The sequence below is a fragment of the Castor canadensis genome, chromosome 9, assembly GCF_047511655.1.
Source record: "Castor canadensis chromosome 9, mCasCan1.hap1v2, whole genome shotgun sequence".
NCBI lineage: Eukaryota > Metazoa > Chordata > Mammalia > Rodentia > Castoridae > Castor > Castor canadensis.
In genome coordinates this window covers 53,803,674-53,862,566 of record NC_133394.1, presented here as the reverse complement: position 1 = coordinate 53,862,566, position 58,893 = coordinate 53,803,674, and the positions used below count along the sequence as shown (strand labels likewise).

General features: G+C 38.9%; 1 protein-coding gene across 2 annotated transcripts; it reads right to left on the bottom strand.

The window, feature by feature from the left end:
* Window positions 1-42,662: 42,662 nt before the first annotated feature.
* Window positions 42,663-58,445, bottom strand: Smim43 (small integral membrane protein 43). 2 transcript variants are annotated; one of them, XM_074041649.1, is made up of 3 exons: window positions 57,918-58,445; window positions 56,670-56,786; window positions 42,663-43,049 (listed from the first exon to the last, which is right to left on the bottom strand). In XM_074041649.1, exon 1 carries the CDS (start codon window positions 58,220-58,222, stop codon window positions 58,031-58,033), a length of 192 nt encoding a protein of 63 aa, XP_073897750.1. In that variant the 5' UTR covers window positions 58,223-58,445; the 3' UTR covers window positions 42,663-43,049; window positions 56,670-56,786; window positions 57,918-58,030. The 2 variants fall into 2 exon arrangements, with proteins under 2 accessions (XP_073897750.1, XP_073897749.1); XM_074041648.1 differs by lacking the exon at window positions 42,663-43,049 and adding an exon at window positions 50,206-51,709.
* Between the last annotated feature and the right edge of the window lie 448 nt (window positions 58,446-58,893).

Sequence of the window (58,893 nt, the reverse complement as noted above, 5' to 3'; positions counted from 1 at the left end):
GTTTTCAAAGTCGGCCTGTAACTTTAATAAGAACCATGCCCTATATTGGGTCAGCATAAAATATATGATACAATTTATGGAAGTAGGGGAGGGAGGGAGACTCTTCAGGGTATTGTGCTAGGATGATACTGGAAAAGCAAAAGTAGAGAGACACATAGTCCTTCTCAGACTTACTGATGTGGGGGGCGGGGAGTCATGGCTACAACGCAAGAGAAAAGCTTGTAACACTAGACACGATGTCCTAGAGGCAGATATTCTAGGATGAAAAGTGCAACCTGCAGCGGGGAGATTCAGGACAACAGATTAGAATTTCGTCTTTGAGAATGAGTAAGAATAAATGCAGAGCAAATGTGGTTCTTGTAAGGAACTGCAGAATAGAGACCACGCCAGGTGTGGAAAAGAAAGATTTATTCCAGACTGCTGGGCTGACCCTCAGGTTCAGGGTGGAGCGGCTTGCCTGGAACGGTAGTGGGCTTTATAGGAGGGGCCAAGCCATGGGGGAGGAAGAGAGTCTTTGGTCTCCGATTATCTGTGGTCACCAGGTGGAATGGGTGGACATGCCTGGCTAGTTGAGAAACTGGAAGTTCCTGAGATTTTGCAAGCAGGGGAACAAGCAGGGAAGTTTGGCAAGCAGTCATAAATCAGGGGGTCTTGGTTTCAGTATAACCCTTGGGACCTTCCGCCAGCCCCAGGAATGCCAGGGACCTAACAGTTCTTTGTGCAGAATTTCTCATTTGCTTTCACGTGTGAGCCACAAAATCCCATCCTAACAAAGTCACAGCAGAGTGGTTGTTATCTGCAAAAGGGAGCGAAATGCAAAGAAAGTGATTCTTACCACTCTTCCTTTGCTGCCCAGACTCCTGTCGCGTTGCCTCCCTTCTTCCCTGGAGCCTCCTCTCCACCAACCCTGGGGCTCTACCTGGCCTCATGTCCCCCACTTCACCTCTCTCAAGGAGATTGTTTTTTCATGGGGTGTGGGAGAGGGGTCTTGCTATGTTGCCCATGCTGACCTCAAACATTCCAGCTCAACCTCCTGCCTCAACTTTCCTGGTGCCAGGACTGAAGGAATGTGTCATAGCCCAGCTTCCAGGGTATTCTTTAAAGACCCATACATCTGAAGACATCTTTCTGTCACAATAGTTTTCCACCTTCCATCTGCCCAGTAGTTACCTTAATTTGACCTACAGCATTCTTTTTCCCACCCACACCAACTTGAACTGCATTTTCCTACTTTCACTTTCTACTCTGCCAATATGGAACTAGACAAACCTCAGAGTGTCTATATTTAAGAATGTTGATTGGTATGATTTGAATATTTAATGATCCCCCAGACTCTGTGTATTAAACACCTGGTCCCTAGCTGGTGGCACTATTTGGGGAGGTTCTGGAAACTTTAGGAGATGGGACTTAGCTAGAGAAAATAGGTCACTAGGAGCAGGTCCTTGGGGGTGGGTAACTTGTCCCAGGCTCCCTTCCTCTTTTCTACTTCCTGTCCACCAAGAAGTGAAGACCAGCTTCTGTCACATTCTCCCACGACCTTGCTGTTCTGCCCAAGTGTCTAGGCCCAAGCAGCCATGACTGAACCCTCTGAAAATATGAACCAAAATAGATCCTTCCTTAAGTTGTTTTGTAAGGTATTTATCACTGGGATGAGAAAAAAAAACTAATACAAAAAAATTGTTACCAGAGAAGTGGGGGTCATTGCTGTTGACTAAACCTGACAATGTGTTTTTTAGGCCTTGAAACTGGTTTGTGGGAGGAATTTGGAAAAGTTTGAAGAAGCTGGCTAGAGAAAGCCTAGAATGCTGTACACCGTGCTGAATGGGAAATTCTGGTGGGAGCTCATGAGAGCAGAATGCAAACAGGAATATGGACAGTGAAGGCAAGGCTTATATGGTTTCAGTTGAAAACAAGGACTATATCAGGAATTGCTCATACCTGTTACATTCTGGGAAGACAATTATCTATATTCTGTCCATGTCCTGACAGTTTGAGGGAGGCTGGATTTAGAAGCAATAGACCAATTAACCTGGCAGAGATCTCAAGACAGCATTGCATTTAGGTTGTGGCATGGTTATTGCTGGCTGCTTCTCATTAAGTTTACAGTGACAATCATGAACAAAAAGCAGAGCAGATAGATTTGAAAAGCATGTAGTCTGACTAGAAAAGAAGCTAGTTGAAAATTGTGGACAAGAAGGGTGTGGTGGTAAAACAGATTAGTCCCATTAAAAGGAAGCCAAGCACATTTCACTAGGACAATGGGAAAGATGCCTTGAGCACATCTCAGGAATTAGCCAGGCTCCCTTATCATGGGCTCCAGGTATAAAATTGTAAGCTCATCCAGAAGACTTTCCCTTGAGAGAAGAGTCTGCTTTCACAAGGCCACCTGAAGTGTTTTCCCAGATTCAGTCACTCCATGAGAATCCAGCTGCTTCTCAAGCTATCAGCAGACCTTGGTGTCATCTACATAACGCTGGCATGCAGAATGCAAGAGTTATGGGGTGAAGTCATAGACACTTCCACCCAGATTGCAAAGGAAGCCTGGTACGCCAGGCGATGTGTCGCTGGGTCAGCATCCCCGCCTCAGCCGCTGAGTAGATCATACATGAAGCTGTGAGGATGAACCCTAGCTGCAATGGAGATACTAGAATGTCAGAGATGCCAGAAATGTGGAAAGTATCCTGAGGAAGGCTTTAGGCAATGAGAGAAGCCAGCTCAAGAGAGAGGTCATGTGAGCCAGAAATAGCAAGCTGCCTAAGCCCATTGAAGCTGACATCCAGCCACACATGGAAGGACTTAATGTTTTCCCTGCCTGGCTTTCAGTCTATCTGATCCTTCCTTGATGTTCTGCTCCTCCCTTTTGGAATGGAAATGCTTACTCTGTACCACTGAACAATGTTGGAATTGTTGAGGCTTAGAACTCTTGGAGCAGAACTAAATGCATTTTAAATTATGACATGGCCATAAGCCTTTGCGAGCCAGAGGCAGACTGTTCTTGTTTGAATGCAAAATATCCCTTACAGGCTCGTGTGTTAAATGCATGGTCCCCAGCTGGAAATGCTATTTGGGGAGGTTCTGGAAAGTTTAGAAGGTAGAGCCTAGCTGAAGGAAGCAGGTGACTAGAAGTGTGGGTCCTTGGGGATATCTTGTCTCTGGCCCTTTCCTCTCTGTTTCTCACTCTCTCTTTCTCTCTGCTTCCTGGCCACTATGATGTAAACTGCCTTGCTCTACCAGGCCTTCCCCACCACGATGGACAAACCCTCTGAGTCCATGAGCCAAAATAAGTCCTTTCTCCCTTAAGTGGTTTCTTTTGGCCACAGCTGTAAAAAGTACTTGACACATGGATGTTACAAGAAGATGATGCCTATCCTGGGTTAGCTAAGTTGTGACAGAGAGATGAATTATTAGAACTACAGTCTTGATATGCCCTAGTAAATACTTCTTTTACTTCAAATTGCATTGATTTATTCAACTGGACCAGGCTCAGTTCTAGATGCTAGAGGTAGCAGAGTCAACAAAGCGAAGTCTTTGCCTTTATAGTCACAGTCTGATGGAGCAAACAGAAAATAAATATCAAGTATGTCCAAGTGTGATATGCTGTATGAGGAAAATAAAGCCAGGTGCATTTAAAACTAAAGGTCTTCTTTTACAGCGTGTTGTCTTTGTGTTATGTTAATTATAAGTTTTGCAAAATAATTTTGGTTTCTTTGTTATACTGTTCTTGGTCATAAATAATAGATTTCAGCTATTTATATGAGACGATCAGATCTTATCAGTTTTATTTAGTTTTGTTTTAACTCAGGGGCCTTCAGTACTCTATCGCTTGAGCCATGCCTCAAGCCTTTTGTGCTTCAGTTATTTTTCAGACAGGGCCTCATTCTTTTGCCCAGAGCTAGCCTCAGACTGGAATCCTCCTACTTCTGCCTCTCCTGTAGTGAGGGTTACAGACATGAACACCATGCCTGGCTTGTTTTTCATTCTTTTTGTTTCGTTTGGTTTTGGTTTGGTTTGGTTAGGAGTTTTGTGGAAGAACTAGGGTTTGAGCTTCAGGGTTCACCCTTTCTAGGCAGGCACTCCACTGCTCAAGCTGTGCTTCCAACCCTTTTTGCTCTGATTATTTTTGAGATAAGGTTTCACTTTTTGGACCACAATCATCCTATTTGTGCTTCCTTCAGTAGCTGGGATGACAAGTGTGTGCCACCATGTCCAGCTCTCTTTTGTTGTGACTGTTATTGCTGCTTTCTGTTTAGCTGGGGGCCTCATGAAATTTTTCTTTCTTTCTTTCTTTATTTATTTATTTTGCCTAGGCTGGTCTGGAACTGTGACTCTCCCAGTATCAGCCACCCAAGTAGCTAGGATTATAGGCATGAGCCATCAGCACCTGGCTTCCTGGCTTGTTTTTTGAAATAGGGTCTTGCTAATTTTTTGTCCTGGCTGACCTCACACCATGATCTTTCTATCCTGATCTCTCAAGTAGCTGGGATTATAGACATGCTCCACAATGCCATGCACTCATTTTTTTAATTGAGGAAATATATCTAATATCAAACAACTGATTTGCAAACACACTTTTGAAACTCAATTTATTTACAAACTCAGGAATTTCCCTATTCTTATCCTCAAGTATTTATTCTAAACAAGTCACTGAGCCACTTTGGGCTGTTTTACTTACATATCTCAATTCTAATATGTAGATTATTGCCCTACGGTTTCCCTCAAATATACTCATCCATAAAGAGAAAAAAATGAATTTTAGACTTTGTATAAGTATAAAACAAATTTTCTCTAATTTTAGAGGACATGGAGTCTTGACTTTAGAAAAGTATAAAATTTTCAAAAAGTAATGAAATGACATGATTGTATCATTCCAGTCTTAGTATATGTGCTGCTGAAGTGAGCATAACATGATTATAAAAGCGATACTATTTGGGGAGAAACCAGTGGGTGGAAGGAGGGGGAAAGAAGATGGTAATGGGGGTTGAATATTATAGAATTACTATACGTGTTTTATATATATATATATATATATATATATATATATATATATACTAAAAACTTTAAAAAGAAGGGGAAGGAAAGGGAAAGGATGGAGAATTAAAAAAGAATAATCTAATAGGGTGAATTTGATCAAAGTAAATTATATGCATGTTATAAATATCACAGTGAAACCTCTTTGTACATTAAGTTATGTTAATAATTTTAACTAGTCTTTTAAAATTGATTTTACCTAATAAATATATTTGTTGCAAATGGTTGGTTAAAGAAGAAGGAAAGACAGGAAAGTGGATTTTGAGAGGCAGAGGAAAGGAAAGAATTGCTGAGGAGTAAGGGAGGGGATACAGATGAAGGGAAAGGTGAAATGTCCTGCCTTCCAGACAAAGCTGGAAAGAGCACACCTTCTAAAGTCAGAGAATTAGATTCAGAGATTAGAATGCATTCTGCTTGCATACCAAGTCACCTGACTTGGACAAATTGTGAGATTTCTCTGATCCTGTTTCCTTATCTAGTCTTGTGCTTAGGACTAAATGAGCTAATATGTGAAAATGCCTAACAAATTGTAGAAAGATTGGTTTCTTTCCCTCATGGCTTTTCCCCGTTTCAAAACTCTTATTAGTACTTGTAGCTTCTATTCTGATGGTTCAGCCCCACTTTCACATGAAAAGGAAAATTAACTTCCACAGAAGCAGTGCTCCACACAGCAGTAGCTATCTTAGGACATCCAGACTCAGGGTTGGCAGGCCCAACTTCAGGAGAACACCTGTTGCTTCCTGATGCCATTCCTCTTCTTCTTCAATCAGTCTTCTGTCATTGGCCCCCATCAACAAATAAGTCACTGGCGTAGACCCCACACACTCCTCTCCATATTCAGGTCCTATGGTCCCCATCCACTGGTGCCAAAATAAGACTCCCAAAGCATCACCTTCAATTAAATTCAAGCTGCCCCCTTTGTGGTTGAGTTAAATTTCATCCATGCCTGAAAGCTTCAGTATGAGAAGTGGCAGTGAGGCTGCACTCCTCAGCTGACTCTACCAAGTCCCTCTTCATTATCACCTTTACATCCCAGAATTGATCATAGAATGTATCCTTACTCCAGTGACTCACATCCTTGCCTTTTAAAGTGGTTGTAGAATCCTTGAGGGGGAAAAAACAAAAACAGTTGTCTTAGTCCCTTGAAGCTACTATAACAAAATTCCATAAAGTGGGTAGCTTATAAACAACAGAAATTTATTTCTCACATGTCTGGAATTTCAAGATCAAGACTGCAGATTCAGAGTCTGGTGAAGGTCTGCTTCCTCACAGACAATCATCTTCTCATTGTAATTTCAATGGCTAAAGGGGCTAACTAGCGTTTTGGGGTCTCCTATATAAGGTCACTCATCTCAATCAGGAAATGAAGTCTTCATGACTTGATTATCTTCCCAAAGCCCTACCCCCTAATACTATTACCTTGGAAGTTAGGATCTCAGCACGTCAGTTTGGGAGGGACAAATCAGACCATAACAACAGATTCAGACATATTTTCAGAACTTTGTCTGAGCTCTAGTGCTAACTGCCTCTTATTAGGAGCCATGTGTTCACCAAGAAATTAAAAGTAGAGACTAGAGATTTGCAACATTCTTTGTCCTTCTACTGTTTTTATTCAAAACACTTGTATTTATCCAGTGAAATGTAAATCAATTTCCCCAACAGGAGAATGGGATGTAGATCTTGGATAAATAATTATGACATCTCATAGGAATTTTTCAAATAGAATGTTTAGGCTTGATTAAGATTCTCAAAGCCAAATGTAAAAGCAGCAAGAAAATACTAAGTGTACTTATAAAAGGACATGAATCTGCCTGTCTTGCTTATTGCTGAGTCCAGAGCACCTAGTACAGAGCCTTGACACTTAGTAACTGCTCATTAAATGTTTTGAATGGATAAGTGATCGAATGAATGAATTTCTTGTAGGTTAGTTTGTGTATTGTGTTCTTTAACTAACAAAAGTTGCTAGTTAGCACAAACAGAATGATTAGGAGATGTGAAAATGAGCTCAAAGGAAGTCTTGTAAGAGAACTTTGCCAGAAGAATAGGTGTATCCTCAGACAGTGATTCTGAATTCTGGAGATAACTCTCCCTGATTGGATTAAATTTTTATGGCATGATCTCACTAGTATGTGACCTTGGACAGTGATTTGATTTTTCCCTATTTGGGGTGGTGGCTAGGACTAAGAGGACTGACTAATTTCATGCCTTAAAATAACAGAAAGATTAGTGTCAATTTCTCATCCCTCTTTCTCCTTCCCAAAGGTCTCACCACCGAACCTCACTTAATTTTCCATGCTCATGATTCAGTCTCCACCCATCCTACTCAAAAACAAAAATTAATGAATTTGAATCCACTCACTGTTCTATTACTAAAAGCTCCTGCTATCATCAGCTAATTTCTCAGCACCCTACACACCCAACTCACTTCAACTGCTGGGGCCAATTTGATGTTCCTTTCAATGTTAGTGTGTTTAGCTGGAATTTTTGTTGATTCATTCAACAAATTTATTTTGTACTGTGTCATTGATCCTGAGAACCCAGTAGATTAAAAAAAAAGTACTGACCAGTCCAATCAGAGCACTCAGATGGCAGCAGAAGTCTGTTAACTAAGCCTTTAGAGAGAGTAGAAAGTAGCTTTAGGAGGTCCCTGGCTATGATGGTTAATTTTATGTTTGATTTAACTAGCCACAGGATTCCCTGATACTATTTCTGAGTGTGTCTAGGAGGGTGTTTCTGGAAAGATTAACATTTGAATTTGTTAACTGAGTAAAGCAGATTGCCCTCCTCAATATGCCTTCCCAATCTGATGAGGGTCTGAAAGAATAAAAAGCCAGGAAGATGGAATTCTCTCCCTGCTAGACTACTGACATAGAACTACAGTCTCCTCCTGCCCACTGGTTCTTAGGCCTTCAGACTTGGACAGGAATTCACATGTCATCCGCTTTCATATTATGAGGCTTGGAATGACACCACCAACTTTCCTTGTCTCAGTTCACATACAGCAGATAGTGGGACTCCTTAGATTCAGTGATCACATGAACAATTTCTTATAATAAATCCTATTATAAATGTTTGCAGAAATAGAATATATGTATATCTCCATATCCTATTGGTTCTGTTTCTTCAGAACCACTACTAAAGGGGAAAAAATGTTCATCTACATACATGACTTGTGATACCCAAATTTGTGGAATTTTCCCTCACATTAAAGTAATCTCCACCTCTCCAAACACCACTGGATATCCTACAATTTAACTTTGCCTCTAACTACCCAAAGTTAATGCCTACCCTACATGTTACCTATTCAGTCCCATAAAATAGCCCCCACTTCAGACATCCATTGCAAGTATCAAGTTGTTACCTGTTCTTTTGAACAACAAGCTACAGATCATGATTACCCACAATCCCCTCTTCAGGTATGATAATTTGCTGTAATGGCTCATAAGACTCAGGAAAACTTTTTTTTTTTTTTTTGGTAGTAGTACTGGGGCTTGAACTTAGGGCCTCACCCTTGCTAGGCAGGCATGCTACCGCTTGAGTCACTGCACTAGTCCAAGACTCAGGAAAACATTTACTTCTGTTTTCCAGTCCCTTATAAAGGATGTTACACAAGACACAGCTGAACACCCATATGAATAGGGACATAGGTGGGACATGGGGAAGGTACAGAGCTTCCAGGACTTCTCAGGGCCTTCTACCTTCCCGGTAAACCCATGTGCTCACTAACCTTGTTGCTCTCCAAATTCTGAGGTTCAGGTGTTTTATGGAGGCTTCATTATGTAAGCATGGTTGACTAAATCATTGACCATTGGTGATTAATCTCAATGTCTCACACCCTTCTCCCTGTTGGTGGAGGAGTAGGGCTGAAAGTTCCAACCCTCCAATCCCATGGTTGTTATCTCTGGTGATCACTTCGAACCCTCCAGAGTTACTTCATTCATAATCCTGATATGGTTTCAAGGGGCTTATGAATAACAAAAGACTTACCTCTTGCTCATATGCCCAGAAAATCCCTAAGGTTTTAGGTGGGCTATGGCAGGAATCGGGGACCATGATCAAATATACATTTCTTATTATATCACAAATCTACTGATGTAGACGTTAGAAATGATAAACACAAGTACACAAGAAAAGCCCTCACAGGGTGGGTACATATGTGTGTCTGTGTCCACCCCAGAAGCCAACCTCAAGCATTGATGCATGTTGTGGAAAGAACTTGGTCCTGGGAGTCATGATTTTTACATTCTAGTCTCAGAACTGCCAAGAACTTGCATGGTAACCTTGGACATGACAATTTACTCTCTGTTACTTCATTAATAATGGAAGGGGTTAAACTATTACCTCAAGACCCTGTTCTAAAATGTCAAAGATTCTGAAATAACCTTTCACAACAACTAACGTGTATTTTCTCTGCTATTTAACTACAGTGTTACTTTTCCCCTTTATATGATCTTATTTGGTTGAGATAAGAATGAAAGTTCAGGTAGAGAGAAACAGACAGGAGGAATTTTGCCTGAGAAAGGCAGGGAAGAGTATTCTCCTTCTAAAAGATGAAGGAAATGTATACTCGTCACCCTCTCCTGCCCTGGCCACTGCCACTGCTCTGAAGAGTCCCTCTGAACACTGACATCCAATTCTCACTTTCTAGTTTCTCCTACCCTATGTACTCTCTCACTATCCAACCACATCTGTCCCTTTCTTTTCACCCAACTTACCACCCCTTCTCCTGTTTCAATTCTCTATCCAACCTAAGACTACAACCAAGCTCTCTAAAGAAATTAATAATTTTTTTCTTGTTAGAGTCTTCAACAATTGTCTTCCTAGTTGAAGTTTAAAAACCAAGCAGAACACACTCTTTACCTTGAAACTAAAGAAAAACCTGAACAAACCCTCTAGCTTCACTTGCTTTTTGTTACTTACTTTGATCAATGATTTTCGAAGTTGCTTAGCCAAACAACAAAGTAATAAATTACTAGTAGCTTACTATAGATAACACCTCTGACATATGGTCATCTTAGTAATGACTGTTTAAAGTGTTTTCCTGGAATTTGGAGATAGCCAAATTGAAGACTCAGTTGAAGACCTCACTTGAGCCTGTGTAAGTGTCTGATTAGTGATTTTTCAACAACAGAGGCCAAAACCTCCACTCACAGGTCATGTTAACATCACTATTTTCTATGACATTAAAGACCGAACCCAGGGCCTCATGCTTGCAAGGCAAGCTCAACACCACCATTTTCAAAACATGCATCCTATGAAGAGCCATGAAGCGTGATTATACATGTTCAGGACAGCAATTACTTCATTCATTCTTACTCCTAATCACCTTTCCCCACACCTTAGACAAACCTGCTTCTTTAACCCATAAATACCCCTAAATCTTCTCCCCAGGGAGACAGATTTGAGGCTTGTACCCTGTCTCCTTGGTTGGTTCATTGTTGATTAAACTCTACTCTAAGCATCGGTGTTCACTCTTTGGTGTTTGCTCTACTTGTGGCACATGGATATGATTTGGGGGGTTCAATGATATTACCAATCAGCTGGCTGGGGTTCTTTTGCTCTGTCATGATGGAAATCACAAATAGGCAAAGGCGACTTCCTCAGTGTTGGCAGTTCCAGGCCATTTAAAGCCAAGGGCTCATGGGCTGGACTGACAGACCCAGAGGCTTATAAAGGCTCCAGGCCCTCAGGTCAGGCCAGAGACTTCCTGTTCTGGGCCTGGACATCAGTGGCCTGACACTCAGCAGTTAGTGTAACCTTCAGCTCTTAGCAGCAGCCGTCAGTAGCAGCAATCAGCGGAAGCTAATACTGCAGTTCCCAAGCCTTTGTGGTTAGGGTGCACGGCACCTGATGATGGTTACCGCCATACTTTCTAGCCTCCGACATCAGAACCCTTGCCCTTACAGGAACCAGTGTTAGAGCTCTTGGGCTTTGGGTGTTGGGACCCATGGCCCTTGGGGCTTGGCAGCAACCTGGAAATTTTCCAGCAACAAGCACCCCACAGTCCCTCATGACAACCTTCTCTGTACTTCCACTGTCCTTTGTTATCTCCACTGCTTCTGCTCCAGGTTACTATTTGGAACTCTTCAGCTGCCTTCTCACCACTACTGCTGCTGTCATCTCCTCTTAGGGTTACCAGCTTGCCCACTCTACCCAGGATGAAGATGCAAGAAAAGGCTGTTCCTGAGAAGTCTTTAATGGGCCTAATGCTGCAACAGCAGGGATTAGCACAAGAGAGTGTTTCCAGGCTAACTCAAAAAATGAGGAGAACAGCCTGGTTACACAGCCAGGAGATGGGTATGGCAAGGGTGTTTGCACCAACCCCTGCACAACCCTTCATGCAAATTAAGGAGTGTGTTTGCACCAACAGGCCTTATGCTGAGCCATCAGGAGATGCTCCCCCTCCAGCCTGGTGAAAATGACTGCTGGAGTTCACTAAGGCCTGTGATGGCAAAAAGACCCAGCACAAGCTGTCTGAAATAGTCATGGCTGGAATAGTACCTTCTGGAGCAAGCAACTGTGGTTGCAGCATACCTTCCTCAAGGCATCCAGAGAGTGTTCAAAGTAGTTAGGCATAAGGCAGGGTCTATCTGCTGCCATTCAAATCCTGGAGGTTTTGCTTAGTCACAGTAAAAAATGTTATATGGTGCTTATGATAAATAATTCTTTTTAAAGGAAGAGCAGCTCAAGTGGTAGAGCACCTGTCTAGCGAGCACAAATCCCCAAGTTCAAAAACACACCACAAAAGACTTAAAGAAACTCAACACAAAACTAACATTTTCACCAGCATTGAAAATGCTTATCATCATTTAATGATGCTTAACAGTGCTTGTCCCCCGCCCCAGTGCCTAGGAAAAGTTGGGCCCATCTAGAAGCCAGCAACATGGCTTCTAGAGTGAATCATTTGACCTTGTCATTGTCCTCACCCTCCTCACTCCAGTCTTCTCTCTTCAAATACCTAGCTGACCCTTGCCCCAAAGTGCCTGCTACTGAGTGCAATTGCACACAACTGCATCATACCACAGATTGACTTTGTCACAAATTTGAAATCATCAATCTCAACGGAGCCTTCAGCATTTTTCACCAATCCTTTAATATGTCCCTGCTCAGCAACTTCTCCATCCCTTATATCAAAGGACAAAATTGTAAAAATTTAGTTTAAAGATTTTAATTGGCTTTATTTTCAGTTTTAGAATTGGTCCACATTTCATGCCATAAAATAAGTGTTCTGATGAGCTGAGAAGAAGACGTTGGTTTTAAAGACAAAGACAGGACTGGGGCGTGGCTCAAGTGGTAGAGTGCCTGCCTAGCAAGCGTGAGGCCCTGAGTTCAGTCCCCAGTACCACCAAAAAGAAAAAGAAATTAAAGACAAAGACAGAAAGACTGGAAAAGCAGAAACAAGGAACAAAAAAAAGAAAAGTGGATGAGTCATTCCAAAATTACCTTCCTTGTACATTGGGAACTGGAAGAAAGAACAATAGAAAATAACTGATTGGTTAGCATCAGGTTACTTGTTTTGTAAAGTAACCTGTAAAAACAAAAAATGTAAAGCAGAGGGAACTTCATTGCCATGCCAGTTGAAACTGACCTGTTCAGAAGTTTTAGCTGTTTTCTCTTTTTTACCTGCTTTCACAAGCAACTAGCCCTGAACTCTTATTCTATGTCTACAAACTCATTTGCTTACCTCCTTCTTTCTTGTTCAGAGGGTGAAAAGTTCCTATGGTTTGTTCTCCAGGATTATGATCATTTCTCATCTTTTAAAAAAATCTTTTCCCTCCACTAGTTTTTTCCTCTAAGCTTAAATTAAACCTTGTAAGCCAGGACTCTCCTAGCTACAAATGATAGAAACCCAATTCAAACTAGCTTAGGTAAAAAGGATTTTTTTTTTTTGAAAGGGTGTCTGGCAGGATCTTTAACTAAAAATGCCAGTTCTAACTAATCTATACAAAAAATTATTAAAGGACAAAAGATAGCTCACATAATGTCTTCCAGGACCAGAAAGTCTGCAGACTGGACAATGCCCAAATCACATTGCAACCTCTCCAGTGGAGAAAGCACAAGTGACAACAATGACGCTGGCCACAGACAAACTTCTGGGGCCTCTGACCTACTGCCTCTGAAAGTTCCCTTCCCTTCATTCTACCAACATCCCCAGAAGATGGATTCCATGTAACATTTGCGTGTTTACATTGCTGAAGTGGTTGCATCCTGTTACATCACACACTTGCATGTATGTGTATACACACCCCACACACACATTTCTATCACCTTCCTCTCAGTCTTCATCTCCATTGAGGAGGAGAAGCTAGGAGCTATATTTTCCAGAATCCCTTGTTAGAATTTCCCCAGGGAGAAGCATTTGCGGAGACTTGGAAGGCAATGGAGAAGGTGAGAGTTGCAGTCAGAAGCATGGGCCAACATGAAATTCTCAGAAAGTTCCTGGAAAGTTCATAGGAAGCAGAAGTTTTCAGTATCTTTGAGACTGCAGAAAAAGAGAGTTGGTGGATTTCTTGAAGATTGCAGCAGCTTTGTGGAAATATATTGAGGATCCCCCCTTCCGACACACATACCATCTTTGGTACTTCAAGCTGAGCTGTTCAGCAGTGGCTTCCCTAACTTATGCTCCTCAGTTGTTCAGCACTTTCTGAAGCCACTAATACTCTACATTAACACTTCTCATAACAATATTAGATAGAGTGGTTTCAATCAGGTTGCACCATGATTGATTCAACTGAGTCAGAGCCTTCACAAAAATAAGGCAACTGCCACATAAATCTCGAAGTTATTATAAAACAATGAAAAGGAGATGTCATGAACAAATCATACCAGAGACATCAGTTGGGGAGCTCGCTGATAAGGTGGCTTCTCAAATCTCCCTGTCCTCTTGGTTGGGTGAGTGGGAGTGGTGTTCTATCTATTTAGGAGGAGCTCCTGCCAGATCAGCCCAATGACATCACTATGAAACTAGAGCACAATTCTCTTTCCTTTTACAAACTACATGGATCTAACCTCCAAGTTCTTGGTGATTTCTACGACCAGGAAGGGGAGGAAGGAAGGAGCATGGGAGGGAGGGAGGAAAAGAAAAGGAAAGAAGAAAAACCAATAAAGGTCACAGATGACTGACAATTTACTCAGAACTCTCCTTTCTCACAAATCCACTTTCTCTTTCTGGCCAGAACATCACCACAGTTAGCTTAGGCTTTCAGTCTTCCAGCTCCACCAAAGCCTTCTTTCCAAAGCTCAACTTGGAAAAATCTGATTGGACTATCATGGTCATAGATCTTGTGACAGCTACACTACAATCATATAATCTCATATAGCACCTCCTGGAAGAAAGAAAGCACCCCTGTGAATCAGGACTTCTCAACCACAGCACTGTTGGCATTTTGGGTTGGATAATTAGTTATTGTTGGGGGTCAAAGGGAGTTGTCTTGGTCCCTATAGGATATTTAACAGGATCTCTGGCTTCTACTTACTATTTGCCAGTACCATACTCCCTTTCCACTTGTGACAAACAAAAGTGCTTCCAATACTGCCAAATGTTCCCTGGTGGGAAAAATCACCTGCATTTGAGAACCGCTAATCTATCTGAGGGATTCCTTGCTGAGTCACAGTTCCATGTTCCATTTTTTATAGTGTCATCCAGCACATACCAGTCCTGACCAAAACAAACCACACTTCTCAATCTCTATATCTAGCGCACATCTCCTTTTTGAGCACTAAGTGGATCTATCTGCCAGCTGGTTGCTCCTCTGGTCTCAACTTAAGAGCCAGTCAACTTGTTCCTTTCATTTTAGAACAAAAGATGTGAAAGTTTCTTTCAATTATTCAGAAGGCAAATATAGTCACTTATAAAAACAGAGTGCCAAAAACAAAGTAGGAAAGTAAAAAGTGGAAGGGAAGACAGTAAAAGAATTTTCCAAAATAAAATAAGCAAGGTGACTATTCCAGAAGAGGGGTGTAAAAAGGCATGGTAGATCAAAGTCCATCATTCAACTAATAATTCAAATTTTAACTTTTTTGTTTCTGGCAATACTGGGCTTGAAATCAGGGCTTTCCACTTGCTAGGAAGGGACTCCCCACTGAAGCCACACTCCCAGGCCTTTTTGCTTTAATTATTTTTCAAGTAAGTTCTTATGCTTTTGTCTGGGCCAGCCTGGCCTGCAATTTGATGTAGCTGGGATGACAGACACATGTCACCATACTGGACTTGTTTATTGAGATGTCTTACTAACTTTTTGCCTCCAACCATGATCTGCTTGATCGCTACCATCTCCAAGTAGCATGTAACACCACACCCAGCCTTCTTGTTCTTTTATGTTAGTTGTTTTGTTTACTCAAGTCTATGATTTTGAAACACTGACCCTTTTAACAAGTGCCAACAGAAAATATAGAATACCTTCCCTTCCCTCTACCCACATTATACTAAAACCATCACCATTGCCTCCTTGGCTGGATGCTGGAAGAGTCCTGTATGTATGAACTCAGGATGACAGGGCAGCCTTCTGTCAATGTTGGGCTGGAATGCTGCAGTATCTTTTAACTTTCTACATTTCTAAATTGTTTTTGAGGTCGCATACATGACTTAATGCACTCGCCTCCTTGCCTTTACAGTTTTCCACTTGATATGGCAGTATAATAACAACTTCTTCCATGACTAAGATTTTTTCTTCCTACTTAGTCTTTAATGGTCTATGACTAGCCTGGAAATGCAACTGGCCACCTAGGGAGACACCAGGACTGGCTCAGCCTCTCCTTCTCTCTCTGCTGTGCTTTGCAGCAAGCTTACCAACATGGAGTAAAGTTAGGAAAGGCAGGGGTTCTGTTTGATCAATAACTATTTCCACTTTTGAAACATACTGTGAGTTTATGAGCAAGATGTCTGCATGGTTTGGCTTTCTACTGCAAGAGGGACATTTTAAGACACCATTTTGGACTAGTAGTTGAATGCTACCACTCCACCCTGCAGTCACTGTTCTTGATACCAAGAGTGGCACCTGGGTAACAAAGGCAAAGTTTTCACACTGAGGAGCTCCCATCTTAGTAGATCCCCTCCCAATACTTTGACTACAACCTCAGGAGAAACCCTGAGTCACAGCTACCTTTCTAACCTGCTTCTGAATTTCTAAGCCTCAGAAATTGAGAGAATCAAAAGGTTGTTTTGGGAATAATTTGTTGCAGAGCAATAGCAGACATCCAAAAATTTGTGTTCAGAAGTTAATGTGACTGAAATTCTAGAGCCAAGTTCCAAGTTTATAGTGCCCACTCTTTGTAACTCAAGGTTCATCTGAACTTTGAATGACATCCATGACCTGACTTCTCTTGCTTCATTTGGAAACACAGTACAACATAATTATGTTGAAGAAGAGTTTGATTATCTAATCAGTGTTCACAGAGTAATATGCAAAGGGAGAGTCCCAAACTTCCATCATTACTTAATATGTCTTTAAAGACTTAGGATGGAAAGTGACAGAATTTCAAGACACACTCTCCTCTGACATTCAAGCTACTACCATTTTAGATCTATCAAAGTGCATCCCAACAGAGTCTCTAATTCTAATTTTTTGATAATCTGCTACTAATATAATTTTGATTTCATAAAGGAAAGTTCTAAACTTTTCATCACAGTTAGCTTACTCATTTCAAAATTAGCGTGTAGGAATAACTGAAATGTCCATTGTAAGAGAACAGATAAGAATTGGTGGTATAGCTTGGTGGTAGAGTACATTGTTAACATGCAGAAGGCCCTGGGTTTGATCGTCAGCACTGGAAGAGAGACAGGGAGATGGAGAGGATAGGTAAATAATTTGTAATTTATTCTTATAATTGAATGGTATTCAGCAACTTAAAAAAGATAATGTGGAATAATCTCAAAAACATATTGAACAAAAAAAATAATGAAAAGATGAATAATGAAAGATGAATTCTGTCTGGTTCCATTTTATGAACTTCAGGAACAGGAAAACTAAGCCATGGAAAGAGAGATCAGAATAGCTGCTTCTTGCTTTGTTGTGGGGTAGGTGGGGGTGAAGTTGTCTAAAAGGGAGAGAAAGAACACTTTGGAGGTGAAATTCATCAATTAATATACTTACATTCATTTCACTTTATGTAAATTTTATATGAATCTGAAAAAGACAACATAACAAATAATCAAACAATGCTTCATTATTGAAAGAACAGCCATGCTTTTAAAAGGCAAAACAAATAGAATTTGTTTACCAAATAGTATTTTCATATCACACAAGTGAAACAAAGCCACTATTTTCACATATTTTTCAGAAACTACCTTTTGAGAAAAGCAAACCTCCAACTCTGGAGCCATATTCCTCAAAAAATATATTTCCCCAACATCTCGTGGTTAGTTTAGTTTCAGGTATACTGCACAATATAATTATTATGATCACCAGATACTCATTCTTAAATTCAGAAAAAGCATAAAAATAAGTATTTATATATCAAATGACCAAAAATGTTAACATAGCAATATGCTAAATTAATACACAGTTTTATAACTATAAATGACAAGTCAACTATAAAAATCAAACATAGAGTGGGTAGATCTCTTGACTAAATTGTTTACATTATTTGTTAACAGAATAAGTAAGGAAATTCAAAATCATCTGGGAGGAATATATGTCAGTACTACCACTTTCAGCTGACATGAAGGCCAATGCTCTCACTGAGACAAATAGAAAAGGTAGATAGAATATACAAAATTGTGTCTGTCTGAATGCATTAGAACTAAAGAGAAAACTCAGATTTAAACAAGAAAATTCTGGAAAAGGAGGAGCTTGGGGAGAAAAGTTGATACTTTGCAACTACTTTTCCTTTGGGGCATTTTCTAAATACTGGGTGAGAGGCCAAGAATCCAGGCAATGGTTGTGTGCAGAGGCCACTAAGAAAGAGGCAGAGAAGGCAGAAAAATTTTTGGCAGTTTGGAGGGCTGGAAAAATTGAAATCTTGGCAATCTGGGATCCCAATGAGAAGGGTGGGTAGGAAACTGAGTCTGGCCTGCTTTCCCACAAAATATTTACCAAATTGTGAAGCTGCATGGAGCAGGCTATTAAGAAACCAAGCAAAAAACCTGTGAAAATAGAACAGAGATTTTTTTTTTTTCATCCTCGAACACTCACCCAAAAGAAATAGCCACAGTGATTACCCCGGTGGAGTCTTGTAGGAAGGCAAGACTCCAGGAACAAGGATGATGGAGAGCCTCACAAATCAGTAATCTTCTATATGACATTGTGGAAAAGGTGGAACTATGGAGACAGCAAAAAGATCAGTAGTTGCCAGGGGTTTGGGACAAAGTGGAGTTTTAGGGCAGTGAAAGTATTCTGTATGATTCTATAATGATGGATTCATGACATTGTGAATTTGTCAAAACCCATAGAATATACAGCACCAAGAGGGAACCTTAAGATAAACTATGGACTTTGCCTGACAATGATGTACCCATGTAGGTTCATCAGTTGAAATAAATGTACCATTCTGTGGGAGATATTGATAACTGGGGAGGCTATGTATGAAGGAAGGCAGAGAGAGCTCAATAGTTTTGCTCAGTTTTGCTGTGAACCTAAAATTTCTCTGAGAAATAAAATCTAGGAAGAGAAAGAAAGGAAAAAAAGAGCCTGTAATATAGTATGGAGTTGGTTCAGTATCTGGTTGTGATTGGCTCCCTAACAGAGAAAAGAGAAAACTGCAAATCCTCTATGATTTTTAAAATACAATGTCTGGTGTTGGATCAAAGAGAATCCCAGGAGATGGAAACAATTACTGAAAACCAAGAGGAAAAATACAGAACAGACATACTGATGCAGATATTTTAGTTATTAAAAACATTTAAAATAATTATGGTTAAAGCACTTAAGAAAAACCTATGAAAAGAATACATGTCATTACTTAAATATAGATAGGGAGTATAACATACATCAAAAAGAAACAGCACTTCACATTTCTTTAGTGCTTATTTTGTGCCTATTATTGTTGTGATTCTTTAATTTCTAGTAACAATCCTGTAAAATAAATGCAATTATTGTCCTCTACGTACAAGTGGGAAAATGAGGTAAAAGATGGCTAAATAAATGTTCGTGGTCTGTAACAAAGAGCAGAGCTAGGATTTGAACTCAGGCAGTCTAATCTCAGAACCCTCACTTTTAATCACGGGGTTATATTTATGTATGCATCTTATATATCTACAAAAGTCATAGGTAGATGAAGTTTTGTTAAAGAAAGGCAGGTCTGCCAGGGTTATTTTGGTCACTAAAATGCTTTCTGTTTTCTCACCGCCCAAACCGGAAATGTGAAGGAGTTCCAATTTAGCTTATATTGCATAAAGATACTTTTTAATCTGCACTGCCCAATAATTTTTGAGAGTATATATTTTAAATATTGTATGTAGACCAAAAATATAAACAAGTATATGAAATTAACCAAAAATGTGCTCAGTATTAATTATGCCCTAACTTACATTTGCAAACTTCTGCCAGGACAGGCTGTAATTATTGTAATTGCTATCTGGGGATTCTTAGCTATGGAACTACAATTAATCCGTTTTTCCTCCCTTTGGGTAGAGAACTTTGACCAACAATTCCCTATTCTTCCAAGTTGTACTCCTTGAATAAACTGTCTTCTTTGTTCCATACGCATGGTTCTTTATTGACAGTCCACCTACCTAGTCTGCCATCTTACCAGGTAAACATTTGAGAAACATATTCGAAAAGACAGTGGATTCCAAGGCAGGAATAACTTCTTTGTGCTCACTTCTACTCCATTTCCCAACAGACTTTTTCTTTGCTAGAATAACCCTCCATTAAATTTGACTCCCCAAACCTCAGCTATACAAATGAAACATTTATCATCATTTTTATCTTCGTGTGAGTTAGTGAACTGATTCAATCTCATAGCAGCAAGCTATGATTCAGAGACATGAGGAAGCTAGAGTTTCAACTGGAATGCAGTAAGCATAAGTCACGACAATTTTTAAGCATAAACTACAGGGTTGGTTGTGACTTTTCTTTTAATCATTACAAAATTAAGGTAACATAACCTCCCACATAGGACTGTCATGAGAACTAGATGGGAATAACGAGCATAAAAAAATGCCTAGGATGGTATTAGGCACACAGTAGATGATCAATTACCTTGACAATGATGAAAAGTTCTTCAAGGAATTAAATATATTTACAAAGGACCGGTGATAATAGCACTGAATAAAAAAAAAAAATCCCTCAACTCACAGTTTTCCTTGTCCAACAGCATTTGTGCTGCTTTGAATGGTGTATGGAAGACTTGGAAACATTTTGTGATGTTGTGTACTTGGCAGACGGGCCAAAGACTAATAGCTTCCTTTAAGAAGCTATTATCTATTTAAGAACTGTTGTGAAATTAGAATGTAAAGTTTACAGTTTTGAGCCTCTTTATTTACTGAGTGATCCATTAACTGTTCATATCTCTGTTTACTTGTGAACAAATAACCTTATCACTTAAATAATGCTCCCTACGTGGGGTTAGGTACACTATTGTTTTTCCTGACTCAGTATCAGCAAGATATGCTCATTGAGCTATTTTTGCAATAACAGCAGTAAATTGCACATATAACTGCTATTTTCTCACTAAGTTCCTTTTGTGACCAGCAGCAAACCTTTCCAAGCTTGCTAAGAGGTTTTATAGCTGTAGTTTGGATACCAATTAAAAATATGTGAATTGTCTCCTGGGATGAAAGTTCTGGGGAGTTTGCCTTGTTAGCTCCGTGCTTTATCAGTCTTGCTTCCCGGAATGATCTCCCCTGGGTTACTTTGCTGGTTACTCTGTGAATGGCACCAACTTTTATTGTTACCTGAGAAGTTTGTATATCTATGAATGATGGAAGAGAGAGCTGAAAAGGCAGAAGCCTCTTTGAACTTTGATGCCATGTCAGGGCTGAGGCCTGGCTAGAGCCCTCAATGAGCTGTTGATCACTGGTCAATGGTCCTGTCACTTACCAGCTATTTGCCCTTGAGTAAATCATTCAAATAATATTTTTGAAGTGGAAGATCCTAATTTCCTTTCTCACCCTGTAATTCTAGTTAACTTACCTCCAGAAGACAAAATGGATGAAGAAATTTTGTTTTTTATTAAGAGGTCTCACTTTCTAAGGTAAAGATATAGAGAGAGAGGAAAAAAAGATTTTAATAAAATCAAATGGCCCAAACTAGTAGAAATAAAATGAAACTCAACTGCTTTTTTTCAGGAGTCATTTTGGAGTATGTCTTCAAATCAAATGCACTGAGAGTCTGACACAGTGGTTCACACCTATAATTCTAGCTATTTGGGAGGCAGAGATAGGAGGATCACAGTCCAAGCCCTGGTAAAAAATGTGAGACCCTACCTGAAAAATAGCTAAAGCAAAAAAGAGGTGGGGTATGGCTCAAGAGGTGGCGCACTTGCCTAGAAAACTCAAGGCCCTGAGTTCAAACGCCAGTATCACCAAGAAAATAAAAAAATCAAATGAACTGAACCTACAGTCAACTGATTTTTGACAAAAATACAAATGCACTCAATGGAGAAAAGATATTCTTGTCAACAAATGGTGCTGCGACAACTGGAGCATAAGAATAGACACAGACCAGATATGTTTCACAAAAATTAACTCAAAATTGATCACATGAGATGGAGCATAACTCTACACTCCTTAAGCATGGGGCTACACATAGTGACATCCTTCCAAGGAGACAGCAGGGAAAGGGTAGAAAGAGTAGAGAACCTGACAGATACCTCAGCCAGGTGACCAAGATCAATATTGACCATGAGAAGTCACATGGACTGTATATTCTGATGCAACTTGGTGAGAATTGGGTTTTATCTCTGTGGTCTTCTTCCATAAAAATCCACAAGCCCAGTATAACCAGGAGAAAAAAAACAGCAAGTGCCAATAGAGAGATATTCTGAAAAATATCTAATCAATACTTCTCAAAATTTTGAGCACATCAAAAACACAGAAAATCTAAAACACTGTCACAGTCACTGTCATAGAAGGAACATGATGACCCAACACAATGTATCCTGGATGGAATCTTGGAACAGAAAATAGACATTAGATAAAAACTAAGGAAATAGGAACAAAGCCAGGACTTTGGTTGATAATAATGTATCAGCATTAATTTATTGATCATGTTGTATGTACCATACTAATGTAAGATATTAATGATAGGGGAAATTGGGCCTGGGGTACATGGAACTCTGTACTATCATTGGAATTTTTCTGCAAATATAAAACTGCTCTAAAACTAAAAGTTTGTTTTTCCATTTATACCATAGAAATATAACATGTGACTATAGGCATGTGCTTTTATAGAAATGTAGTAAGTATGAAATCCAAATATGTAGTAAGAAAGCAATCTTGGAAATATTTCCTTGGGAGAATTTCTCAACATGGACTAGACTGAGTGAAGCATCTCAAAATAAGAGTGTGATGAGGACTGGGGGTATACTCAGTGGTAAAGTGCTTGCTTAAAATGTCAGAGGCCCTGGGTTCTAAACCCAGCACCACATACACACAAAATAAGTTTGATAAGTTTAACAAAGTTCAGACAGAAAATGGTCACTCTTCCTAGAAAATCTCCCTGAAACAAGAGCTAGCAGTTTTTCCATTGTTCTCAAGATTTCTAAACTGTAATCAAAATTGGAAGTCACATGCCTCAATTTTTTTTTCCTTGCAAATTTAATGTTTGTGAATAGCACTGAAAATCTGTGAGCTATGCAAGCTGGGAAGGGTCACCATCCTTGAAGACTTTTGTGAGCTCTTTTCCTTTCATGGATGTTAGAGAATAGCTCCAGCCTCTGGATGTTTGTGGCTCTTTTAAATAATTTTCACTATTAACTCATTGTCTTCATTAAGCAACTTGCTTAACTTTATCTCCTCATCTGTAAAATAAGGATAATTAATAGTAACTACTTATAATTATAAGATCAGTTGAGTTATAATATACAAAGTGTTTAGACCAATGACTTGGTAAGAAACACTTAACAAATGTTAGTTATTATCATAATCATTATCATTGTTACTATAAATTCTTCAAGATTTCTTCTTATACCAGAATTATCATAATCATTATCATTGTTACTATAAATTCTTCAAGATTTCTTCTTATACCAGAACTTGCCATTTCCTTCAAATACTTAATATAAGCCAGAGAGTTACAAACCATGTTTTCTTTGCTGATGCGGGGCGGGGGGGTGGGTGGGGGGGAGAAGGGTTTTTTTTATATGAGCATTTTTTTGTGCTTCCAGGCAGAATGTTCATACTAATACCATTATTTTGAACTTTTCTCTCTCCTTCCTTCACAGTAATTGATACAGTGATTGCATAATATAATCCTACTCTTTATTTGCTTTTCTAAACATCCTTCAATTTTTGGATATAACCTGCAGAATTACATCTTTGAAGGTAAAATGCTACCAACCAAGAATAAGGCACAAAGCAGCTTGTGTTTTTGTGTGTAAACATTTCAATAGAACAATAACAATACATCATTCTCTTAATATTGAAAGCCCCACTGGTTGGGGAATCATCTTATTCTGTAAAGTTAAATGGCATCCAGTATGTTAAAACACACAAAAGGCCCCAGTGGACTGGATTCTCTACTCTACTGTTAGTCTCTCCTAGGTTACTCTTTGCTTCCTGTTAAATGTTTCCAAGGAATGTGAGCTGGCACATGCCTTTTGACATGGAACGTTCAGAAACTTGCATTCTGGCCCTAACTTACCCACCAACAAATGTGTAACACTGAACTGCTGCTTTTTTCCAAGTATAAAAATGGAATTGGGTTGAGCTGACCTCTAAGACTTCTTCCTGTTTTGCAATTGTGGACATAAGAGTAACTTATTACCACTAGCTGATACAGTACTATGGATTTGTTTTTCATATTAGCTGCCCTCACCTGGGTAGAGAGGAAGGCTGAAGTGAGAGAGTATGGGATGAGTAAGATAAAGACAACTGAAGTATAAGATAGAAAAGAGAAGTTTTTAAAAAGGACTTGGATCCCAATATTTGAAGGACAGTCATATGGGAAGGGATAACTGGCACACTCTGGGAAATCCAAGGAACGAACTCAGCAAACAGATATGAGCCAGCACAACCCTCCTTGTGGGGGGAAATGGCATCAATTACAGCAGAGGATGCAGATTCCACACACCTGCTTTGTCTGCATGGCTTTTTAAGTGCATCAATTCTTCCTTCTCCTTTCATCCCAAACTCATCGCCTATCTCATCTCCCCACCCCGACCCCATGGGCATTTCTGATATCCAGCCCTGCAACTGTGTTTAGTGCAAACATTGTGTGTCAATCGGGTGGAGTGTTGATGTGGATGATTAAGAGCCCTGTGCATTGCTAAGAACCTGTGAATGGACACAGCTTTCATAAAGAAGGCAATTTCACCAGGCTTGGAATTAACTCTCATCTGTTTCTGTGACAACTTTTTAAATGCTTAAAACCCTGTCTACACCCAGTTCCCAAGGATATCTGTGTTTAAAGTCACCATTCAGTTCATACTCTTTTTTACTGGTGGGGGACAGGAAACGTATTGCCAAAATCCAACATTAGAGTCAAGGGGACTTTCTCCCCTCACTTGGAAAGTCACGGGCGCTGAGAGGAGACTCTGATTTTCCATCCCTTAAGTGACTTGATTGAAAACCACAAATGCATTACAGATGGGTGTTCCTACATCCACAGCTTTTTCTATGAGACCACAGTTCTCTTCCAATCCATCAGTGGAAATGCGAATGAGAAAAACACAAACATATGCTCAGTGGGCAGCTTGCCTGGAGAGGAGCTCTGCCATCTCACATTTTCCCTAACAACTCAAAAAACAAGCACTCAACATAAAGAGTGGCCTCACGGAGGACATAACCGCAAATGTTTCTTACTTCTCCCTGCTCAGAACAAACCTTGAGACCACCATATTAAAGTCTAACACTGAAAACACATTCTCATCAGAGAACATAAACATCAAACCATAGTACTTTTTAATTTTTATAGACAAGGGGAGTATCTGCTTCAGTTTATTAGTTTTATTGATATTAAATATTGAGCATGGTGGTTCAAGCCTGTAATCCTATCTACTATGCAAAGATCCTAAGGATCCCAGTTAAGGCCAGCCAGGGCAAAAAGTTCAAAAGATGCCATCTCAACAAATGGCTGGGAGTGGTGTTATACATCTGTCATCCCAGCTATGCAGGAAACATAAATAGCAGGGTCTTGGTTCAGACTGGCCCTGGCAAAAAGTGAGACCCTATCTCAAAAATAACCAATAGAGCAGTTCAAGTGGTAGAGTGCCTGCCTAGCAATCATGTGGCCCTGAGTTCAAACTCCAGTACTGCTAATAGAAAAAAAAAAAGGAATATATGTAAGCAGCCATCTGGCTTCTAAGTTGAATAAACAGTACTTTATTATCTGCCTTTTCCCAGACAAAGAAGATAATCTTGGTAGTAAAATAATGGACTGAGTGACTAATGACAGCCTACATTATCTCTATGTAGGTTTCACACTGGGCATAGCAGCAGTTACCTGCATCTGACCTGTGTACTCATTTCTGATTATTGAAGGAACCCGTTTATCTCCCTAGAGAAAATTACCCAGAGAACTGATTAATGCCCGGTTGATGTTTCTGCCGTGCCTAACACTGACCTCTACTGTTCTTATCACATTGCATGCAAATCTTTTATTTACATGTCTACCACATTACTAGATTATGAACTCTTTGCAGACCAGCAGTGTGTCTTATTCATTTTTCTGAGCAAAATAATTGTTCAGTATGCATTTGTTGAGTGAACAAAAACAATAAGCAGTCACCAGAGAGTGAGGCTTATTGGTTAAGGTGTACCTAGGTAGCAAACACCTGTGTTTTGGGATTCTGGCTCCCTACGTTCTAACTCTGTGATGCTGCACAATTACTTAATCCATTTTCATCTAAGTGATTTTCTAAGTGGGGTTAATAATAGGACTTCCTTCACAGGGTTATTGAGTTCACATATATTGAGCGTGTGAGAAAATGCAGATTTGCTAATGTTCAATGAACATTCACTGTAGATGCTATTGTTATTCATATGATCATTATTACTAGACAACAATAATACCCCCATTAATAACACAAGAAGAATTTCTCTAGGAGTTCCTGTTCCTTTGCACCAGAGCCTCTGGTAGTGAGGAGACAAGCCAGCCAGATATATACCTCATGCTGGACACAGGAGACACAGGAAAATGGCATTTAAAATGTGCTGTTATCTGTGGGCAAAATGTGTGGCTGCATACTTGGGGCAAGTATGCACTATGTTGCGTATTTTGTAGGTATGACTTGACTTTACTTTCAAAACAATTATTATGAGATAGAGAGGTTTTAGTATTATTATTTATTTTGAAAAGATTAGGAAAATGAGCCTGAGAGAGGTTAAAAATTTGCCAAGGGATTATTCTCTAGTAGATGAATCCTCTGGCCCAGATTCCATGACCTTTCTGTTTCAAGTGGCCTCCAGTGTAACACATTTATCAGGAATGTGACTGAATGTCCCCTGTAGCAGTGCTCAATTTATCCTCATAAATCCCCAGTATCACCAGACCTCCTCACCTGCGATGCTAATGAGGTATCAAGAACGGTGATCTCCTAACAATAGCTGCTTTTAGGGCTCTCTCCAGACCTCAGTAAAGTACCTTGCATGCATTCTGGGACTTGAAGAAAATAATTTCTTTAAAAAAGATTATAAAATAAGTCATTATTAAAATGTTTCAGAGTCATAACCAAATAATAATGAATAAAATTTCCCCTGGGAATCTTCTGTCAAAACTCTGCTATGTACAAAGCTTAAATGATGGATTTCATGTATTCTAGTCCATTGGCTACAGCTCATTTTTCAAAGAGACTTGAAGATAACTAGATGTTTCTAAGTCACAATACTGCTCATCAAGCTATGAATGTTATCATCTTCATTTTATGGATGAAGAAGTAAGTGTCTGCTTTTCATCAGACAAGAGATTAATATCCAGAACATATAAAGAGCTCCAAAAATTGACCACCAAAAGAATAATCCAATTAATAAATGGACAAATGAGCAGAGAGTTCTTAAAAAGAGTACAAATTGCTAATAAATATATTAAGACAGCCTAAGCCATGAAGGAAGTGCAAATGAAAACAATGTTGAAATTCCGTCTTGCTTCCAGTCAGAAAACAAACAAATGCTGGCAAAGATGTTGGGAAAAAGGAACTCCCATACACTGTTGGTGGGAATGTAAATTAATGCAGCCCCTCTGGAAATCAGTATGGAGGTTCCTTTAAAAAACTATAAATAGATCTACCATATAATCCTGGCATTCCATTCCTGGGCATATATCAAAAGAATCTAAGTCTAATCTAATAGAGATGCCTGTCTTAGGTATTGATTGTGATTAGTGTAGCACTAGTCACAATACCCAGGCTAAGGAATTAGCCTAGTTACCCATCAAATGGATAAAGAAAATGTGGTATGTATACACAATGCAGTTTTATTTAGCCACAAAGAATGAAATCACATCATTTGCTGGACATGGATGGAACCAGAGATTATCATTTTGAGCAAAATAAGACAGTCTCAGAAAGTCAACTATCATGTTTTATCATGCAGGATCTAGACTCCCCCCCAAAAAATGGGAAAAAATGACCTGAGTGTAAAGGGGAAACTGTTTTGGAAGGGGGGAGCAGCTGGAGAGGGGAAGGTAAAAGGAGAGTGTGATAAGGGGTGAATATGATCAAAGCATATCATATGCACATATGAAAACAGAATAATGAAAGCTGTTAAAACTGTAACTAAAAGTGAGAGAATAAGGAAGTATAATTTTAAAAAAAGAAGCTGAATTTCTGAGTGGTGAAATGACTTGTCTGTGCCCCTACATTTAGTTAGGAGAACAGCAGGATTGGAACCCAGATGTTCAGCTTCCACACTGCCTTTCTGGCAACAAGCTACTAGCCATTAACCATGGAAAGGCTTTGTGCAAGCACTGGGCTGAGGGCCAGAAGTAGAAAAGTAAGTAACTTTGCTGATAAAACAGACCCATGACTAATCACAATCAAATGTAAACAAGGTGATAGAAAAAATATATGTAAGATGCCACTAAAATACAAGGAATCCTTTTTTGTGTGTGTGTGTGTGTTTTTTTTTTTTTTTTGTGAACTCATGGTCTACACTTTGAGCTACTCTACCACCCCTTTTTTGTGATGGTTCTTTCAAGATAGAGTCCCTCGAACTATTTGTCCGGGCTGGCTTCAAACTGTGATCCTCCTGATCTCTGCTTCCTGAATAGCTAGGATTACAGGGGTGAGCCACCAGCACCCAGCAACACATGGAATTCTTAATAATGCATGAGAGATTTGTGAATTTAGGGAAAGAACTTCATGAAAGTAACTTAAGATTGCTGTATTTTAGGGTTATTATCTTAGCTCTTGACCTTCATCTATCTCAGTATTCTTGCTAGAGAACACTTGCCAAGTCGAAGAACATTTTGGATGGTTCCCATAGGGAATCGGGGAGGATAAGGTAGGTCAGGAATGCTGCCAACTGTCTTACGAACAACCCCTCCTGACATCTGTCAATCATATGGAGAGCAACCAAAGTCCAGAAAAAGGGACTCCCCCCCACCTCTCCGCTCAGCTCCCATGCAAACCAAAGGCCCAGGCAGTTCCATGTGGGAGGACTCAGGTCTGAGGCTGATGAGCTTCATCTCCTTGCTTCAAAGCCTGGCTTGAGGGTGTCCTGCTTTATCTGGCAAAGTCACACTAAACCGTGGAGCTGGCCCAACAAGCAGGCAAGTCAGGATCCTGAGAACTGGTGGTATCTCTTAACCAATTCACTAATGGTTTGTCTAATAAGCAGAATGAACAGGCTAAGTGTTAAGGGCCCACCTTGTTGTGCAAGGAGACCTGGGATTTTCAGTGGTGGCTCTGTTTTAGTCCATGTCATTTTCTCTAATGCTGGTCTTGAATCAGTGAGGGTCACATGTTCTGGTTTGCCCAGGACAGTCCCACTTGATGCTTGTTGACTAATGTAATCATAAATGGATCCTCTCTCACTCATTAAATTGATATCACAGTCTGTCAGTTCAGGTTTGGAAAAGTCCAGATGTGGAAGAAGAAACTTCAAGCAGCGGGCGTCAGGAACTGTTTTCACAAAGACAGAAAGAGACCCAAGCAGAGCTGCCTGAGAACAAAATGGCAAAAAAAAGAAACAGCACCCGGGAACGTAGAGTCTCACAGTTTCTAAAGAGTGGTTTGCTGCTTTGAGGGCCCACCCCTTTGGCAGGGCATGCTGGAAACAGCACCCCCAAGTGACATCTCAGAGGGTCGTCGTGGGCCAGGCCCCTTTTCTCCCACCACACAGCTAGAGTCACTGAGAAGCAGGACTTACGAAAGTACTTGGAGCCTGTGATATGCAGGTTACAGCAGCAATCCAGTAATGTCAAGTTCTTTCTGATAAAACTTAAACCCAGAGTATGGGCTAGGAGAGTGGCTCAGGTGGTAGAACAACTGCCTAGCAAATATGAGACCCTGAGCTCCGACCTCCTCCCCCAAAAAAGCCCTAAAATTTGAAGAAATAAATTATAGTTAATTTTTATAAATTTTTTCAAACAAAAATATTCTAGAAATAAGTGATAGCTTAACAAAGTTGTTTTTCCATAGGTAAGCAGTTCAAAAGTAATATATACATGTACATATATTGTTTCCTTTAACTGTAAAAGGAAGCATGTTCTGTTACAAAATTCTCAGTTGCCTTCCTATAGTAGCATGTATATTTAATTCTTTCTTTCTTTCTTCCTTTCTTTCCTTTTTGATGGTATTGGAGTTTCAATTCAGGGCCTGTGAAGAGCTCTCTTCATCTCCAGCCACATTTATCCCTAACTTTTAGATTTGAAACAAACAACATTAAAGATTTCAAAAACACTTTTCCCATGGACATTCATTTATTTAAATTATTCTGATTCCCCTCCTTAAAATTCATTCAAAATGAATGCAATCATGTGGAAGTTGTTAAAGATGCTGCAGTTTTGCAGGAAGTATTTGAGAAAAGGACTGGCCCATATTCTCCACCCCCAAATATTTTATTCTTACTAAGAGAAGTGTACATTTTTAAAAGTAATTTTCACATTTCTACTTGAAATGACTAATAGCAAAATATTTCACTCTATCTCCTGAAAATATTTATGTTTTAAACCTCCTAGTGCTTGTTCCCTCTGCTCAAATCTTTTTAAAGAAAACAGAAAAGTGTTCTTAACGTCAACTAACAGCAAATGGAATGTCTGGGTGGTTTTTTGTTTGCTTGCTCCTTCTGTATAGTTTTCTCAGTGCCACAACCTGAATTCAGCAATCTGTGTTCACACATCATTCTTTTGTACTGTTCGAGGCTGTGGTTTAAGGCCACAGGTAGCTTCTACCTTCCTTAAGATTTCCAGGCACCAGTCTAAAATAACTTGTTAAAGAAGGTGTTTTAAGAACAATAGCAAGGAAGTCAGGCACGGTGGTACATACCTATAATCTCAGCTACTTGGGAGGCGGAGGTAGGAGGATTTCAAGTTCCAGATCCACTCAAGCAAAGCTAACCAGACCTGATCTCAAAACAAAATATAAACAAAGGGTTGCAGATGTGATTCAAGTACTAGTGTGCTGGCCTTGCAAAAAGATACAAAGGAAACAGTTATGCTTTGAAATGACTTCTTTTCTAGAGGTCCCTCCTGTAGAATACCAGTCTCACCTTGGATGTGACTAACTGGACATTTGTTGACAAATTTCCAGGAGGCTTCAAGAACAATGTTCTCTAAAACTTACATGCTGGTGAACGTGGATCAGTAACTTCATTCCTTTTGCATCTTTTTCTTTTTTCTGGGAATGCTAGGGATGAAGCCTGGGGCCTGGTACATGTAAGAAAAGCAAGTGCTCTGCCTCTGAGTTACTTTCCCAGCCCTTCATCTCTCCTCAAAGCACTTTCGTCACTTGATTTCCGACAACTCTCTGGCTGATACTGCTCCGTATGTTGCTGGATCCATCCCATTGTCCAAACTCTGAACATCTTGGTGCAGAAGGGTTAGCCCTGGACATCTCTTGTCTCCTTCCTATATTTACTCCCTATGCGAGCTCCTTCATTCTCACCACACTCACTGCGGAGCCATCTCATTCCTTCCCATGACTTCAAATGTCATCTGCAAGTTAGAAACAGCCAAATTATGATCTGGAACCCAAGCGTAATATGTCTACAGCTATGCTCCTGTTATTTCTCTACCCCTCAACCTGCTCCTTCCATTGTCTTCTCCATCTCAGCTAATGGCGTCTCTAACTTTCCAGTTGCTCAGGCCAAAGATCTGGACCCATCCTTGGCAGCTTTCTTCTCACATTCTGCATCAGTAGATCTTGTGACTTCTGCCTCAAAATGTAGACTCCAGAATATGACTACCCCAGATCTGCCACGTTACACAATTCTTTTTTTTTTTTTCATTTTTCTTTTATTATTCATATGTGCATACAAGGCTTGGTTCATTTCTCCCCCCTGCCCCCACCCCCTCCCTTACCACCCACTCCGCCCCCTCCCGCTCCCCCCCTCAATACCCAGCAGAAACTATTTTGCCCTTATTTCTAATTTTGTTGTAGAGAGAGTATAAGCAATAATAGGAAGGAACAAGGGGTTTTTGCTGGTTGAGATAAGGATAGCTATACAGGGCATTGACTCACATTGATTTCCTGTGCGTGGGTGTTACCTTCTAGGTTAATTCTTTTTGATCTAACCTTTTCTCTAGTACCATGTTACACAATTCTAAGAGGCCTCTGACATCAGACATATTGGGAATGGTACCTCTGGAAGTTCCAGATCTGTGTCTCACTATCATCCTGGTCTTAGAATCATTACTTTGAACCAAACTGTGAACATGCACATAGCTGGTGTCTCTGCTTCCACATTGCCCCTCCAAGTCTATCCTCACCATGATGTCACAATGATTCTGTTAAAATCACTGCTCTCCTCAAACTTTACAATGCTTCTCAATTCATTCAGAGAAAAAGTAAATATTTTACTGTGAGCTCAATAACACCACATGATATGGTCACCTTTTACCACTGTGACCTCATCTTCAGCTGAATACTTCACTATGTATTGAGCATCAAGAACATTCTTACTTTTGCATGTCTTGCTTCTGCTGTATAGAATGATCTTATCCCAAATTTATCTCTTCCTTTAAGTCTTTACTCAAAGGTCACTTCCTGCCCAGGCAAGTCTTCGGAAAACTCTAACCATCACATCCTAAACTCCTATGCCTTTCAGATTAGCACGTGTGTGATACATGCTAAAGCTCACACATCTAAAGCTGTGTGAGGATAAAGCATCATCCTCCAGGACTCAGTAAACACTCTGCATCAGATGATTTTTATATGGTGCTGTGCCCTAATAGGTAGAATGCATGAGTGCAGGGTGAGGGGTAGAAGCAGGACTTGCCGTTTACTATCACCTCTAGTGACCCACTTATAGAACTTGTGGTATCCTCTCCTGTCTGCTGTAATGAAATAGCTAGGATGATCTTTTATAAAAGAAGTTTAGGGGTTGATAGGGATTTCGAGGTATTAAAATCGCAACTGAGCTGTGCAGAGGTGGATCTGCTCACCATCATGCTATTTTCTCCAGAGATTCTTTTCAATCCCAATGCTCCCACCTAGTGGCCATAAAAGCACACATGCCAAAAAGAGTAGATCAAGTTGACAGAGCATTGCTCAAAGGAAGACTACCGAGTCCTCTGGTCACGGCAGTAGACTCAGGTCCCAAGGCTGAGGGCTAAGGTGGTGTGGGTGGCAGGAAGGGAGGTATGGAGACAATGACACAGACACACGACAGCATCCTGCCCAGGGTTTTGAGGATCACATGAGCCAACTGCACAGCACCATAGTCTGCACTACCACATGGAAAACACTTGACGTGACTTAACGCTTTTACCTTCTGACTCCACGATGAAGATACGTGGTAGATACACCAGTAGGAATAATCGAGTTTTCCTCAGGGACTCTCTGTTGGAGAGAACTGGGATTTTTGAGGACAAATATCAGAGACGAAACAAAATACTAAGGGCAGATTCCTTCTCCCAGGACAGATGTTTCAAGGAGAGAGTGAGGCTCTGAATTTAATGCAATTGAACAAATGTGGAGAGAAGCTCACACCTGAGGTCTGAGCTCACATCTTGTTATACATCAGAAAATTCCCACAGATGAAAGGACCCAGTTAAGATTATACATATGGAAAAGGTTTTGATTAGAATTAAGAAGCTATCTACGTGGAAGAAAATCTGTAAATATAATAAACATGAAACCCTTTCAATTGGTGCTTCCCCTATTCCTTACAGAACACTTGCTGGAGAGTTAGGTGTACAGCAAACCAAGGGGCATCCTCACCAGAGCCTTCTGGCAGACACCTCACAAACACAATATTGTGGCATCCTCAGATCATACCTCTGAGCATCAGAGGGCCCAACCCTCCTCTCTTTCCTCCTTAACCACCCAGATACTAATTATCTATGTAGCCATATATTTTGGCTCCATTGTGTTTAAATTAATTCAAAAAGTCTGCCAACACTGATCAGATTACTACTTCTCAGTTCTAATACTCATCAGAGTATATAGAACATATTTGGAACTCTCCAAAATATCTCTCTGTGCATTTTGAAGTTCTGAGTAGGAGACTGAAGGACCTCAGGCACAGGGGATGTTTTCATCTTTCCTTTCAGCAAAAGGCTGTGACTTCACAAGATAACTGAAGATAGAAGAAGTGACCTGCTAGCTTTCTTTACAGGTAGAGATGAGTTTGCATTGTGTACTCCTGTTGAGACTGAACTGGTTTTACATGCATTACAAAGAATATGTTTGGTTTAAAAGTGCTAACCTGGCCAGGTATGGTAGTGTATGCATGTAATCCCAGTATTAGGAGGATAGAGGCAGAAGGATAGTGAGTTCAAGGCCAGTTTGCATAACAAGACATTGTCTCAAAAGACCAAAAAACAAAAAAAAAGTGCTAACCTGAAATTTGCTGGGAATGAAAAAATATGCCCAGATAACATTGGGCACATACACAGACAATGAAATATCACATGAGAAAAATAATAGTGTAAGAGTCAACTAAGAAGTCTTGGCAGAGAACAAAGATGTCTATACATAAGTGAATTTTGAAATGTTAGCCAAAGTTTATGAATGCGTGTCAGACAAGGAAGGTATGAATGACATGGGACAATGAGAATACAGTGGTGGAAGAGGTTACCCACCTAAGAGAAACACTAGCTAACATTTACTGAAGTTACAATTTATCACATATGGCCACATATGTGCAAAGTGTTTTAAGAGTATTATCTACATTTTCATATAGGGAAACCAGACATAGAAAGGCAATGAAAGTAGGGTTTTAATGCAACAGTTGGCTCTGGTGTGTTAGTTTTTCAGCACTACATCTCTAACAGAGAAGAATAAGCCAATAGTAGCTAAGAGGAATTCATAAACTAGAGAGTAGAATCATTGTGAGATCATTTCAGTTAGAAATAAAATGAGACAAAAATGAAATCCTGTAAGACAGGCATCAAACATAACACAGTCTAGTTCAGAGGAATAGCTGATACAGGGACAAAATATTGTAGTGGCTGATGATTTTAGCCATCAGGAAGCTGTTATCTCTATGTCCTCCCTTCTCCTGCTTGAGAAGCCAACTCTAGGAGAGGCAGCATCTCATAAGAATTCAAGGAATGCAGACACTCAACTAAAAACAACCAACCAACAGACAACAAAAATAAAAACAACTAACTATGAAAATCCAGGAAAAGTGTTTTTAAAAAAGCTTAAACTAGAGCATCTTGTAAGGAAATAAAGAAGTACTCAGAAAAGAGAGGAACAGGGATGTGTGAAGGTACATAAGAGCCCACCCAACAAAAGCCTGTTCTAAACAGCTATCTTTTTTGGGGAGTAGGGAGGGTGCTAGATTAGTGCAGTGGCTCCTAACTACTTTTTTTGGATTCCACTCTTGTCCCATTTAGTCTCCTCTCAACACAGCTGAGTGAGCTTTTAAAATAAGACATCTACTGCATCACTCCTCTGCTTGAAACCTTATGAGTCCCTATTTCATTCACACCACTGCTTGTGCTTTGGTTTTTATTCTGAATGAAAAGGCTCACTCCACTCCTACCTAGCTCCTTCCTATGTGTTAGAGATGCTGCCTTGGTGTCTGCATTGCCTATCCCCTCTGCTTGGAGCAATTTTCCTCAGACACCCTTGCACCACTTCACCTGTCGTGGGACTCCCTAGCCTCCATAATCTCATGAGCCAATTTCCCTAATAAATTCCCTTGTCTCTCTTTCTATATATCATTGGTTCCATCTCTCTGGAAAACCTGGATTAATACACCATTGATGAAGGACTGGTTATGTAAATTATGTAACTAAGTGTAATGGAAAAAGTGTAGTTATTAAAATCTTGAAGTAGATCTATGTGCTGAATGCTTCACATTTGACTACCCAGTAACATCTTTCATCCTCTCTACCCTGCCTTGTGCCCCAAGGCAGCCAACAGTGGGCTCCTTTTTCCTCTGGATTCTGAATGAATTTGGCCACTGGAAGGCACTGGTAGGAAGTGAATAGTTGGAAAGAAAACAGAGTCAGTATTTCTTTCCTTCTTTCTGAGTCACCTGGTATTGGCTCTTTCTCTTCCAAAGATCTCAGCTTACGTCAAAAGGCCCCTTCTCACCACTGATCTCTTGGCCCTGGTCATTGCACCTTCCCTTCATCTCATTAGACACAGAGGAAGTCGCAGCTCTAGTTCCCCACAGCTCTAATACTAGTTGTGGAAGACCCTGGGTCTTTCCCAACCTTTGGTGGATCCCCTGAGCCCTGCCCACAGATGCAGGTTTAACTTCCACCATTCATTACTAAAATCTCAAAGACAAAGGAATGAAAAAACAAGAGGACAGACATACGTTTTTGGTTCTACATTTTCATCTTCACTATTCCAAAATTGTATAGCAAAATGTTACATAGGAGACACAAAAAAATTTAGTTGTGTGGAGAATTTAAAATGCATAAAATTATATGTTTATAAGATATTATATCTTGTTTTGAGAGTGCCATTTAAAAAGGAAGAGTGTCAAGGACTGGGGTGTGGCTCAGTGGTAAAGTGCCTGCCTAACATGTTCAAAGCCCTGGGTTCTATTTCCAACACTGCATAAAAATAAAAAGAAGAAAAAATAAAAAGAAAGCATCAATCTGAGAGCTGAACAACAAAGAATAATCTGCTTTATAATACATAGATAGATAGATAGATGATGATAGATATACAGAGATAGATAGAAAGATGATGATAGATAGATAGATTGATAATGGACTTGGTAGTGCATGCTTATAATCCCAGCACTCAGGAGCCTGAGTATCATTAATTTCAGCTAGCTGGGCTACACAGTAAGATCCTGTCTCAAAAACAAACAAAAAAAAACCAATAACAAGCAAAAACAAAGCTTTATTATAATCAAATGGGAACATGCCTAGAATGCCAGGGTAACAGTAAGGACCCACACACAACATGGGTTTAAATTAAGCAGCAAGAACTCATTGAGAGGAGAAATGTCAGCCTCCTAACCAACTACATAGTTACTTCCTCCAATATACTTAAAAATTAATAATGTGAAAATAAAATACGTAAGGTAATCAGTCCTAATTTCAAAACTCCAGGAAAATTTTGAAATAATGGGAATGACATTATTCTCAATATCAAGCAATATTTAGTTTACATAATGATACATAAATATACCAACTTCTATTTATTATCTTATATTGCAGTATAATTTTACTTAGTATATAAAATCTTACCAAGATTACCTTTTAAACACTAATAATTTAGGTTATAGTGGGACAGGACAATGTCTAAGCTGCAATGGATTTCACAGGTATTGCAGTGTCTCTGGCTATAAGGCAGACATTATCTTTTAAGTCTGTTTTATAAAAGAAGACCAAGGCCCTTCAGTGGATCCTAAAATCAATCTAGTGAGTCAAGTGTAATTTTTCAATTACATAAAATAGGCCAGACTAGAATTAGAATGACTACCAAAGTACATTTCACATAATGAACAAGTTTCATTTATTTTTCATGTATACATCTGTGTATTGGGTCACAAGGCAAAACGCATTTCTCACTGTGAGTCTTAGCAGGAACCACTTGAAATCTTCTCTTGTATATGGTAACTCTGGCAACAATTTTACTGCTTTTAACCAAGACTATAGTAAAACTAATAAAAGCAACAAGAGAAGAGTGGATTTATGGCAAATGTGTTAAAGTAGAGAATATTATAGTGTCATTCTAAAGGTAATTGTAAACTGATAAAAAGCCACAATGTTAACTATCATGGCTATTATTGTAGCATTCAGTATAACTTTTCAAATTGTTATATATTTGTACTTGTGTGGTATCATATTATAAATTGATATATATAATGATCAAATTAGGATAATTAGCATTTCCAGTCCCTCAAATATTATCATTTCCGTGTGTTAAGAACTTTCAAACTCTTCTAGTTATTTTGAAATGTATGATTAATTGTTTAGAATATACTTGCCTTATTGTGCTATATGACATCAGAACTACTCCCCCAACTGTGTTTTGTTATTGATTATCCATCAATCCTTCCCCTCCCACATTATCTAAGCACACATACAACTCCACAATGTGGTTCACATGAATTCATTTTCCAATTAGAAAAGTGGTAAAACACATTCTTAATGTGTAAAGAATTTGCATATTCTTAAAGTGTAAACTGTAAAACAACATTCTTAAAGTAAACAACTATTATCACTTATAGCATATTTGTATGTAAGTTTTATGTTGCCATGATACCACCATGATAAATATAGAAGTTCGTAGTCAGACTTTTTGAATAATTTTAGGACATTGTTCTTTTGCTACAGACTTCATATGCTCTATTTTCAAATGACCATATTATTGCATTGAGAATATATCATGATTTGTTTATTAATTTTTCAATTACCATGAATTTGTTCATAAATATTTGCTAAATATTTCTATAATGACTTTGTACACTAATAAAAATGTATTGAAAACATTTTTGAAGTACTAGACTAAATATTTTCACACATTTTAAACTCTGACTGATCAGGCTAATATCACCAAATGGTGATTTAAATTAGAAAATCAATGAAGCAGGAGAAGAAAAGAGTGACAGAAAATAAACTATTAAATATATTGTATCTGCGTATGAAGATGGTGTAACAAAATGTACTGAAAGCTGTTGAATAATAGGGGAGCATGGCAGGTATTAGAAAAAGAGTAAGGAACAGAAGAGGAGTAATCTGATTAAAGTACAATATATACAAGTGTGAAATATCCTGATAAAACCCCATTTAACAGTCAATATACACTTTTTAAAAATGAAGGACAGAAAGGTAAGACAAATCCTATCTGGGGGTGGGTACCAGTGTGTGGGGGTGGGTAAATGACAAGAGAGAGGAGGGCAAATATGACCAATGTACTTTGTATACATGTATGAAAATAAAACAATGAAACCTGATGAAATTGTTCTAAGAAGGGAGAGAGAATGATGGAGGGGGTGAATTTAATTAAGATATATTGTAAGCATATATAAATGTCACAATGAAATCCATGTGTATAATTGATACATGGTGATAAAATATAAAAAATACAATTAAAAAAAAGCAAAAAGACTAGGGCATGGCTCAAGTAGTAGAGAGTTTGTGCTTGCCTAGCAAGCAGAAGGCACTGAGTTAAATCCCACTACTGAAAAAAAGATAAAATTAATTCTTAATATATAAAGAGCTCTTACAAATCAATAAGGAGAGAATAGAAAATCCCATTTTAAAGAAAAAACAAAGTTCAATGAACATGCATATGTAATTTACAAATAAAGGTATACAAATGTAAAAAGTATATCCTCTTAAATAACAACATAAATACAAACTAAAATATTGATGAGAAAAAATAGACAGATGAAGTATGAAATGTAAAACTGAAGCAGCAGAATTCAATCCAAATCTGACTTCAAAACCTTAGGGGAAGCCAGCTTGCTAAGGTGTACTTACTAATTTCCTTTCATTAGAAATAAAGGATAATTTAAAATCCTTGTGCAACTAAAACTTTCAGAGTCTAAGCATAAAGACTTGTTTCCTACTGTGTTTTGTTTGGGCAGCATGGTATTTTGAGAATCTATGAACAAAAACATTTAAAATACCATCAAACTAGAGTCTATTAAAAGAGCCATAGTCTTCATCTCTTCAGACATGTGAAGGTGCACATATGAACTCACAGAACAACTTTGAACAAAAACACACAACTGTATAAGCACACGCATGTGTAGACACAACTGCACATACACACATAAACTCTACAGTGTTGTGCCTTCCTGTTACCTACCTGACCTTTGATGACATCTGAGCTTGTGTCCCCTTTGTTAGACTCTCACATGGACAGAAGGGGCATCAAACAATTGTTGAGAAATTGAGAAACAGCTGAAGTAAATCTGTGATCCATACAAAATTAGTAAATTTAGAAGGTAATGCTGTCAACAGCTATCAAGAGGTGATTACTGAAATTATTAAATCAATTAAAAAATAAACATTTGAAATATGTAAAATTCATATTTGCATTTGTTATGCTTCAAAGATTATACATTTTTTGAGGTGGGTAGAATAGAGTCATGACATCAATAACTTATATTTGTAAGGAACATTATATCTGCAATGCAAGGCTCTAAACAGAAATAAGAGCAACTCAAATAATGTATAAAGACAATAGAAACTGAAATAATCACATAGTCAAACAATATATTTAAAAGTTCACATTGAAACACCAAAGAGAAAACATTTTTAAAGAGGGTATCTTTATATTGCCCAATTTGCATTCCAGAAGCCTTATCTAGTTATTGTCTAATCCCAAAGAATTTCACTCATCTTTTAATTCTTTGTTCTCATGGAATGATAGCAAAAGAGTTTTTACCCTGAGGAACTGATGCATTCTCAGAAACTTAAAGACTTAGAGAAGCCTTCAAGCTGCTCTACACCCTGATTATATTTATCATGCAACATTTGGAACTCAGTAAATAGTTATGACTAAGAAACTAAGACTAAGAAAACAATTTTAGAATATTGTAATGTAAATTCAGACAACTGATATCAAAGCTTATTATGGCTTTATAGATAATTATAAGTGATCTTCTTTTTATAAAACCTACATTTACTTCATGCCCTCTATAAAAACTACCACTATGATAATCTAATATTAGCATGAATTCATATCCAATTAGCATCTGTATTGATTATAAATTCATCTTTTGCAAACCTTGAATTAGTAAGCATTCAGAAATACATATACACAATAATGTGTAGAAGGAATAAACATATTGAATAATTTAGGCATTTGTTACCAAAGAAACAAGAGGTAAACAGACTTTGTCCACATTTCCTTATATGTGGGGAGGTGGACATGAGAAGCACTCTTCTTATAGGCATCCTACAGGCACCAAATGCATTTACATGCTTCAGGAGCTGTCATTGATAACAAAATCCTGTTTTCCATTATTCTAAAGTAATATCTATATGCTAGAAGACCTAACCAAAATGAACTTAGAAAGCAATTGGAGTCTGTATTGGCGCTAGGGCAGCCAGAACAAAGAACTACAGACTGAATGGCTTAGCGAACAGAAATTGATTTTCTCACTGTTCCATAGAAGTCTGAGATCAGAGTGACAGCAATGTTAATTTCTTCTGAAGTCTCTCTTCTTGGCTTGTAGAGGGCCATTGTGATGGTCAATTTTATGTGTCAACCTGACTGGGTCACAGAATGCACTAATGAACATTATTTCTGGGTGAATAGCATTTGAATTGGTGGACTGAATAAGGCAAAAGGCCCTCCCCAGTGTGGAGTAAGGATCATCCAATCCATTGAAATTCTAAGTAAAACAAAATGTAGAGGAAGGTAAAATTTGCTTCCTTTTATTTCTGCCCCAGTGTTAGAGCTGGGACATCTCATCCTGTCTTCTCCTCCCTTCAGACTAGGACTTGAGCCATCCATCCTCTGGTTCTCAAGCATTCGGACTTGGACTGAATTACATCATTGTCTTCACTGACTCTCCAACTTGCAAACAATAGAACATGGGTGTTATAGTTTGGATCTTGAATATCTTCCCAAAGCACATTTATTAAAGGCTTATTCTCCTAGGTGGTACTACCAAAAAGGGATAGAATCTTTGAGAGGTGGGAAGTCCTTAAATCATAGGCAGTGTGTCCCCAAAGGTAGCTGTGGAACTCAATCCCCTTCCTCTGTTTTTTGCTTCCTGGCCAAGAGGTGAATGGTTTTGCTTTACCATGTATTCCTGCCATGTTGTGCTCCTCACCTCAGGCTCAAAGCAGTGGGGTCAACCAATCATGGACTGGAACCTCCAACACACTGAGCCATAATAAACATTTTCTCTTTATAAGTTGATTATCTCAGGTACTATGGTATTGTGACAGATAGCTGACTAACCCAATAGAACTTTTCAGCATTGAGTACCATGTGAACTAATTCCTCATAATAAACTATTTGTGTGTCTGTGTTTATACATGTATACGAATATATATACATTCATGGTTCTGTTTTTCCTGGAGAGTAGATTTTTTTGTACCTCTGTGTTCACATAGTTTTTCTTCCGTGCACATCTGTACCATAATGTCATCTTACTACAAAGAAACCAGGGGGTGATGTAACTAATGTACAATAGAAGCCTAATTGGAATATATCCTTTAAAAATTATTTTAAAAAAAGGAAACCTATCATATTGTATTAGGAATCACTCTCATGACCTCATTTAACCTTAATTACCTTTGGAAGCCCCTCCAAGTGTAATTGTATTTGGAAGATCTCCAAAAGCATTCACATTCTGAGGTAGTGGAGTTGAGAACTTCAACATATGAATTTGGGGGAATACAGCTCAGCCCATAAAGATTCTTCTTCTTCTTCTTCTTTTTTCTGTTCTGGGGTTTGAACTCAGGGTCGCATGCTTGCTAAGTAGGCATTCTACTGCTTGAGCCACTCCACCAGCCCTCTTTTGTGTTGGGTATTTTTGAGATAGAGTCTCTCAAGCCATTTGCCCATGGCGGCTTAGAACCATGATCTTCCTGGTCTCTGCCTCTGAGTAGCTAGGATTATAGGTGTGAGTCACTTATGCCTGGCTAAGATTCTTGTTTCTGTGTCTCATAGCAGTGAAACAAAATAACTATTACCTTTGTGGATCTGTATAGCATTGTAAAAAGGAGAGAAAGAAAGACAAGAGAGAGAGAGAAGAATAAGAAGGAGGAGGAGCAGAAGAAGAAAAGAAAGGAGAAGAAAGAAGAGGGATGGAAGAAGAAAGGGGAAAGGGAAAAAAGGAGAAAAGAAAAGGAAAGGGAAGAGAAAGAAAAGAAAAGAGGGAAGAAGGCAGGAAAGGTGGGAGGAAAGAAAGAAAGGAATGAACAAGTAAACAAACTAGAAGACGTCTAATCTTTTAAGCCCATTCTCCATGAACTCCACCAGACAAAGGCAGTTTGGGTCACAGAAATGCTTTTTTTATTATTATTATTCATTTATTCACATGTGCATATACTGTCTGGGTCATTTCTCCCTCCTTCCCCCACCTCCTCGCCTCCCTCCCTTCTAGGCAGAACCTGTTCTGCACTTTTCTCCAGTTCCATTGAAGAGTAGAAATGAGCAATAATAAAAAAGACATAGCATTTTTGCTAGTTGAGATAAGGACAGCTATACAGAGAGATTCCTAGCATTGCTTTCATGTACAAATGTGTTACAACCCAGGTTGATTCACACAGAGATGCTTTTTATGAGTGATGGAAACACCTTTTGCTAGCCTCCATCTAGTCCCCTTCTTCAAATTTGTAGACACATACTGGTACATCATAAGAAAAAAAAATCAAGGTAATTGGATGATTCTCCTCTTCCATTAGTGGGTGTGTCTATCATTACCACTGACCCTGCAAAGCCAAAATTATAGATATTAGGACGATGATCCTCAAAAAGTAAGACAAGACCATTTCATCTACAAAACATTTCAACATATTGCCTATTTGCAACCTCAAAACATCAGAATATGCAGGTGAAGAGTACAGCAAATAGGGTTCAATTCAACAGTATAAAACATTAAAGTAAAAATAGCAGAGGCTTAAAACACAAGAAGTTCAGACAAAAGTGGTCCAAGGCATGTTGATTGCTCTATGGTCATCAGAGACCAGCTCTTTCCATCTCTCTAACTGTATTGTTAGCACAGGCTTCCATTGTAACAGTTCCAAAGGGGCTTCTGGAGTTGAAGCATCAGGACCATTCCATTTCAAGCAGAGAGAAGGAGGAAGGTAAAAAGTGCATGACCTATCATGCTTCCCTTTTAATTAGTCATCCTAGAGGTCCTGTCTGGTAACCAGCTTTCAATTTATTGGCAAGAGAATCTAGGCAAAGTAGTACGTCAGATACATCATTCTGAATACAATCAGGTTTCTACCATAAGGTCCCAGGGAATGTGTATATTGTAAGAGTTTGCCAGATGATCCTAATTCATCCTAATCCCTTGGGAACCACTGTTAAATAACTTCTTGGAGAAACTGCTTGAGTTAGCAATCACAAAAAAATTAATTCAAGGGAGCACTTGTCATTTGTGTTCCCATTCCAGTACAAATCCATTCCAGAATGGATGCTGGGAGCATCATTCTTCTTTTCTCAACAAGAGCCCAGATGTTCATTTGGGAATCAGGTTCTGCCCCACTAGTCTAGGTGGTCCAGGTGCAGACCTAACCCAGTCCTGAGAATGGGACCTAAAATCAGGCCTAAGCCAATCAGCACACTATATCCTGCTGACCAAGTGATTGAGTCAGGGAATGCACAGTTAAATCAGTGAATCTTAAGACATTACTAGAATGCAAACTTAATCAAAGTAACGACATTACTTGTCTTATTTACACTGCTTTCCCAGAATCTAAATCGGTATCTGGAATAAGGTAGATGCTCAATAAAGGTGACTGAATATTAAGTATCTAAAAATGAAACTAGGAAATCAGAGAAAACAAGATTTTATGACATTGTTTGAGTCTCTGCCTCTTATTAAAGGACAAAAATACAGCAATTTAGTTTAAAGATCTTAATTGACTTTATTTTCGATTCGAGAATCAGACAAAAGTTCATTCCATGAAATAGAATAAGTGTTCTAATGAGCTACATAGGTTGGTTTTATGAGTAGAAAAGAGCCTGAAGAAAGCAGAAGCAAAAAATTAAAAAGTGGATTGGTTATTTCCAAGTAAAGCAAGGACAGGGATACAGAAGAGCAAGTAAGTCACTGACTAGTTAACATCAGGTTATTTCAGGTTATTCTTTCTTATTGTGAAAAGATTAAAGCAGAAAGAACATCATTATCATTCTGATTGAAATCGGCCTGTTGGGAAAATGTGACTGTTTATCTCTCTACTGCAGATAAACAGCTTAACTTCAGGTTGGTAATGTAGAATTTGAGCATGAGGTCTGCCATTTTCATTTTCAGTCTACTCTGTGGGAGCTTAGTTCAAAACCATGGCTTCCTAGAATTTTTATTTAACACTATGTATCTCAATTAAATCTACTCCTGGGTCATTCAGTTACTAAGTCAATAAATTCCTTTGTTTGCTTCACCAGTTTGAACTTGAATTTCTCATTTGCAACCAAAAACTAGGTAATAAGGAAATAGGGTTCTTTTGGCAGAACCAACAATCTAAGCCAGTAAGGTTTAAAATTTTAGTAAGTTCAGAACACGTCAATTATTTCTATTAAGCAGAAGAACTAAAAACAGACAGGACAAATTAATAAGTAGAAATTTGAAGTATGAAGGGATACAGATTCACCTTTTCATGACATTCTATTTTGTTTCTAAAAATTAATGAGTCTTTTTAACAAATTGTATGCAAATAAATGGACATCGACATGAAAAAAGAGTCTAGATGCAGACTTTTTACTTCTCACAAGATTTGACTCCCATTGAATTATAGACCTAAATAAAAAAATGCAAAACTATTAAAAAAAAACAGAAGAAAAGCTATGAGAAAATCCAGGTGATCTTGAGTTTGTCAATGATTTGTAGATATGAAACCAAAATGATGCATGGGAGGAAAAAAAAGTTGAACTTCATTAAAATTTAGAAATTCTTCAAAAACACTATTAAAAGAATAAAATGCTGGTGACTCACACCTGTAATCACAGCTACTCAAGAAGCAAAGATTGCAGTTCCAGGCTAACCCCGATAAAAATTTTGTGAGACCTCATCTCAACAAACAAGCTGGGTAGGGTGCCCATGTGGGAGATCTAGGTAGGAAAGTCATCTCTAAGGCAAAAAAAAAATCTTACTGGAAAAATAATTAAAGTAAAAAGGGCAGAGATCATGGCTGTTGGTAGAGCACCTGCTTAGCAAGTATGAAGTTCTGTACTGCTAAGACAGACAGAGAGATAGAGAGAGATTTTTTAATAAAAAGACAAGCCAGATTGAAAGAAAATATTTGTAAAACATATATTTGATAAAGGCCAAAATATACAAAGAACTCTTAAAATTCACAATAAGAAACCAAACAACTCAATTTAAAAATGAGCGAAAGGTCTAAAGATATACCTGACCAAAGAAGATACACAGATGGCAAATAAAGATGTGAAAAGATGCTCATCATCATGTCATTGGGGAACTGCAAATCCAAACAATGAGACAGCTGTCCACGCCTATTACAATAGCTAAAATCAAAAACTCTGATAACACCAAATGCTGGTGAGGATACAGAGCAATCAGAGCTCTCATTCACTGATGGTGGGAATGCAAAATGGTATAGCCATTTTAGAAGACAATTTGTCAATTTCTTTCAAAACTAAATATAGACTTACCATACAATACAGCAATTGTACTCCATGGTATTTACCCAAATAAATTTAAAATTTATGTCCACACAAAAGTTTGCATGAGAAACTTTATAGCAGCTTTATTCATAATTACTAAAACTTAGAAACAACCAAGATGTGAATGGGTGAACAAACTGTGGTACATCCAGACAATGGCACATTATTCAGAGATTAAAAAAAGATAAGAAATGAGCTCTTGATCCAGGAAAAGACAAGGAAGAAACTTAAATGCGTGCTGCTAAAAGTGAAAGAATCCAAATCTGAAAAGGCTGTCTGATTCCAAATTCAGGACATTCTGGAAAAGGCAAAACTGCGAAGAGAGTGAACAGATTGACTTGTGGTTGCCTGGACATAGAAGGAAGAGGAAAAGACAAACAGGTGAAACACAGGTGAGTTTTATGACAGTGACACTATTCTATATGATATAGTAATGTCAAATGTATGCCATAAAATATTTATTGAAAGCTATAAGGCTACAGCAAAAAGTGTGAATCCTAATGTAGTTATATAAACTTTAGTTAAAAACAAGCTATGCAAACTTTAGGTAATAGCTTTAGTTGTTGTATCAATTGACAAATCAAGTATAATCTGGCAATGGTACTCCATGGTGTTTACCAAAATAAGTTTAAAACTTATGTCCACACAAAATGTGATATAGTAATAAAGGATTTTAATAATAGGAGAAACTTTGGTCATGGTAAGAGCATATGGGAAGCTCTGTACTTTCTACTTAATTTTTTATAGACCTAAAACTGTACCCCAAATTATAAAATCTATTAATTTAAAGAAAAAATCAAATAAATTTTAAAATAATGAGTAAATTTTGAAAAAACATTCTCTGCTTTTATGGATGTTTCAAATTTCTGTAAGTTTTCACAAAATGCATATTACCAGAAATTCTACACCTTGGACATTAGTTTATATATGTATTTATTTGCATATATATATATAAGAGAGCAAAGATTTCTTTGAAAAGGGTATGTAGTGTTATTAATAGCAAAAAGTCAAGGAACAACTAAATATACATCAAGAAAGAAATGGTTAAGTAACTTATTCTTCTTTTACATACAGAATAATAGATAGCACCTAAAAAGAAGCAGCCATATATGTACAATGTAAGTAACTTCCATGAGGAAAGGAGTTGTCTTTTTTTGCCCATGAATATAGCCTAAGTAACTAGAATTGTGCCTACCACATTCTAGGTCCTCAGTAAACATTGGTTGAATTAATGAATAGAGAGTGATTGTTGCATTTTTAAAAGAAAGGTACAAACAATGTGCACATAGTTTGTCTTTCTTTGCATAAAAGAAATATAAATATATGCATGAATATATATTTCATAAGTCTGGAAAGATACATACAAATGTGATAGCCAAGAATAAGAAACAAAGGATGAAAAGTGAAAGAAGAAGATTTATCTTCATTATGTTTCTATTTATAAATAAAATAAAATTCTCCAAGAGAAGGATGGAAAATATCACCACAAAACCAGTAAGTTACTAAAGAATGCCCTCACAGAAAATTGGACAAGATAAAATAGGCAACTCATGCAAGAACAAAGATAATCATTAATGCTCAAAGTAATAATAAAACAAATACCAATAAAATAAGAAATTATCTCTGTTTTACCTCAATTTTATAGATGAAGAGATCCTCAAAATGCAGAGTTGGCATGGATACACACAAATGGGCACACTTTGGAGCTGTTGACAGAAGCTAAACTTTGGAAGCTAAAATTTGGAAGCTAAACTTCCAAACAATCAATGACCCAATGAAGAAAAGGGTAAATGAACTGAAAAGAGCTTTTTCAAAGAAAGAAGTCCAAATGGCTAAAAAACACATGAAAAAATGTTCACCATCCCTGGCCATAAAGGAAATGCAAATCAAGGCCACATTAAGATTCCACCTCACTCTTGTTAGAATGGCTATCATCACGAACACAAACAACAGCCAGGCACCCAGTGGCTCACACCTGCAATCCTAGCTACTTGAGATTAGGAGGATCATAGTTTGAAGCCAGCCTGGGTAGATAGTGAGACCCTATCTTGAAAACATCCAACCTATAACAGGACTGGTGAGTGGCTCAAATGGTAGAGAGCCTGCCTAACAAGCATGAGGCCCTGAGTTCAAACCCCAGTATAAAAAACAAAAACAAAAAAACCACAAACAACAAATGTTGGCAAGGATACAGAGGAGAAAAAAAAAAAACCTTATAATGCTGTTGGTGAGGATGTAAATTAGTACGACCGTTATGGAGGTTCCTCAAAAAACTAAAAATAGAACTACCATATGATCCAGTGATTCTAGTCCTAGGCATATATCCAAAGGAATGTAAGTCAGGATATAATAAAAACTTTTGCACACCCATGTTTATTGCAGCATTATTCACAGTAGCCAAGCTATGGAAACAGCCCAGATGCTCTACAACTGATGAATGGATTAAGAAAATGTAATATATATACATATATATGTATATATATATATATATATACACACACACATACATACATATAGATACATACATACATACACATGTACACATGTGCCTACAAATACACATAATGGAAGATTATTCTGCCATAAAGAAAAATGCACTTTTGTTGTTTGCAGGAAAATGGATGAAACTGGAGAACATCATGTTAAGTGAAGTGACCCAGGTTCAGAAAGACAAAGGTCACATGTTTTCTCTCATATGTGATAGATCCAAATACAAGTATTATAATATATATATTATACCTATGTATAATATATAATATGCATATACATATATGGGGAGAGAGAGAGTATGTTACCAAAAGTAGGACTGTTACAGGAGAATAAGGAAGGAGAAAAAGAAGAAAATAATAATAGGGAGTATGTGTAGGAATAAGACACAATGAAATGCACTGAAAACCATTAAACAATACAGGGTTGGGGAAAATGATAAGGAATAGTAATATAGGGGGTTTGACTGATTAAAGTACAATATATTTACAAGTTAACTACCAAGGCAAAACCCCAGTGGGTAATGAACAGACACAATGAAGGACAGGAATGTAAAACAGGTCACGGGAGGGGGAGGGTAAATGAAAATGGTAAAGGAGGGTGAAAATGGTTGAGGTACTTTCTCCACGTGTATGAATATGGAACACTGAAACCTATCAAAGTCATTTTGAGAAGGGGAGCCAAAGAAGAGGGAAAATAATGAAAGGAATGAACCAAACTGGGATACTATATATATATGGAAATGTTACAATGAAACCCCCTGTATAACTATCATATACTAATAAAAACATTTAAAAAATAAATAAAATAGCTGAGCACCAGTGGCTCACACCTGTCATCCTAGCTACTTGGGAGGCAGAGATCAGGAGGATCACAGTTCAGAGCCATTCTGGGCAAATAGTTCTTGAGCTCCTATCTAGAAAATACCCAACACAAAACAGGGCTGGTGGAATAGCTCAAGTAATAGAGCACCTGCCTAGCAAATGTGAGGCCCTGAGTTCAAACCCCAACACCACCCAAAATTAAAAATAAATAAAGAAAAACATTGCCAAGAAAATGAACAGAGTACCCACCAATTGAGAGAAAATACTTGTAAAGTATGTATTTGCTAAAAAAGAATGTGCCTAATGTGAGTCAACTCCCTGTATAGCTATCCTTATCTCAACTAGCAAAAACATTTGTTCCTTCCTATTATTGCTTATACTTTCTCTACAACAAAATTAGAAATAAGGGCAAAATAGTTTCTGCTGGGTACTGAGAGGGTGGGGGGGAGAGGGAGGGGGCAGAGTGGGTGGTAAGGGAGGGGATGGGGGCAGGGGGAAGAAATGACCCAAGCATTGTATGCACATATGAATAATAAAATAATAAAAAAATAAAAAAAAGAATGTGTCTATGAGGTATTAAGAATTCCTGTAACTCAAAAAAAAAAAAAAAAAAAAGATGAAGCAACCCCCAATCCCCAATTGGGGATTTGTAAAGAAATAAGGTGCAAGTGTTATTTGGTACAGAAAAATGGCATTACCTGAAGAAAGAATTCATCCAATATGCTTCAAGCCTCACATTTTACTCAAACTTTGAGCATAGTGAAAAGAATTATTTAATATTTTCAAAATTAATTGACATATAGACTTGTTCATTAAAAGGAAAATCCAATATTAAAGTAGAAACTTCTTTATATTAATCTCATCCTAATTAACTCTTAATAAAATTTGGGTAATAATTCAGAAAATAAATCACACAAAAAAAGAATCACATATAATCATTTTTTATTTTACAGCTTTCTAAAAAATATAAACCACCAAGAAATTTGAAAAGTATACACAGAATAATCTTTTAGCAGTCATACCATAACAAATAAACTATGTGTTATTTTACAAAAGTAGAATAACTCAAAATAATTGCTGAACAGAACAAAATAACCTCTATCTAGGAACTCTGACTAGGAACACATAGTGCCACTAGGAGATTAAATGGAGCAGCACTGACATTTTCCATTATCAATAATTACTAAAATTGATAACAAGACCTATTTCCAGGAGACTCTTCCACTGGTTACTGGTCATTCAAGGTATCAAGTTAACATCTCGAATTTATTTCCAAAATACCATTTTTCCTTTCCCTTTGGGAGAAAAGTTCAATGCAAGGTAGAATAGCTAAAATCACGGGACACCAAGCAAGGACTGGCCTGTACTATGCTTCCTGGTTCTAAAACACCAGAAAGAGAAGAATGTGAACTATGCTGTCCAATACAACAGCCACTAGCCCTATGTGGTTATTTAAATTGAAATTTAAGGTTTACGTCCTCAATTACACTAGCCACATTTCAAGTGTTTACTAGCCATGTGTGACTAGTGGTTACCATATTGGACACCACAGATATAGAACATTTCTATCATCACAAAAAGTTCTTTGGACAGCACTGGATGTGGGAAGTGTTTCTTCTCCCTCTGCTTAGCCAAGATGTAGGCTGCTTGTGTGTGCTGCTTGGAAAGGGAGTTCTCTCAGTATATTCCTAGACTGGTGATGGAGTCACAGAAGGAAGTAAGGTAGCCTTTCTTTGCATAGATTACCCTCTTCTGTGTATGAAAGAGATGGTATCTCATGGGGATCAAATACACAAACATAAATTCTACCAAAATCTAATTGATTTGGAAAATTCGGGAGGAGATCAATGACACAAATGAGAAAGCAGCAAAATTAAACATTCTTTATCCTCTACCAAATCTCCATAAAGATATCATGTCCATCAAGAAACTGTGTAGGTGTCCAGAGCTGTCCTTGGAATATCCTGGTGTGGGGCAAGTATGTTGGCCGAGAGAGGTCAATCCTGGCAGGCATTTCATAGGAAAACCTGGCATGTCTTCACTCTGCTCACTCAGAGCTGAGCAGTGTTCATTTGGAGTTTTGCCAGTTGCGAGGGAGGTATGGTTTTGATCTGTTTCAAACATTATGCTCCCTTAGAACTATATTTTTTAACCAAGGACATAGACTGCTAGTTGTCCACCCAAGATTCACCACCATCATCCTTCTTACCAAGAGAATTCAGATTTTGGTTGAAGACTACAAAAACTCATTTCTCAAGCAATCTTGCAGATAGCATCAGCCAGAGATATAGTTCTGACCAATGAGAAGTAAGCAAAAGTTGACTGTCGAGAAGCTCTTTAAAAAGAAGTAGATTCAAACCAGCATGCCCTGTTTTCCCCTGAGGTTTCCTCCTTCTTCTAGTGGGGAGCTGTAGAGACCATCTTGGAACCTAGGAGAAACAGTCAAAGAACCTGAGCAGCCACTCCAGCCTGACATCTGTGAACTGCTGAACCAGCATCAGCAGTTGCCCATCTTGCGCTCACATGGAATGTGAGTCACATGAGAAAGAACAAAACCCGAATTTGTTCAAGCCACTGTTTCCTCACTTTCTATAGTATTATCAAGATGGTGCTACATCTTGATTCCCAGTAGAAAAATGGCATTTCCATCTGAAAGTAAAAACCAAAAATTCTTACCTGAAGAATCTGTACCTATTTAATAAATCCCAGTAACTTCATAAGTTTATACTAATGAAATAAAGGTTGAGTATAAAGATTTTTAACTTGAACTCATCCACATCTTCAGTATCTGTCTATAAAGACCAAAAATGGCAGAAATGGTCAGTCTCATTAAATAGAGTAGATGCAATTAAGAATAGATTTTTTTTTTCAGCTCAATCAATGAGGAAATTTTTTTCTGAGTGTCTATTATATTCTGGTTTCGTTCCAGACACAGTCTGCCCTTCTGATTACCTAACTTCCTGTATGGTAAGAAGCTCACTACATAATCAGAGCAGTATTAATCTGTAACTATTTTTTGCAGACAAAATAAGAAATGGAGAATTGAATAATCTATTTCACTGATTTAAACCAAAAAAAAAAAAATTTACAGCTCTTGCATAGCATGTGTAAGGCCCTGGATACTATCCCTAGCACTACAAAACAAAAAAGACATTTATCATTGCACTTGACAATGTGGAGATTACTGGTGTCTCTAACAAGTAGTTTCATTGGAAAAAATCTATAACTCAATTCTTAATTTTCCCTTGATATGACATGGACACCTAACAACGATATCCAATGATCCTACAGTTTTAACTGTGAATTTAGCTTAAATAAGCATTAGTGCTTCAGACTAGCTACAAAAATGAAAGGCAAAGCACAGAACTTTGCAGAAACTTTCTATGTGCTACAATAGTATCATTAGTATTCTAGGAGCCCCTAGGTTAGTACATATGACTTAGAAAAAATATTTCCCAGTCTCCTAAATAGTTTAGTCATTTATAATGCTGAAAATTTTAGTCATTTAAAATTTAATTCAAGCACTTATTTTGAAACTATAGACAAAATAGGGAATGTGGAATTTCAATTTAAAAATAGGGTATTGCATATTTTTTACTTACCTAGTTCCAAGTTTCCACCCCTGCAAGTGAACCAAAAACAAATCTGGCACCTTGTCATTCCCAGAAAAGCCAGTGCATGGCACACTCTGGGTAAATTTTATCTTATTCTGTAGAATCACACCAGATGGTGTCAGTCCTGCATCTACAGCTGGGCCCTAAAATTGAACTTCAGGCACAGGAACTTACTTTATCAGACATTTTAGATTTTGCAGGTATGAGTGTGATGTCACTTTCATTCAACATGGTTATCTATCCAGGTGGAACTGTGGCTCCATTATGATTACAAGTTTAGAAAATAGTGAAACAATTAAGATTTGAATCATTTTGAACAACTGAAAATTAGAAACAATAATAAAATAAAAACATTTGAAATAAGATACTAATATTGCATTTACATAATCATGGCTCATTTCCTTCGAATGTAGGGAATTCAACTTCTAACATTGCTGAAGAGTCACTTAAAAACTTTCGATGCAAATAAAACATAGAATCAGGTGTGGTGGCACATGCCTTAATCCCAGCTACTCAGGAGGCTGAGGCAGAAGGATCACCACTTTGAGGCCAGATAGGGCAAAGTTATCAAAACCCTATTTCAAAAAATAAACAAAAAATAAAAGGGCTGGGGGTGTGCTTCAAATAGAAGAACAGTTGTGTAGCAAGCACAAGGCCCTATTTTCAATCTCCAGTACTGCAAGGGGTAGAAGGAAAAGAAAAGAAAACATGAACCATGTGTGATGGTACCTGCCTGTATCACCAGCACTTGTGAGGCTGAGGCAGGAGGATCATGAGTTCAAGACCAGCCTGGGCCACAAAGTAAGACCCTGTCTCAAAAAAAAAAAAAACCAGAAAAAGAAAAAGAATGCATCTAAATATTTTATAATAAAGTTACACATAAAATAAGCAGTTCTTAAAAACAGATCTGCCATGTAATCCAGAAATACTACTCTTAGGGATATACCCGAAGGAATGTGAGTTAGCTTACAACAAAGGCATCTGCACACCCATGTTTATTGCGGCACTATTCACAATAGCCAAGTTATGGAAACAGCCAAGATGCCCCACTACTGACAAATGGATTAAGAAAATGTGGTATCTACACATAATGGAATTTTACTCAGCCACAAAGAAGAATGAAATTTTGTTATTCGCAGGTAACCGGATGGAACTGGAGAACATCATCTTAAGTGACATTAGTCAGGCTTAGAGGCCAAAAGCCACATGTTCTCCTACATATGCGGATTATAGACCTAAAACAAATGCAGCATATTATGGGACACGGGTCACACTAAGGGGAGGCTGCCCACAGGAGGGATAGGGCAAGGGAAGGAAACCAAAACCTTGAATGTGGTTGATGTGCTCACTGTACAGGAATAAATATGGAAATCTTATACTGGCTGGGGCCACCAAGGGAAGGGACTAAGGAGTTGTGAAGAGAACTAGAAGAGTTGAACCAGTGGGGTTGTAATACATATATGCATGGAACAAACACAAGGAAATTCCCTGTGTAGCTATCTTTATTTCAAACTAGCAAAAATGTCATGTTTCTCTTTTTATCTTTTATGTTTTTTCTTCTACAAAATCAGAGAACAGGAGAGTGGACAGGTTTTTCGGTGGCGGGGTGGGTGAAGTTGGCACCAGTGGGAAGGGGGAGGTGGTAGGAAAAGGTGTAGGAGGATGAATATGATGCAAATAATGTATACACAGGTATGTAAATACAAAAATGATACCTGTTGAAACTGTTCCAGGAATCAGGGGAGGAGTGATGAAGGAGAGCACTGGAGGTGGTGAATTCAAGTGTGATATATTTGGTACATTGTAAGAACCTTTGTAAATGCTACAACGTACCCCCACCCAGCACAACAATAAAAAAATGAGTAGTTCTTAGGCCAATTATAGAGGCACACATTTGAAATATCAGCACTTGGGAGGCTAAGGCAGGAGGATTATGAGTTGGAGGCCAGCCTAGGCTACATAACAAATTCAAGGCCAGCCTGAGATGCACAGCAAGTCCTTGTCTCAAAAATAAACAAATAAAATTAAATACATACTTTCAAAAAATAGAATTGGCATAGTGATTGTCAGGACCAGGGTGTTGTCAGAGGATGGAGTAGCCAATAGGTAAAAGCCTGGAACTCAGACCACTGTGAGTGTAGGAGCCTTAAATATATGCCAAGAATTTATACAGGTAGCCAATCATGTGAGTTCAAAAGTAGTTCTGATTTGGGAGATCAAGTCTATCCTGCATCTGGGGAAAATGATGATTGAGTAAAAGAACAACAAAAGGCAGTTCACATATAGGTGTCAAAGTTTCAAAAAGTGTCTCTACCAAAGCAAGGGCAGAGACCAACAGAAGCAAGTTTTGAGACCAAATGTGAGGAACCTTAATGCCCATAGGTTAGCGCCAAGATCCAAGGAAAAATTAGGTCAGGGGAATAAATACTCATTTTTTTTTTGGCCTGGATAAATGAGAAGTTAGTAAGTAATGAGTTAGTTTACAAGGAGGTTATAGAATGGCACTGAACACAAGATAGAAAGACAACCACTTCTTTCCTAGGAACTTGAGTGAACTGCTCACCCAAAGACTTATTCTCCATAGACTCCTATAGAGAAATTAGAGACTGGTTAAATCTCTGGGCACCAGTGGCTCTGCTAGGAAGATTAAAGGATTACAACATCAAGAACTCCATCAGGAGTTTAAAACCATTTGCATTCTGATTATAAAGTGTAAAATGATTGTTTTCTATGCTCACTAATTACTCCCACATTCATCTTCAATGTTCATATTAACCATATATACGCCCCTATCACCAATACCAACCAATTAGAGGACTATTGTTCAAAGCACAACACAGATTCACTCTACTTCATTCTGGGAATTCAAACTGGAAATTCCAATCAAATCTTACTATATCGCTAATAAAAAGATGGTAAAGAGGTGAGAATTTGTTGATGACATAATAGTTAATAAACTGCCTACTTCATTTAAGAACAGGTCTATTTTGACAAAGTGTAATAGAAAATGTGGAAAATCATCTGAGTGTCTCAAGCCAAAGACTTTCTCCATATTTACTCACCTAAGTAAGACTATTTTTCCTTCTTTTCGATTGTCAGAATAATTGTACTGGGGCTGGAGGTGTGGCTCAAGTGGTAAAACACCTGCTTTGCAAGCATGAAACCCTGAGTTCAAACCCCAGTCCCATTAAAAAAAAAGAGTAATTGTCTTCTACTTCACTTTCATATTACCAACTTGGGCAAAATTTTGTATTTCACTAGTTTCTTCCACTTTGCAGTGTATTTCTTCGAGTCTAAACAAGTATTTTCAATACTACAGCCATGATATAGCATGGTCCACTCTAGCATTACTAAATCTGAATCTTCCTTATTGAAGACAAATTATATCTACAACATATATTTTACTCCAAGAACCCCTGCACCATTTTCCAAGTGAGCAGAACCATTATTGAAATTGCAAACACTTCTATATCTCTTTCTAGTTTCCATAATCCTCACCTAGACATTGATTCTGGCAATGAATTAGAAATCAGTATGGGGCGGAGGCCCTGAGTTGGAACTCCAGTACCACACACACAAAAAAAAAAAGCCTAGAAATCAGGTGACTTCTTGGTTCCAGTGGAGGCCCACCAGCTCTGCAGGTATAAGGAAGACCTTGACTTCCTGGTACCCATTTCCTTCAACTTGACCTTTCACTTTGGCAGGCCCCAGATCTTCAGAAGTTTAGCTGTAACTGGGGGCAACATGAAAGAAGCACTGGGTAGGCCCAACTTACCATCTGCAGACCGCTTCCATCACCTATTGCCTTCCTACAGGTTCACAGGCTGTTATTGGAGCTGCAGAACGGAGTGTACCAGCCAAAGGCAGTAACTCGGATCCAGACGACACAAATCTAGAGAAAAGCATCTACAGCTGAAGAATGAAGTTGTTTCCCAAACCAACCAGACTGAAGAGAGATACAAAAGGAAAGCTCAACATGAGCACAGGCTTTATTCAGGAAAGAGAGCCTGTGGAGGGACTCTCCAGCAAGAAAGCTAGAGCCCACTGCCACGCACAGGTTTGAGGTAGATATAGGAGGCTAGTGGAAAAGTACCAGGAAGGTCACTAAGGAATACTGTTGTGGTTAGGTCACTGTCAGCCCACCTGGAGATAAAGGTTAACAACTGTCCTTTTGTCAGACTTTGGGTTAGGGTGGGAAGTTTCCAGTAAGCCACTATGAGAGGAAGGGGTCTGGTCCTAACATGACTGCACTGTGTTCACCCTAACATTAACATTGCGGGGAGAGTGCACAGAGTGCACTGGTGAGTTTACTCCTGCCCTGTCAATCTTCCAGCAAAAGCTCCAACCCGAAACCACAGATTCGTTCCAGGTCCTCTTTTTCTTGTTGCTCTCCATTATGCATCAGTATCCTTTTTGCTGGCCCTTCATGCCATCACCAAAAGGACACAGGCGAGCTAACTCAAGGCATCTTCCAAAAGTCTTTCTAACGTTCCCTCTCCACTATCCCAAAGTCTACGCCCATCCTGCGCAGCAACCCCTGGGCTAGATTAGGAGTTAAGGTCAGGGTAGTAAGGCATACCCCTGCCCAATCAATCCTCTCCCACTGACTCACCTTCCCTAAGCACCTCCAATACAACTCCGTTTACCATCTCCCAGAGCGTAGATATTTAAGGCAGTATTTGGAATATTTCAATCGTTTCCTCCTGTCGCCAGTCTTAAAGGTCAACTCTCCTTCGACGATTTGGATTTTGTTTTGAAGGGGCTGAGCCGAATTGGCTGAATAATAAAATTTCCTACCCCTTAAGTACAAATGCAGTTGGACTAGAAATAAGAGCTTACATGTGCCCAAAGCCATTTCAGCTCCAAAGGCTAACTTGTCTCTTTTTTCTCTCTTTCTCCTTGCCCGGGATCAGGCTCCCTCTGAAGAGCACGACGCCAAGCCAGCCCCCATGCACCCACAGTCCCTGACCCTCGAGCGTGTGGCCCGCCCGAGCATCCGCCGCCCGGAGCCTCCGGAACGCACCTGCTTGCTCCGCGCTGCCCCGCACCTGAAAGTGAGCAGGGGGAATCGAGGCCGAGAACCTGCCAGACGCCCCGCGTCGCTCGCTGCCTTCTCGCCAGTGTCCGCGCCTGGGGTCACACAGCTTGTTCGTGGTTGAAGCCCCAAGGCTCGCGATGCAGCGAGAGGCGCCCCGGCTGGAGTGTCCCGGCTGTGCTGGCCACGGAGTTCTTCAGCTGCTTGATGACCACGAAAAGCAGGAGGAAAAGTAGGAAAAGCAGAAAGAAGAAGAGCGCCAGGTAGAGCAGCAAGTTAAGCTCCCACTCCATGCTGGAGGCGCCCGGGCTCGGTGGCCGTGAGTGCGCGGCGCAGGCTGCGACTGGTGGCCGAGGGGCGCCGCCCGCTCTCGCAGCTCCGGCTCGCTTGCGCCTCTCCCAGCTAAGGGGACACGTGCCACAGCGCCGCTGTGATGCCGGCTCCTACTCAGGCACCAGAACCCTTAGCTTCACTGAGATCCTCTCCTGCGCTCTTAACGACGCGAGCTGATTTCTTTAAGAGCGATCTTGAGCGGGAGGGGACCTAGTTGAGGTAACAGCTCAGTCCTAGGGGTGTCGGGATGGGTTTTTGCAAATGATTTTGGGATTTCCATTAACAACATTCACTTCCCTTCCCAGTTAATTTCTTTTGTTATTTTCCTTTGTTACAGCTTTTCAAAAAGATAGGTGCTGACATGACCCAGAGATGCAAAAGAATGCAAAATACAGGTGAAGATGACTCTAAAGGTTTATGAGATGACTTTGTGCCATGAGGTGACTTAATGGTGCCTGAGTAAATTCCAGTTCAAGATGCCCCTCTCTTCAGTGTTGCAAATGCGCTAAGTATGGAGTGTACTTTTCTCTGGGGGACAGGTCCTTAAGCAAAGCATTAAGAGTAAAACTCATTTCAGACTGGGCAGTGGTGCTCCACTCGTGTAATCCCAGCACTCAAGATACTGAGGCAG

Excerpts from the sequence above, each read along its gene's own strand:
- Smim43 (XM_074041649.1), bottom strand. The coding sequence starts at position 58,222 with ATGGAGTGGGAGCTTAACTTGCTGCTCTACCTGGCGCTCTTCTTCTTT.